The sequence below is a fragment of the Elaeis guineensis genome, chromosome 5 (genome assembly GCF_000442705.2).
Source record: "Elaeis guineensis isolate ETL-2024a chromosome 5, EG11, whole genome shotgun sequence".
NCBI classification, from domain to species: domain Eukaryota; kingdom Viridiplantae; phylum Streptophyta; class Magnoliopsida; order Arecales; family Arecaceae; genus Elaeis; species Elaeis guineensis.
The window spans coordinates 9457264-9529352 of record NC_025997.2 but is presented as its reverse complement, the minus strand read 5'-3'; the positions used below and the strand labels follow the sequence as shown (position 1 = coordinate 9529352).

Sequence of the window (72089 nt, the reverse complement as noted above, 5' to 3'; positions counted from 1 at the left end):
GATTTTGTTTCTTGGGCTTTGACCCACAAGGCACCTCTTGAGGATGGAGTGTGCTCTTATCTCATATAAGGCAGAGTACACTTGATTTTACAACTGATGTAAGACTAAACCCTCCACAACAGTAGCCCTCCTAATCAGGGAGACTGTTTTATTAGAGGGCCCTTCCTCTAGCATTATTTGTTGTGGTCAAGGGACTCTGGGGCTTATACGGACGGAGGGCTTATCCCAACAAGAGGTATTATCTGCTTTGGTCACGTGCATATCATAGTTTATACACTACAACCCTTGGACCATAGCTAGTATGCTTGCGGCTGCCAGACCTCACGGCTTTGTCCACTGGGCTTTGGCTCAAAAAGAGCTTTTTAAGGGAGAGAGGATCTCCTATCTCATATAAGATAGAATACATCTGACTCACAATCGATGTGGGACAAACCCCCCCACAATAGTAGCCTTCCCAGTCAGAGGGACTCTGTCTTATTGGAGGATCTTTTTTCTAGCATCATTTTGTTGTGGTCAAGGGACTCCGTGGCTCATATGGACGGAGGACTCATCCCAGTAAGAGGTATTATCTGCTTTGGCTGCATGCGTACTGTAGCTTATATGCTTGCGATCCTTGGGCCGTAGCTAGTATCCTTATGGTTACTGTAGTTTATACACTTGCGGCTCTTAGGCCATAGCCAGTATGCTTGCCGGCTACTGGGCCTTACGGCTTTGTCTCCTGGACTTTGGCCCAAAAGATACCTTTTGAGAGAGAGAGGATTTTCTATCTCATATAAGGCAGAGTACATTTGACTTACAACTGATGTGGGACTAAACCCTTTTGGCTACATGCATATCGTAGCTTATACGCTCGTAGTCCTTGGGCCATAGCTGGCATGCTTGCAGTTGCTGTAACTTATACACTTGTGGCCCTTGGGCCGTAGCTGGTATGTTTGCGGCTGTCGGGCCTTATGGCTTTGTTCCTTGGGCTTTGATTCAAAAGACACCTCTTGAGAGAAAGAATCTTCTATCTCATATAAGATAGAGTACATCTGACTCACAACCGATGTGGGACTAAATACCCTACAATAGTACCAAAAAAATGATGTAAGATTTTGAGAAATGCATCGACCCAATCAGGGAGGGGACAAGGAGTGCTAATAGCACAAAATAGGCATGTTAGGTGCTTAAAATCCTGATTTTCATCATATCTGATTTAATGATTTATATAATATAAATTAGAAAAGATGTACTACAATAAAATAGATTATTAGCAATGAAAAATTTTTATTTCTAATAACTGATTTTCGTTGCTAATAATATTAGCGATGAAATTTTGGTCGCTAATATTTCATCGTAAATAATTCCGTCGTTGATAATATTTTATGATGAAAAAATTTCATCGCTAATAAAAGATGTTTGTGATGAATATTTTTCGTCATTAAAAAAAATTGATGAAAAAATTTAATCTAAAAAAGATATTTACGATGAAAAATTTTTATCGCTATTATTTGCTAAAGTTTTAGCGACGAAAATTTTCATCACAAAAAATTATTTTTGCAACAAAAATAATTCATCGCTATTAATTTAATAAAAAAATTATTTAAAAAAATTAAATAATATTAATGATGAAAAAAAATTATCGTAAATAAAATTATTTACGATAAATATTTTTTCATCACTGTTAATTATATATTTATTGATAAATTAAATTATGTTAGTAAAATATTTTTAGCGATGAATATTTTATCGAGAATAATTCTGTCGCTAATAATTTAGTCATATTTTTTTAAAAAAATTATAAATATATATTTTAAATTTATAATATACAATATTTTTTATAAATTAAAAAATTAAAATAAAAAATTTACACAATAAATTGATAAATAAATTTTATTATTTTATTATATTAAATTAAAATTATAAGATATTTGAAATAAAAAAATATATCAGTAAGCCGTCAAATATCGGCATTTGAAGAATGAGCTAGGGATGAGGAGCGCTCAACGGACCTCGAACCGATGATGGAGCTCGGATTGGCCTGCTGCTGCCTCATCAACTGTATCGTCAGCTCCATTTACGCCATCCACTCCATCATTTGGATCTGAAAGCACTGATAGTCGTCGACGCATACAGCCAACTTCTGAGCTCGCTGTCGATCTTCGACAGCCTGTCTCTACACCTCTGTCAGTTGAGTCTCGCATGCAGAATAGATGTCCATTCTAGATATGCGTGAGGATGAGGAAGCAATGATCCCATACCCTACATCCCTAACATAACAGGATCTCATATCGAGCATCCGATCATAGATCTCATTATTTATGGGTGCGATCGAGCCCTCAGGGGTAGGTTGGATCTAATCTCTGTCATACGATCCTGAAAATTAAAATTATAGTTATTTTAATTTTATAATAAAAATTAAATTACGAGTGAAAAATAATTGAAAAAACTAACAAAGAGCTCCTGGCTCCCCGTTGTCCACTCCTCCGACCATCATCGATGGGTCCACTGGTAGATATCGATCATACCAAGAAGTTCGCCACTCTCAGCATCTCTCTATAATTTAAAAATTAATTAAAAAAATTTAAATAACTAAAAAATTATAAACTAATTAAAAATTAAAAATTACCTACCATGTGCTCTATGTGACGAGCAAACGATCTCGAACCCCCACAATGCGACACGGTCTGTCTCGTCCGGTTCGTCGCATTTTGGGCACATTATTTCTGTAAAATTATCAGTAAATTAGTATATAAAAAATTTAATTTAAGAATAAATGATTCAGTCATTAAACTAATAAAAAAATTTAGATGTGTAACCTGATATGCCGGATCCTCGTACTACCGGTGTATAGTAGTCCAATCATCTATGGTGATGCTGTCATAGGGCTGCTGCCGTGCTGTCTCCTCCCCATGATCTTGCACCATCTGATACCAATGCTGATGCATGTGATGGCAATAGTCCTTGAAATGCAACGATAACTGAATATCGATGGCTCGCCTCACACGATCCTCCTCAAAATCAGCGATATCAAATACACCCTGCCAATAACAAATATTAAAAAAATACTATACAAATTAAATATTCATAATATAATTTATTTTAGCTGTAAGTGGGTGTAGAAAATCTCTCTCTGAGCCGGTAGAATGTGATGCCAATCGAAGAACGTCACGGGGGCATAACTGCAGCATATGATGCCTAGCTCAGTCTGCCATGGGTCACACCATCTCTTAATGGATCTGGTGTAGCTGATCGGTATCTCAATCCGAAGATGCTGTCCCGAATGCTCGCATCTCCAACACTCCAGAACGAGGTTCTTCGATGGATCTCTCATTCGCCTCACCACCGATGAGGACTCACCTGAAACAACAATAAATCAATGATTAGTATGATCCAAATAAAAGAATCAAATTTTATTATATATAAAGTGTAATAGTTAATACCACTGGAACCCGCCTTATTGGGACCCACCTTACTGGGATCTGCCTATGCAGGATCCTCTGACAGTGAAGCCGGTATGGCAATGGAGATCGATGGAGGTGCCTCAACCTCTGAGGCATCTGCAGGGAGTTGTGAATGCGAACGTCATCGTCTGTCTCCTGATGCCATATCTGCAGGAATTGAGATATAAATAAATATAATGTTGAATAATAATAGTAGAAATCAAATAATATTTTAATGAATACAATTATATCGCATATCATTATTGGAAGACAAAATTGAATGAAGAATATAGATCTACTCATCAATATTCATTTCTTCCTCGATGTGTAGATCCTCGTCCAAATCACAGTAATCGATATATGTGTCATCTTCTATCTCATCGTTATTTATGAACTGATCGTCGTCCTCCGACTCATCAAGATTAAATACAAAATCAGCTTCAACTTCATTGGATGGAAGATCAGCCCTTTTCAAAGGTGTCGTTACAAGTTCTTCATCAATCAAAAGCTCGGCTAATGTTTGTTCTTCTTACTGAAAGGCTTTCTCTTCATATAAATCTAAATTTTCATCAATCTCTAATCGAGTTGGTATGTCATATACGCCTCTAGATATTATTTTTTGTACAATATGTCAATTACCTCGATACTTTAGATCCTTCAAATATATTACTTGTTTTGCTTGAGTTGCTAATATATACGGCTCATTTTGGTACAATATTCGAGCAAGATTTATGCTGATAAATTATGAATCGATATGAATATCAATTTTTTTATTACTAATATCCTACCATTCACACTGAAATAAAAATACAGAATTACTAGACCCATACTTCAGTTCTATGATATCTACCAGTACACCATAATAATCAATCTCTTCTTCTCCTTCATATCCTGTTGTAGCAATTCTATTATTTTAGATCCATCGTTGCATCTCAATCTCCTTTGTATGAAATCTCATTCCTCCAATGATGCAGGATGTATAGTGATTAACCCTTCGATCGGAACCACATGCTAAATCGTGCAACTCATCGGTCGCACCCACTTCTTTATTAAAATACTTATGTTTCATTTATATCATAAGATAAAAAATTATATTGGTTTAAATAATATTATTTATAAGTAAATAAATAACGTATCACTAATACAACTTACAAGATCATCAAATTATTTTGTAAATTTTCTCCTATATCGATCATCGACATCCGTATTATTCTTTCTACATAGTATACTCTTGTGCTTGCTGTAAGAAGTTATGATTTTTAATTTTATATCGACATAAAATTTTTTTAAAAAATTAAATAGTATGGTAAGATGATACTTAATAAAATCTTCAATTTCTTCACAATTATTTAGAATGTAAAAGTGTGCTTTAGATAGCTCATTCACGTTCATAAATTCATATCTCCTTGCACCAGTAGGTCAAACAGTTTGTTTAAATATAGACAACATTGATTCATTGTTACCCTATTTATGGTCTGTGTTATGATCTGGACGATTGAATCTTATTTCAATATCGTCAAGATACATCGAGCAGAATGTGACACACTCAGTAGCTACATATATTTCCGCTATAGATCCTTCAGGCCTTGCTTTATTGCGCACATATTTTTTTAAGGTGCACAAGAATCTACAAACAAAAATAAATTTAAATTTAAAAATATATTTATATCTTATAATTGATATGATAAAGTACGTATAATTTTTTTACCTTTTAATAGGATACATCCATTGATAATATACCGATCCGATCAAAAGAGCTTCTTTTGGAAGATGAATAGCCAGATGCATCATAACATCAAAAAATGATGGTAAAAATTTTTTTCTAACTTACAAAGAATGAGTACAATATCCTTCTCTGATCTCTCAAGTAAGTTAATCTTTAATTTTCGACAACACAGTTCTCGAAAGAACACTTCCAGCTCAATCATTGCAGTTTGACCATCACCACCTAAATAACCACGCATGACCACAGGAAGCAAACGTTGCATCATCACATGGGAGTTATGACTTTTCATGTTGGAGATATTACCATCGTTGTTCCCAACACACCGCGATACATTTGAAGCGTATGCATCAGAAAACTTTATGATTTTGAACCATCCATAGAAATTCTTTTTTTCTTCTCCAAATAGTGAATAACATATGGGTGGCATAAAAAATTTCTCATCTCGATGAACTAAATACAATTCCGATCGGATTCTTATTTTTTGCAAATCAAGACGAGCTTTTGTACCATCTTTTATTTTTTTTGAAATATTCAATATAGTACCAATAATATTATCATAAATATTCTTTTCAATGTGTATTACATCCAGATTATGACGAAGTAGTAGCTGCTTCCAATACGGTAGTTCAAAAAAGATGCTTCGCTTCATCCAATTCAGCTCAGCTTTAGTACGCTTCCGCTTGCGAGTACCCGATATTTTTTTAAATTAGATATTTTCAATGACTTCAAGTTATTCTAAAATTTCTGCTCCACTTAACTCCTTAGGTGGCAGATGCCGATCGGACTTACCATCAAAATATTGATTATAATGGGTCCTCCAAGAATGATTAGCAGGAAGAAATCGTCGATGACCTATGAAACATATTTTCCATCTGTGCTTTAAATGTAAAGAGGATGCATCCCTATTGCATATTGGATATGTAAGATATCCTTTGGTACTCCATCCAGATAAATTTTCATATATCAAAAAATTATTTATGGTCCATAGAATCGAAGTATGCAACTTAAAATTACTTCGACTCATAGAATCATATGTCTGTACCCCATTTTTCTATAGCTCCTTCAGATCATCAATTAAAGATCGTAGATATACATCAATTTCATTACCTGATGCTTTCGGATCCGAAATCAACAGTGACATAAAAATAAATGGTTCTTTCGTATACTTTCAAGGTGACACATTATATACAACTAGCATCACAGGCCATATGCTATAAGAGATACTCAGATTACCAAAGAGATTAAATTCATCTATCGCTAGACCAAGCCGAATACTACGCGGGTCACTCGCAAAGTGTGGATGCTTTGTATCGAAGTCTTTTCACACTAAAGAGTCGGCTGGATGGCTAAGTATGTTCTTCTCCGGAACCCACTGCTCATAATACCATCTCATTTCTTCAGCTGTCTTTGTGGACATATACAATCTTTGAAGTCTTGGAATCAATAAAAAATATCTCAAAATCTTTTGAGGTATCTTCTTTATTTTTCTATTATCGATTTTGTATCTAGGCTCATCGTATTTCGGACATTCAGTTACTTGTTTGTTATCCTTATAAAATAATATGTAGTTATTTTTGCAGGCATGTATAGGAGTATAGCCAAATCTATTTTCTGCATGTATATTTTTGCTTCAGAATATGATTTCGAAAGTCTCTCTCCATCGGGCATAGTTGCTTTAATCAATGTTAAAATTTGATCAAATGACTTCTGACTCCAACGGTTTACGATTTTAATATGAAGCAATTTTATCAAAAACTCTAACTTAAAAAATTTTGTACAATTTAGATAGTGTGGCTCTCGTGAATCCCTTACAAGCTTTACAAAATGTTCAGGAGTTTCTTCTACCTCAAGCCAGATATTATGCTCATGATCAGAATTACTTTCAGATGCAGCAGTATTCATGCATATATTTGAACAAGTACCTTGATGTAAATCATCGAACAATTCTCCAATACCACTATGTTCGATAGGTCCAGCACCATCAGTACTATCATCTTCAATATCGTCATCGTCATGCATCACTCCATTCGGATCACCCTCTCCATGCCATATCCAACAAGTATACTTCTTATCTATACCATATTGTAGTAGATGCTCCTCAACAATATTATGTAACGATATCAAATTGATACATCTCTTGCATGGATACTTTATCCGACTAGCATTGTCAGCCTTATGCCATGCAAAGTCAATAAAATCTCGAACTCCTTTTCGATATTCAGGCAAAAAAATACCTCTAGCATTTATCCAATTTTTGTTGATATTCATGTAACAACAAACATAAAATCATTAACAACCAAAATAAAGTTTAGTGGTATTCTGGATCCTGATCTGAATTTCGGATGGAATCGCATTCCGAATTCCAGCTAAAATCTCGATCCGGATCCAGATCCGGATCACTTGATACAAAATGCATGATCTTATCCTTTTCAAATGATTACTAACAGGTGTGGCCTATCTCTTTCAGAAAAATAATAATCTCATTATTGTTATTAGTGGATTTTCATCATATTTTCGTAAAAATTTTGACAGCATCTCCCCATGGTTCTCTAAGTATACGATGTGGATATGGTGCTTATGCATCCTATCCACCATATACTCGAAGAACAATGGACAGATAACTACTAAATACTATATAATGAAATAAAATATCAACTATTAACAACAATATTATTATTATTTTTTTAAAAAATTTGAATATGGGATATCCAAATTTCGATCTCGATAAAGATCGAAACTTAAACGGGAATCTATGGCTCAATGTAATTTAAGTACCATCTTTGAACGTGATTCGAAGATGAATTTCTAATTTATCAAAAAAAAACTTTGTATTAAAATTTATTCATTAGAAATTTCAATAAATTTTTTTCTAAAATAGAAATATTTTTTTATTTATAATTTCAATAGCATACAAAATAGCACATAAAATAATTTAATCATAACAAGTAACAGTAATGTGCATTGTGTTAGTGAAAAATAATTAGTCAAATAATTAAATAATTTTAACAGTAATACTAAAAAATAATATGTAATAATTATAATAATTTTAGCATCATATTTGATCCTCATGAAGACTTGACCTGACCCGCCCCATCCCAACCCCACCTGCCCTAGCCTAGCCCGACGCGGATCGGACAAGACCCAACCCGACCTGACCCACCCCAACTCCACCCGACCCACCCTAGCCCGATCCAACTCGGCCCGACCTGCCCCATCCCGACCCGAATCAAAACCGACCTGGCTCGGACCCTACCATCCCCGACCCGCCCCATCCCAGCTCGACCCGCCCCAGCCCGACCGGACCCGACCCGGCTCCACCCGACCAGCCCCAGCTCGACCCGACCCTGACTTGACCAACCCCACCCCGGCTCCGTCATCCCCAGTCCCAGCCCAACCCGACCCGACTCCACCCTACCCGCGCCAGCCATACCCAACTTGGCTCGACCCGCCCGATCCCAGCCTGAACTGGAACCGACCCGGCCCGGACCCTACCATCCCCGACCGGCCCCATCTTGGCCCGACCCGCCCCAGCCTAACCGGACCCGACCTGGCTCCACCCGACCAGCCCCAACCCGATCGGACCCTGCCTGACCCGCCCTGCCTCGGTTCCGCCGTCCCCGGCCCCAGCCCGACCCGACCCTGCTCCACCTGACCCATGCCAGCCCGATTGAACCCAGCTCGACCGGCCCCATCCAGGCCCGACACACCCCAACCTAGGCCCGACCCATCTGAACCCATGCGTGCCAGGCCCGCAGGCCCGTGGCTCGCAGGCCACTCATGCCCAGCCCGCAGGCCCCGGCACAGCCACGACCCGACCCCATCCCGGCTCGCCGTCGCCGGCTCTGGCTCCGGTTTGGCGGCCCCGACCCCTCCTCGGCCCGCCGTCGCCGACCCCGGCATGCCTCGAAATGCAGACCCCACGTGGCTGCGGCCCGTCATCCCGACCCAGGCGCACCATCCCCGGCACGCTGGCCTCATGCCGTTCCCCGTCCCCGGCCAGAACCCACCCGATGTCGCCGGCTCCGGCCCCAGCCCGTCGCCGGCCTCGACCCACCGTCGCCGTCGTGGCCCACAGGCCCCACGTGGCCGCGGCCCACCGTCTCGGCCCAGGCACGCCGATCTCGGCACGTTTCCCGTCCCCGTCCCCGGTCGAAACCCACCCCCCAAAAAAAAAACATAGATGAAGTCGACTCACCTCGACGGTGGTGGCGATGGAGGAAACCGGTGGCACACAGGATGCCGGGGGGGAGGAAGCTCGCGGGAGGGGGAGGAAGTGAGACTGCGGGGGGGACGAGGAAGAAAAATAGATTTTCGATGGGAGTTGATGGGATGCGGGGTATTAACGATGCAAGTTTTCATCGTTAATAATCAATTTTTATCGTAAATAATTTGAACAAAAATATTTACGATGAAAAATTAATTTTCATCGCTAATAATTCTCATCAAAAAAAAAATTTGCTGAAAAAATTCAGCCCCAAAAAAATATTATTGACGACGAAAATTTTTTACTTCGTCACTAATTACATAATTAGCGATGAAAATTTTTTTCATCACTAATAATTAATAAAAAATAATTTTTTATTAAAAAAAATTCTCCTGACCAAGTCTTGTCCCTCGTATTATTTTCTTCCATTCATTTTTTATTCATCTCTTAGCCACAATAATGCAATAATATATGTATATATGTGTGTGTGTATATATATATATAGCTGATGTAGTAAATATATCAACTTTCTATAACATTTTAGTAATAAAATAGATGAACTATGGTAAGAACAAAAATTTGCAACAATTCTGTCGCTTCTCATCGATAGTCATCTCGACGAAGCATGGGTGATATAGTGTAAGCATCCACTCCTCAAGAGCCTATACCACCACCTATTATAGAGGATCCGTAATGATTCAACGACCTGATTCGACAGGTCCAAGCATTGACCAACACCATCCAGTATTTACAGCAAATCATAGAGCAATGACAAACCCTGCAACATGCTCCTCAAATTGTGCCCTCTCTGTGTAGCCAGCAAAACTGCTTCCAGAGAACGCCCTCGAGGTGCGCATCGTTCTGCCTTGATCGATCGACAATCACCATCCCATCAGGATCCAGGCATGAAGAATAATGCCAATATTCTCCGATCTCATCCAATAGAGATTCGACCTTGGGCTACTCTTCGTGCCTCACAAAATCTTGTCGGGAGGAGGACCTCGAGCAAAAGGTCCGAAAGTTCAAACGTCATCTGGACGAGATTCAAATGGGCAGCCAAAGGAATGACGACAACCTCAGCTTCAATTTCCAACCATCTTTCTCTTGATCTATCTTCTAAGAATTAATTTTGGATTGGTTCAAGATGCGACAGATAGAGTCTTATAAAGATTGAGGATCAGGGATATCTTAATATTCTACATACTTTTCTTATGCACATATTATTTTTTAAAAACTATATAATATTTATTTTTATAAATATAAAAAAATTTACTATAATATATCTAAACATCCTTCAATAAAAAAATTTTCATCGCTAATAATCTGTAATTTATAAATTTATATATTTTTTTATTTTTTTAAATATTAACGATGAAAATTTTTTATCATAAATAATGATTATTTATGATGAAAATATATTTTTTATCTCAAATACATATTATTTACGATAGAAATAGAGTTTTTGTTACAAATAATTTGTAATTTTTAAATTGTAATTTTTTTATTTTTTTTATTTATTAGCAAATTTTTTTTATCATAAATAATAGAGTATTTACGATGAAAATTAAATTTTTATCGATGAAAATATTACGTCATAAATACTAGAGTATTTATGATGAAAAATTTATTGTTCATCACAAATACTCATTATTTACGATGTAATATTTTCATCACAAATAATCTATAATTTTTAAATTTTTTATTTTTTTAAATATTAGTGATAAAAATTTTTCATCATAAATACAGAGTATTTATGATAGAAAATTAATTTTCATCATAAATATCCAAGTATTTGTGATGTATTATTTTTATCATAAATAATCTATAATTTTTAAATTTTTTATTTTTTATGCATATTAACGACGAAAAATTTTCATCGTAAATAAAATATATTTGTGACAAAAATTTTATTTTCATCATCAATAATCCATCATTTATGATGTAATATTTTCATCATAAATAATCTATAATTTTTAATTTTTTAAAATTTTTTATTTTCTTTCAAATATTAGCGATAAAAATTTTTCATTGTAAATACTAAAGTATTTGCGATAGAAATAAATTTTCATTGGGAATACGCCTGTATTTGTGATGTAATATGTTCATCACAAATAATATATAATTTTTAAATTTTTAAAATTTTTACTTTTTTCACATATTAATGATGAAAAATTTTCGTTGTAATAATATTAATTTACGATAAAAATTTTGATTTTATCGCCAATACTCTATTATTTACGACATAATATTTTCGTCACAAATAATCTTTAATTATTGAATTTTTAAAATTTTTTATTTTTTTTAAATATTAGTGATGAAAATTTTTTATCATAAATAGCATGTATTTATGATGAAAATTTAATTTTTATTGTAAATGCTTCCATTATTTATGATAAAACTATTTTCATCGCTAATATTTAAAAATTTAAAATTAAAATAAATATTTTATTATTTACGATGATTAATTTTATTGTAAATAATATGTATTTACGATGAAATTTTATTTTCATCGTAAATATGAAGATATTTATGATGAAAATTTTTTTTATAGTAAATAAATAATTATTAGCGATGAATTTTTATTTTGATCATAAATATCTTTATTTGCGATGAAATATATTTTCGTCATAAATAAATTCATCGTAAAAAGTGACATTTCTTGTAGTGATAAAAATTAAATATATTCTTAGAAATTCTTCTTAGAACTCGGGAATCTAAATAATCAAAAATTTGAAACAGAAGCAGCAACAAAAAAAAGAAAACAAAAGAATGGAGTTATTGAACATTGAAAGGGAGCGGATGAATGAAGTATTTTAATTTTGCTAGTTTTGGATCAAGGAGAGGGATTTATTTGTATGAAAGGGTTATAGAAGTTATTGATATTCTAAATTATCTTAAATAGTATGGTTTTGAAAATATTGAAAAGAATAAATTAAAGTATATTTATTTTTAATTAATTTAAAAGTAAGATTAAAATATTATATTATGTTATATTATATTATAAAGATAAAAAAATATTGATATGAAATAAAGGTAAACAAAATAAAGATATATGAAGTATAATAAGAACTGTGTGATATATTTAAAATGATAAATATACTTATTGTTATTTTTGTAAGGAGAAAAATGATTTGTTTTTCGTATGAAGGAATTTTGACATATAGCAAAATGCTTGGAGTGACATATAATTTCATCAGTATAATAATGAACCAAGAATTGTTGGCATCTAGCATCTGCCTTTTGAGTAAATGACCCCAGATATGGTATGATCTATCAATAAATCTCTATTCAAAATTTATCAGTGCAGGATAGCTTGATTGAATGGTCAGATATGGTGGGATCTATAACCTAACATCTTTCTCTTCAGAAAAAATGTATCACTGCTGTATAGCACCATAAATGGAGAATAGTCAATAGAAGAGATATGGTCATTCAAAATTGTATCTCCTATGGTGTGATCTATCACTTTATCTTAGGTGATATCTCTTTACGATGAATTTGTATTGGAAACGAGATTTGAATTACTTGTTATATTCATAGCACTAGTGTGCTCCATATATAAGTTGAGCCCTTTGACTTTAGGGATCACGTATGGTATAATACAACAATAAAATCTCATGATTACGAGAAAGATACTAGAGACCTGATATGGTATAATATAAGCAAAATTCCAAAAAGATACCAGGACCTGATATAGCATAATACAATAGGAAAGTCTTACAATTTGATGCATATATTAAATGTAAATATGACAACCGGGTCCTGTGATCGTTGGAGGATGATATGAATAGATATATCAAGATTCGGCATGCAATATATAGTAATAGGTTGATATACTAAAATTCTGTATGCAATATATAACAGCTTGATATCCAATATTCTTTAATAGGCGAGATTCTGACAATTTTAGTAGTTTATCTCTCTCAAAAAAATCTACTGTATCTCAACTAGCCAATGGTAGAATAAGGTCGAGCGCTTGAAAACCGTCATTCTATTTATTGCTTAAAATCCCAACCTACAACAATAGGAGAAACAGTGAGCCAAACTTGTGGGTGAACTGCTCTATAAATACTTGTACAAGAGATTTGGAGTCATCCTCACATCCATCGCCAATCTAATCAGGAGTATCATTTCTGGACTGTCGAGCGGATATGTTTCACTGCAAGAAATGTGGGCCTCAACTCGAAGGTATTTTCCTTTCAGATTTTGGATGAGTAACTTGATTTCTTTTCTATACATGTTGAACAAGTGTGAAAGGCAAATAGGGCGTATCGATCCAACATGTTATCATAACTCTAGTCTTATACTAGCAGGCAAACAATATGTTCGAATATAATTTTTAAATTTTTGAGAGGAACAAGTTTCATTCAAAATAATGGTTATTATAACATAAAGACGGTTGTTATACCAGATTATGCACACCAAAGCATGGATAAGGACGATCTTGTTTGCCAAAAACACTTCATGCTGGTATGTTCAAGCACATCAAGTCTCTCCATAGCAAGAAATAGATATGGATGGCTGCATGGTCTCAGTAGTTCCATGCTGATGTTTTCGTCTTGCATGAATTCTGCATACTTGAACAGAAGGATCGTGCATGCATGTTTTAATACATATTACCATGCTTTGATTAACACTGTATTTTAGCTGCTTCCATTTTTTTTTAATTTTATTTTCTTTTATTTTTTTTGGAAAAAACCTATGCTCTATCTGCCAAGAGGATTGATAAAAGCATGCATATTTGGATTGATCAAAATTCCTTGCTTAGGAAAAGAAGGAAAGAAAAGGAATTGATTGAAATTCTCATCTATTATCAGAATATTCTTGGCGTTGGTATGTTGAGAGTGAACAAAGACATACTGACATCGCTCATTATCTGCAGCCGATGCTTTTAAGTCCGCATGGCCGGAGCTTGTAGGAATCCCAGCTTTTGAAGCAGAGAGAGTGATCAAGAAAGACAATCCCTTGGTGGACACAATTCAGAAAGTTGATGCACCTGTTGCTCGCCTAGCGGACTGTTGCAACCGTGTGATTCTTGTGCTGGACTCGCTACCAAATGGCAAAGTCACCCAAGTCCCTGTCGTTGGATAGGTCTAAAATGCATGTCACTAAGTCATGCGTGTGAATAAATGCCCCACAACTGAGAAATATACAGGGCTTGGGCCTGTGCAAACTTCTCAAATGGTCGATCAGAATGATGAAGCTTGTATCTGATGACATAATAAAACAGATTTTGCTGTCCTTTTTTTGTTTAAGTGTGTTCATGCAAAGCATTAGGGCAAATTATTTGGTGATATTCCAGGACAAATGCCTAACGCGTTTCTCTTTTGTTTAGGTGAGCTATAGCCGCCACTAACTGGACCAAACAATACCTTCTTGAACTGAAACCCTACAGGACTATATTGTAGCAGCTAGGGGAGAAGGACACCTATCTTGCTAGCTGCATGCAAGCATTCCATATTTATGGTGCTGCAGCTGTCATGCATTGAATGTGCAAATATCTAGTTTCAGTAATATGGCAAGATGGCTTGACATTCATGTTGGTTCTTGGAGTTGATAAAAATTTTGTACACTGAAATACTATCCTTTAAATTACATGGGTCTATATTTTGTAATACGGTCCTTAGTTACAGCACCAGTAGAAAAAAAACATGAGTTGTCTCTTATATATATATATTTTGAAATCGATTATTTATATATATAATATCGAAATATGGAGAACTGCTTTTGATTGGTGAAACAGGGTGGAAGTTCCAGAAAAATTAAACTCTTAACCACAAAACACCTAGCATATTAGCCAAAATAAGTGGACAAATAAAAAAAGGGCTCAAATTCAACAGTGGGTGGTCTTCATTAGCTCCCTTTGCTACAAGCTTATCTGCTAGTTGATAGTCCTCTTGGAATGCATAACTTGCATGGAAAGGGAATAGCGATTGATTGAATTGTAACATGTCTATAGGAAGCGGATGATTTGGTATCAAATAAGCATTACTATGACATCCATTGATCAAAGCTATGACTGTTGATGGGTTGCCAACTGGATCGCTGAGCATTGTAGCCTTTGACTAGCTGCCATCAACCCTTCCCAGGCCGCTCTTCATTCAACTTCAGGCATTATAGATGTATAAAACAATCTTGCGCCGGCTAAGAAAATATAGCCGCAGTCGTCCCGAATAATAAAATCTGAAATGGCCTTCCCATCCTTCTACAATCCATCAAAGTTTACCTTCACAGCTCCGATGGGCGAGAGTACCCATGAAATCAAATGGGTTAAAGCAGGTGAGCTCACAAAGCAGCCGATACGCCAGCGCCTTAGTTTATTCATTCTAAAGAACTGTTCATTACCGTCAACCTGGACAGCAAGAACTTAGTGGTGATTTTAATTAAATTTGTGAAAATATCCAAAATAAAATAAAAGATACTTATTTTTCTAGTTTTGGAACAATGAGATAATGATTTATTTTAAGATTTTTTGCATGTATACCCTCCTAAATATTCAAATTTGTGTGAAATCTTTTCAAAATTGATATTTATATGTATACTCCTATAAAATACTTGCTTTGTATATATATCCTTCTTTTTTCTTATTTTTTTATATATGTACCCACATCATTTAACATCATTAAAAAATATATAGTTTAAAATTTAAATGACTAAAATATCCTTATGGATAGATGTGCAAAAAGAAAATTTATAAGCGTATATATACAAATAACAATTTCATGAGAATATTTATGTAAATTTGAATGTTTAGAAGGATATACATGCAAAAAATTTTAATTTAATTTTTATCTATTTCATCTAGATGGATTCAGGTTCTCTTACTATACAATGTAGTAACATATTATATAATATAACAATACAATGATGATATTATATAATATTTTATATATTAGAATACTATATTATATTTTATTTTTATGCAAGATAGGATGATTATATCTATCTTATAGCAACATGATATACCTTATACACTTCACAAAGATATTTTCGATAAAAAATTAAAAAAAATATAATAAAATTATAAATCTTTATTATTATATAATGTTCAAATCCATAACTATGTCCATTTTATGTAAATATGCAAGCTATCCATCTAATATTGGGTTTAGATATTTTTTTAGAAGCATATTATTGTACATAAGAGGAAACATGGATGATTACGATCTTTCTATTTTTTAGATAAAATAATTTTGATCTATCATTTGAGAACATGATCATTTGATTTATATAAATTAATAAATTTAATAAATTTATTATTTTAGTTGTATATGTTAATTTTTTATCATTAGAGTAAAGAAAGAATTAATAAACTAAGAGAGATGAATTTATGTTAAGAATTTTTTGCATGTATATCCTTCCAAATATTCAAATTTGCATGAATATCCTCATAAAATTATTATTTACATATATATATCCTTATAATTTTTTTTTGTACATCTATCCATAAGGATATTTTAGTCATTTTAATTTGAAAATATTAATTTTTAATGATATTAGATGATATGAATACATATATAAAAAAAAGATATTTTATGAGGGTATACATGTAGATATCAATTTTGAAAAGATATTTATGTAAATTTGAATATTTGAGAGGATATATATGTAAAAAAAATTTATTTTATAAAATAATTATAGAACTCATCGATTTTCTAAATTATCTTAAATAGTAAGGTTTGGAGAGTATTGAAAACAACAAAATAAAATATATTTTTTTCATACTTTAATAGTAAGGTTAAAAATATTATATTATATTATAAAGATAAAAAAAAAACAAAGATATATAAATGAAGATATAAAATAAAGATATATGAGATATATTAAGAATTATATGACATGTTCAAAACAATAAAATAAAGTATGCTTACTTTGGTTTTTGCATAGAAAAAATGATTAATTTTTTATATGAAAGGATTATGAAATATGGGAATGTGGTTGGAATAACACATAATTTTATAAGTATTATAATAAACCAAGAATGATTTGTATCTACTATTTGCCTTTTGAGTGGATGGTCCCATATATAGTATGGTGTATCACCATAATTTTCTCTTCAAAATTTGTCACCATAGTTAGCACCATAAATTGCCCTTAATTGAATGCTTGAAGATATGGTATGATTTGTCGTTATATCTTTTCTTTAAAAAAAAGTACTATCATAATATAGTAGTTAAGATGCAATCGAGCCGACGCAGAGTAGTTAGAGGCTTGAACTCGACTCAATGAAAAAAAAAAGAATATTTGTGATCGATTTGACTCGACTTGAATGTCAATCGAGCAATACTCATGATCAAATGCGGGCCTTAGCCTACTCAAGTAATATGTACATATATATATATATATATATATTATCTAAATAAAAATAATATTACTAATATCGTATATAAATTTGAATAGATTCACGAGTTTTTAAATCAAATATGTTGCTATTCGAATTCAATAGTAGCTAAGTCAAGTAGAGCTCGAGTAACTCATTAACAACTCGATTCGTTTGAACCCCTAATAGCACCATAAATGCAGACAACAAAAGAAGATGTGGTCATTAAATTTCATCTTTCAATTGTGGTCTATCACTTTATTTTAGGTGATATCACTCTCTCTCAAAAAAAAAAAAAAAATCTGTCATATCTAAAATCTTGCCAATTGTAGAACAAGGATAGACTTGAAAACCGTGACTTTATTTATTATTGAAAATCTCCAACCCATCTATTGATCTTGATTGAATGCTCAAAGATATGATATGATCTGTTGTTATACCTTTCCTTTCAAAAAAGTACAATCATAATATAGCATCTGAGGTGCAATCGAGCTGATTTGAAACGAGTAACTATAGGGTTGAACTCAACTCAACGAAAAGATAATATTTGAGATTAATGTGATGCGACTCGAATGTCAATCGAGCTATACTCGTGCTCGGAATCGAATCTTAGTCTACTCGTGTAATATATATATATATATATATTAACGAAATAAAAATAATATTACCAATAATGTATAGAAACTTGAATAGGTTCATGAGCCTTCAAACCAAGTATCTTGCTATTCCAGTTCGATAGTAGTCAAATCGAGTCGAGCTCGAGTAACTCATGAACAGCTCAACTTGTTTGCACCCCTAATAGCACCATAAATACAAACAACAAAAGAAAAAGGTATGGTCATTAAATTTCATCTTTTAAGTGTGATCTATCACTTTATTTTAGGTGACACCAGTCTCTCTAAAAAAAAAATATACGTATCTCATCTTGCCAATGGTAGAACTCGGATAGGCTTTAGAACCGCTACCCTATTTATTGCGGAAAATCCCCAACCTAAAACAATAGAAGAAACAAGGGACCAAACTTGAGGCCGAATTGCAATATAAATACTATCGCAAGAGATCTGAAGGCATCCGCACGTCGATCTCCAATCTAATCAGGAGTCTCATCTCTACACCACCACGGCAGAGATGTCTCACTGCCTCCTTTGTGACAAAGGTATTTCCCTTTGAGATTTTGGATAAGTAGCTCGATTTTATTTCTATAAATGTCGAACGAGTTTGAATGGAAAATAGGACGTATCCATCTAACTCCATTCCTATGCTAGCAGGCAGGCAATATGTCCGAATATAATTTTTCAAGTATCGAGAGGAACAAGTATCATTCAAAACAACGAATATCATAACGTTATATGACTCTTGTTATACCAGATTTGACACACCAAAGCATGTACGATTACCATCTTGCTCACCAACAGCACCTCATGCTAGCATGTTCAAGCACATCAAGAAATAGATATGGGAGGCTGCATGGTCTCTGTAGTTCCATGATGATGTATTTATCATGCGTGAATTCTGCATGCTCAAACAAAAGGATCATGCATACATGTTTTAATGCATATGACTGTGCTCGGTTGCCACCGAATTTTAATTCCGATGGTACCTCTTCTTGCCCTCCAATCAATCCAAATCGGTAAATCCCCCGTTCCATGAGCAGTGGTTTGAATGATATTCGGAGCCTTGAACTCCAGCCTACATGGGATGGGATAATATTTGGATTGGTCGAAATTCCTTGCTTAGAAAAAGAAGAAAAGAAAAGGAATTGGTAAAAATTTTCATCTATCATCAGAAAATTATTGGCATTGATCTGTCGAGTGTGGACAAAGGTATACTTCTTACACCATTACTCATTCATCCGCAGCTGGTACGAGGTTTAAGAGCGAGTGGCCGGAGCTCGTAGGGGTCCCAGCTGAGGAAGCGGTGGCAGCGATCAAGAAAGATAATCCCTTTGTGGACACATTTGTGAAACTGACTGAATTGACTTATTTCACAGACACATGTTGCAATCGTGTGGTTCTTGTGCTGGACTCTCTCCCAAATGGCAAAGTCACCCAAGTTCCTGCCGTTGGATAGGTCGAAAATGCATGTCATTAAGTTATGGGTGTGAATAAATGCCCTGCAACTGAGAAATGTGCAGGGCTTGGGCCTTTGCAAGCTTCTCAGATGGTCGGTCAGAATGATGAAGCTTGTATCTGATGATTTAATAAAACAGATTTCTCTGTCCTTTTATGCTTGAGTGTGTTCGTGCAAGACATTAGCACAAATTATTTGGTGATATTCCAGGCACAAATCCCTAACGCATTTATCTTTTTTTCGGTTGCAGCTACCTGTTACAACAATCCATAACAATCTTTCAATCTTATCACCGAGAATGTGTTTGGTCTGTGATTAGAATTGAAATAAGATATAAATACTAAGAGTTAGGATTGAATTTTAGAAAATTAGAGCATTCTTGTTCCTTTTCAGAAGTGGAATAGAGATATGGCACCATCCAATTTAATGGCTAGAAAAGGGAGTCACTAATTCCCATTCTCATTTCAAAGCTCACCTCCATCCTACCCAACATACCAATACTACGTATTTGCTCACGATCGGTGGAACCGATAGACTTGCTTATATTTCATTGCCTAAGCTGCATCGGCATTAGTGCAAGACATCAGCACAAATTATTTGGTGATATTTTAGGCGCAAATGTCCAAGGCATTTATCTTTTGTTCAATGGCAGCTACCAATTGCGACAATCCATAAGCTACACACATGCACATCATTACATGTAAGTTCGGATAGGCTTGCGAGCCTTTGAGCTGAGTATCTTGCAACTCGAGTTCGATAGTAGCCAAATCAAGTTAAGCTGGAGTTGCTTATAAATAATTCGACCCATTTGCATCCTTAAAAGCACCATAAACGTAGAACAATCGACCAGAAAGGTATGACCGTTTAAAATAGCACCTTGTATGGTGTGATATACGACTTTCTCTCTTAAAAAAACAAAAAAAATCTACCATATTTCATCTCGCCAATGGCTTGAAAACCGTTACTTTATTTATTACTCAAAATCCCAATCTAAGGGACCAGCCCTATGCACGAATTGCTCTATAAATACTATTGCAAGAGATTTGAAGGCATCCTCACATCCATTTCCAATCTAATGACGAATACTATCTGTAGACTTCCAAGCAGATATATCTCACCGCAAGATATGTGGGCCACAACGCCAAGGTATTTTCCTTTTGGATTTTGAATGAGTAACTCCTTTTCATTTCTGTACATGTTGTATGCGGCTGTCATGATATGGTGCCTCGATTTTATGTGCTTATACTTTTCTAGTTTATAATCATATTTGAACTAGATGAACAAGTGTGAATGGCAAATAGAAGGTATCTTCCCAGCTTATTATCATAACTACAGTCCTATACTAGCAGGCTGGCAATATGTTTGAATATATCTTATTATAATATCCCTCGGATAAAGTACCTTACTTCCTCCTTGTTTTGTCAAAAAGAAGAAAACGTTTGAATATAATTTTTAATATTTTGAGAGGAATAAGTGTCATTTAAAATAATGGTAGTCATAACTATTGCTGCAAGGCTCAAGAGGAAGAATGGCGACCTCGATTAAGAATTGAATTGGAGTGTTGAAGAGAATCAAGTTGATGAAATCCATAGATAATCCTGCAAATAAAGTCCTAAAACTAATAGGGTACGTTTCAGTTCAGGACCCTCCGATGCTTAAGTCAGCTGGAGCCTTTGGAATAGATAGTGGAAAATAGAAAAATAGAGAGCAAGAAATAAAAATTAAAATGGAGAGAACTTAGATTCTCTTCAGTGGAAGAATTAGAAAGAGTTTAGCTGAGTCTAAGCTCTGTGAGTTATGACTTACCTTTGAAAGAGTATCCTGTCCCCCTTTATATATAAAAAAGTTACTTAGCTGCTAAGTCATGGAGAGTATTTGTTAAGCAGTTGGTAACTGTTTGATTTGGAGGATTTGTTTGTTAGATCGTTAGTTTGTTATAATAGAATAGTCAGTTGTAAGAAGATCGTGAGTTGTCATTCTCTCATATGAAGTATTGCTGTAACATAGCTGTAGCACAACTGTAACATAGTTGGAAGATAACTGACTTAAAGATATGGGGTATTGCTGTAACATAGCTGTACCACAACTGTAATATAGTTGGAAGATGACTGACTTAAATTTTTGCTGGCTGAGAGGTCCCATTAATATAAATTGAGTAGGTCAGCTGAGCCTAATAAGATTGGTTAAATTTGATGTCCTCTTGTTGGGAATTACATAATTCATATTGGCAGATTAGTAATCATTTGATCTGGATTAATGCGGCTTTGGTGAACCTTCAGACCAATTGATGTGACATGACGATGTTTCACCAATAGGTCGGTAATTTGTCAATCTCAGCTGACGCAGATCGGCAACAAATCAATCTTAATTGATACTGTCATGTGGTTAGAGGTCGATTTTCTGATGAGATCAGTCTTCTGATGAGATCGACTTTCTGATGAGCTCGATCTCTTGATGAGGTCGGTCTTCTGATGAGCTCGATCTTTTGATTATGTCGGCCTCCTGATGAGCTTGATCTTCTGATGAGCTCAGTCTTTTGATGAGCTCGGCCTTCTAATAATATTGGCCTCTTGATGTGCTTGACCTCTTAATGAGGTCAGCTTTCTGATGAGCTCGGCTTTCTGATGAGGTCGGCTTTCTGAAGAGGTCTACAGTCAAAACTAACATTGGTATTTTTGTCGATCCAAGAGCTCCTGAGTATGAGTCCCAAGGACATCGATTAAGGTGGTATGACCTCACAATAGATACCTCCAACTTCTGAGTCTGAAGAAGTCACTTTGGATGAGAGAAGTAGTCTATGAAAAAAGTTTTTCACTTGTTCGAGGTGGCAAATCTGTACTGCTTAGTTCTTTAAGTGAACCGCTGCATTCCTTTGGATAAATTTTTCATATAAATGATGTATTTGTCGATGGCTTCTTCTACTTGGATCCTGTTGAGGATATGTTTATCTTGGATCTTATCGAGGTTGGCTTTCTTCACCTCGAATCTTATCAAAGTTGGATTCCTCTATCTCGGATCTTATCGAGGTGATCTCAGATCTTATCGAGGATATATATATATATATATATATATATATATATATATATATATATATATATATATATATATATATATATATATATATATATATATTAGTCTGTCTGACCTCACATAGCTGGATCTAGGTTTAATTATCCCATATAGGACTTAGATAATTATATTTATAATGAACATTATCTGATCTCGGTTGGATTAATCATGAAGTTGATGTGGCTTAATATAATGAGTAAACTTTAGAACAATAAAAATGATATGACTTTAAGAATTAGATCGAATAATTAAGAGCAAAGTGATCTTAATAAATTGAACGTAATAGACGTTTAAGAAATACCTTTGTCCGATATCGTCATGGGTAGATCGAGTCTCCCATGCATCAGAAGTTCCATCTTGAGATATTTTATTTATTTTCCTTTCAAGGGCACATCATCTTAGAATTCAAATCGGAACTTGTCGAGTTGAAGTTTTGTGAGGTTCAACATTGAATATCTGTGAGATTCAATTCGGAGATCAGGCATCCTACATCATGAGGTCCAATCTAGAGATTGGATGTCTCATATTGAATTATCCTGATTTGGTTGAAATTTTCGTAGTCTGAGTTTAGCTTTTTTCCGACCTCTTTGGACAAGCTTAGTTTTTTCTTATCCTAATTTGGTCGGATTTCATGACTTCATTTGGATAATTTTTTGCATATGATCTGGTGTGGATGGATATTATTGCCGTCAAGGAGTCGGATGGCTCGAATGGTTGGGTTAACTTTGCTGCAATGTACATGAGGTATTATCCGTTTTAGCTCATAACTATCTTTAGACTTCAGTGGGCCTTAGGCTTCAATGAGCCTTGATCATTTGGAGTCTTACGATTTTATCCTTTAATGTAGGGAGAGAAGGTTCCATTCTATATAAGTCATACTCCTTCTTGACTCATAACCAATGTGAGATTAAAGATGTTGTCCCTATCTTTTCAAAAAAGAACTCTCAGCTACCCCCCGATCTCCACCAAGATATGAAATTGTGTTAATGATCCTAATAGTAGGCTAATTGTTATGGATTGATTGTTAACTGTGTTGAGATAGAGTTTCTTAAAGAATTGTCTTTTCTTGTTGTTCTGTGACATGTTAAAGCTGTCGTATTGCAGTAGTAAGAGCTTGATCTTGTTGAATTAAAAGATTAAATTATTGTGGATCTACCACAACTGAAGGTGGGATTGCTTCTGGCATGCCTCCTGAAGAAGACGGTGAAGGCATAAAATTATTTTATGCTCTCTGATTTATCATTTTTTATCAAATTTTGGGTTAACCTCTTCCTCTGGTGTCAATCTGTTGCTGCAAGGCTCCGGAGGAAGAATGACGAGGTCGGTCAAGAACCGAACTGAAGTGCTAAAGAGAATCAAGTTGATGAAGTCCATAGGTGATCCTGTAAAAGAAGTCCTAAAATCAGTGAGGTATCCTCTGGTTTAGGATCCTCTGATGCTTAAGTCAGCCAGGACCTTGAGAATAAATAATAGAAAATAGAGAGCAAGAAATGAAAATTGAAATAGAAAGAACTTAGATTCCCTTCAATGGGAGAATTAGAAAGAGTTTAGCAGAGTCTAGGCTCTATGAGTTATGACTTATTTTCTGAAGAGTACCCTATCCCTTTTTATATAGAGAAAAATTACTTAGCTGCTAAGTCATGGAGAGAGTTTGTTAAGCGGTTAGTAACCGCTGGATTTAGAGGATCTATTTGTTAGAACATGAGTTTGCTATAATAGAATGGCCAGCTATAAGAAAATCGTAGGTTGTCATTCTTCCATATGGAGTATAGCTATAATATAATTGTAGCACAATTGTAACGTAGCTGGAAGATAACTGACTTGAAATTTTGCTGGTTGAGTGATCCACTAAAATCGATGTCCCACTAATATAATTGAGCAGATTAGCTGAGCTTGATAAGGTTGGTCAAATCTGATGTCTCTTTACTGGGACTTAAATACCATATCGGCAGATCGGTAATAATCCGATTTGAATTAATGCGGTTTTGATGAACCTTCAGACCAATTGATGTGAAATGATGATGTTTCACCGGCAGGTTGGTAATTTGCTGATCTCAGCTGATGTAGATCGGCAACAAATCAATCTAAATTGATACTACTATGTGGCCAGAGGCCAGCTTTCTGATGAGGTTCACAGTCAAGACTTATATCGATATTCTTGTCAATTCAAAAGCTTCTGAGCATGAGTTTCGAAAATATCGGCTGAGGTGGTATGACCCCACAACAATAACATTATGACTGTTGTTATACCGGATTTAACACAACAAAGCATGCACAATTACTATCTTGTTCATAAATAACTTATCAAGCTAGCATGTTTGAGCACACGTAGCATCTGGATAGCATGAAATAAATATGGATGGCTGCATCGTCTCCATAGTTCCATGCTGATGTATTTGTCATGAATTCTGCATCCTTGAACAAAAGTATCTTACATACATGTTTTATTACAAATGACAAAGCTCCGGTTACCACTGAATTTTAGTTCGGATGGTACCTCCTCTTGCTGTCTAGGCAACAGTCTTCAATCCTTATCAGAAGAAAAGAAAAGAAAAGGTATCGATCAAACTTCTCATATATTAACAGAAAAAAATCTTAGCGTTGATCTGTTGGGTGCGAGCAAAGATATACTGACAACATTACTTATTATCTGTAGATTTAAGACTGCGTGGCCAGAGCTTGTAGGAGTTCCAAGCAGAGGCATGGATCAAGACAGAGAATCGGATGTCGATTTTGTAACATCCCGGCCCAGAATCAAGCTCAAAACCCAAAACCATACAAAAAAAAAAAAAAAAGAAAACAGAGGATATCGGGAGGAAGAAGACTCCCATTGAGAGTCTTCTTCCCATCGTGAAAAGGAGAGGAAAATCCGAGTAAAAAATGGATTCTTCCTCTATAAAACCCAAGCCCCTCGCCTCCTTCTTCGTGAATCACCCTAAAATCTCTCTTTCTCCCGATTTTTCTTGTTCTCGGATTGAAGGTTTTGGCCGGCGATTTAGTGGCCCAAAAACACCACAAAGAGCAAGGTAATGAATCAAAGACTCCTTTCTTCAATTTCTTTTGATTATAAATCAGGATTTCTACCGATTTATTGCTGTTTTTTTTGAGAAAAACTTCGAGATTTTGAAACCTCTGTTTTGGCCGTCCGTGTGTGTGTGTTTTCCGACGCCGTTCGCCGCCGGCGAGCACCCGAACCGAGTGTCACGGTTGCGCCGCCTCAGCTAGATCTCCCCTCCCGTCGTTTTGACAAGATCCCGTGGGGGATTTGGACGGAAAAAAAGGGGGGATTGCGTCCCCTATTTTTGGCCCAAATGAACCCACGGGAAAAGAAAAGAAGAAGAAAGAAGAAGAAGAAGAAAAGAAAAGAAAAGAAAAAGAAAAAAGAAAAAGAAAAGAAAAAAGATAAAGATAAAAATAAAAATAAAAATAAAATAAAATAAAATAAAAAAGAAGAAGAAGAGAGAAAAATTTTCTCTCTCTCCTCTCTCTACCATCTCTCTCCAGTTTCTCTCTCTAGATTCTCTCCCTATTTTCTCTCTCTAGACTTTTTTTCTTTTTATGAATTTTATCTCTCTAGAGTCTTCCTCTCTCTCTGATTTCATCACGGACCCTAGGATAAAATTGAGATGAAAATAAGATGATCTGAGGTTGCTCCGAAATTCGTGTGGTAGATCTGATCTCAGTTCGATCCTATTCGAAATTTGTAACACTTGATTCATATTGAGTCACCCTGATAGGACCTCTGATGATCTCGATCATGAGTGCCTCATCGGAAGGATACAAAGGTTTCTCTCTCCACTTTCTCTCTCTACTTTCTCTCTCTAAAATTTTCTCTCTTCATGAATTTTCTCTCTCTAGAAGTCTTATGGATCAGTGGAGGATCCAGATATATAGACAAGTTCTAATTTTGGTTAATCCTAAGAGAGGTTCTCGATCTGTGTTATTAGGATCGATTATCGATAATTTTCTCCATATATGATCTTTATATTTGATCAGGATTACGAAGAGATGATTGTCTGCAAATGATATCGAGTGAAATATTTTATTAAAGAAATTCATAAATCAAAGAAGAACATTGATTTATGTGCTTGGATCAGTCACCGGTAAAGGTAAGAATCCCTGTACATGATCACTATTATATATATATGCTATTTTACTGTTGGTCTTGCATTATTGATTTTGCATCATCAGATTTGAGATCGATAAATTTATTATACCTGAGATACTGTTATTTGATTTTGAGCATGAGTATGTATGTCAATATATATATGTATAGAGATTGATGGCATGATTATATAGATATGACATATCTGAATTGATCATAATGCAAGTCAGAATTGATTTGATGAAATCAACATATAATGATTTAATGAAAAGAAAGAGATATATGGTATGGACTAGTCTTGTCATGTGGAACAGCCCGTCAGGAGCTTATGCCTGGGACAGCCCCCACTGGCTTACAAGTGGATCAGCCGGCCAGGAGCTCATGCCTGGGATAGCCCGTCAGGAGCTTATGCTTGGGACAGCCTCTCACGGGCTTTGGTACGTGGGACAGCCGGCCAGGAGCTTATCCTGGGACAGTCTTGAAAGACTTTTTAAGTTGATTCGATCCGGATGGTGACTGAGGTATAGACTTGGATAGTCCAGAGCCAGAAAGAAAAGGTTAAAAATCATGTGATTATGAAAGGAAAAATGAAAGATAAGACATAAAATAATTATTGAATAAAAGGGGTTTCACCTGTTAACATATGATGATGCATCTATTTTAACAAGACAGAAAATTTATGAATGTTTGCATTATTCTGGACATTGAACATGAGATTTTATATTTTATTGCTTATCCTTATTTTCAGACTATATTACTATATCAGTGTGATATGGAAATTCTTACTGGGCTGTAAAGCTCACACCCTTTTATCTTTCTTTTTCTTCTCAGAGTTACAGGATGACTTAGATTGGCTATGGCTTGGATTTACGGGTGAGCAGAAGGATAAATAGAGTGTCATAGTATCTGATCAGAGAATTGAAAAAATTTAATTTGTACCTATACAAGATTTTATGAATTATTATTGAAATTAATTGTTATGGATGTTAAGGTTGTAATGATTTATTTTGGCCCTGCATATTCTTTAGGGCTTGCTCTAAGGGGTGTGCGGCCATCACGTATCCAATCCGGGTGTTGGGTTCGGGACGTGACAGAATGGTATCAGAGCATAGGTTATGATCATTAGGGATTATGATATAAGTGATTAGAATATTACAGAGTGACATTAGAGCTTAGGTTATGATCATTGGAGATTATGATATAAATGAATAGGATGAGATAGAATAATATCAAAGCTTAGGTTTAAGATCACTAGAGATTATGAAGAGATATTAAAACTTTATGTAAGATCAGTAGAATGTGACAGAATGGCATCTGAGCTTAGAGCTTAGGTTACGTTTATTTAGAGACAATGATACAAGTGATTAGGATATGACAGAAAGTTTAAGGTCACTAGGGATTGTCATATAAATGATATCAAAACTTGAGATTATAATTGATAGAGTATGATAGATAATATCAGAGTTTAAGGTTATAATCATTAAGGATGTAATAGAATGATATTACAATTTAGGTTATGATCATTAGAGAATATGATTTAAGTGGCATATGATATCTATAATAGAATTGATGAGTTATATCTTAAATTTCAATTAATAAGGTTGACCTAAGTATGAAAAGAGTTGACTTTAGAATGAAGTGGGAGGTATTGATAAGTTATGTTGAGTATACTAGATGATTTTGGAATGTAAAACTTATATGAATGAAGATCATGATATTTTTTTATTTCGATGATAATTGTCTGAGCATTATAAATTTTGGACTTATCAAAGAAAGTTAAATTAGGGTATGGTCTAAGAAGAAATTACATCATATGAGAGAGAAATATTTTTGAACACTGAACCCATAAGAGGTCATATAAGAAACTCAATTTTAAATAAAAAAATATATTTGAATTTTTATTTATGAGAATATGAGATACATATTTTGGTGAAATCTTTGGTTACTCAAAATATCATATTCTGAATAGGATTCCTTGATCTTTCAAGTTGCATTGAATTTCAAGTCAAAACTTTATTTTTCTAAGTGGATCAAAAGTATTTTGATATTGTTGTTAAATTAAAGAAGAAAATTGATTTTATCAGAGTATGATATATAGGTTATGATAAAATCTTTAATAATTCATATTACTATCTTTGGATTACATTTTATTTTTTCTTGTGATTGTTGAAGATGGTGAAGTGTATTAATTATTCAAGTCAAAGTTTGGATTATTTTTTTAAATTGAACTAAGATATTTTGTTAGTGTTAAATTTTGAATAACTTATACAAGGGACAAGATTTTGTATGAATTTATTGATTAATATTAAGGATTGTGATAAAGAGAGATCTACAAGAAATAATCAAGTTGATTCTACTTAAGGATGTTGGCTTGAGTTCTTCTAGTTTGACAAATTAAAATTTAATTTTTTTTTTAAAAAAAATTAATTTAGAAATTATCTAAATGATTGTAAGGTAAATCTAAGGTTAACTTCAATCGATTCTAGACATGTTGGATTCTTGAAGAGTGATGAAACTTATGCAATGATTTCAAACATAGAAAGTAGATCAAAATTTAATTTTTATATGCTATATCCGAAGGTAGTAAAGATAAAGAAACTTAAAATTTTGCTCTAAATTTTATCTGAAATTTGAAGGTTGGATTTATTCTGGATTGATCTAACATATAAGGATATTTTTATCTTTGATATAATTGTATAATTTGATAAATTAAGATCAGAGTGCGCAGCAAAAGTATGGTGGTTTAAATTGATTAGAAATATTAATTCTTTGATTCTGAAGATATTATGGAATACATTAGTTGTTAATAAAGAATAATTTTTAATCTGATCATAGTCGGATAATTTTTGTTAGTAGGTTGCTTCATTGTAGATAATGCCAAGAAATTCTAGATATCTCAAGTTTATTAACAGCTTGATAGTTCTGATATTAGTTCAAACTTAGAATGTCCTGACATAGATCTCATATTTTTTTTAAAGTTTAATATTGTTACTCGAACTGATATAGAAGATTGAGATTTTTCTTAAGATGAGAGTCTACATATAAAATTTATTGAAAGGTCAAGAGAAGAAAGAAATCGATAATCGTGAAGAGTGTCCAATGTTCGATCTTTCTTTATTTACTTTCTATCAAGGGTAGTCTGAGATAATTATGAATTTCGAGTGAAATGTATTAGACAAATAATGGTGGTATATTAATACAAGTCCAAAATATTACAGTTCTTCAAAAAGTTGAGAAATCAATAAAAAGGGATGAGTTTGAGATTTCAAATAATTTTGTTATAACAAGATCATGAGAAATAAAAGACATTAACGTAAGCTTGAAAATGACATGAAGAATGTATACTTTGAAATAAATATCTCAAATAACATAATTTAATTTCGAGGACGAAATTATTTGAAGGGGGGAGAATGTAACATCCCGGCCCAGAATCAAGCCCAAAACCCAAAACCATACAAAAAAAAAGAGAGGAGAAAACAGAGGATATCGGGAGGAAGAAGACTCCCATTGAGAGTCTTCTTCCCATCGTGAAAAGGAGAGGAAAATCCGAGTAAAAAATAGATTCTTCCCCTATAAAACCCAAGCCCCTCGCCTCCTCCTTCGTGAATCACCCTAAAATCTCTCTTTCTCCTGATTTTTCTTGTTCTCGGATTGATGGTTTTGACCGGTGATTTAGTGGCCCAAAAGCACCACAAAGAGCAAGGTAATGAATCAAAGACTCTTTTCTTCAATTTCTTTTGATTATAAATCAGGATTTCTATCGATTTATTGCTGTTTTTTTTGAGAAAAACTTCGAGATTTTGAAACCTCTGTTTTGGCCATCCGCGTGTGTGTGTTTTTCGATGCCGTTCACCGCCAGCGAGCACCCGGACCGAGTGTCACGATTGCGCCGCCTCAGCTAGATCTCCCCTCCCGTCATTTCGACAAGATCCCGTGGGGGATTTGGACGGAAAAGAAGGGGGGATCGCGTCCCCTGTTTTTGGCCCAAATGAACCCACGGGAAAAGAAAAGAAGAAGAAAGAAGAAGAAGAAGAAAAGAAAAGAAAAGAAAAAGGAAAAAGAAAAAGAAAAGAAAAAATAAAGGAAAAAGAAAAAGATAAAAATAAAAATAAAAATAAAATAAAATAAAATAAAGAAGAAGAAGAAGAGAGAAAAATTTTTTCTCTCTCCTCTCTCTACCTTCTCTCTCCAGTTTCTCTCTCTAGATTCTCTCCCTATTTTCTCCCTCTAGACTTTTTTTCTTTTTATGGATTTTGTCTCTCTAGAGTCTTCCTCTCTCTCTGATTTCATCACGGATCCTAGGATAAAATTGAGATGAAAATAAGATGATCTGAGGTTGCTCCGAAATTCGTGCGGTAGATCTGATCCCAGTTCGATCCTATTCGAAATTTGTAACACTTGATTCATATTGAGTCACCCTGATAGGACATCTGATGATCTCGATCATGAGTGTCTGATCGGAAGGATACGAAAGTTTCTCTCTCCACTTTCTCTCTCTACTTTCTCTCTATAGAATTTTCTCTCTCTTCATGAATTTTCTCTCTCTAGAAGTCTTATGGATCAGTGGAGGATCCAGATACATAGACAAGTCCTAATTTTGGTTAATCCTAAGAGAGGTCCTCAATCTGTGTTATTAGGATCGATTATCGATAATTTTCTCCATATATGATCTTTATATTTGATCAGGGTTACGAAGAGATGATTGTCTGCAAATGATATCGAATAAAATATTTTGTTAAAGAAATTCATAAATCAAAGAAGAATATTGATTTCTGTGCTTGGATCAGTCACCGATAAAGATAAGAATCCCTGTACATGATCACTATTATATATATATATGCTATTTTACTGTTGGTCTTGCATTATTGATTTTGCATCATCAGATTTGAGATCGATAAATTTATTATACCTGAGATACTGTTATTTGATTTTGAGTATGAGTATGTATGTCAATATATATATATGTATCAGAGATTGATGGCATGATTATATAGATATGACATATCTGAATTGATCATAATGCAAGTCAGAATTGATTTGATGAAATCAACACATAATGATTTAATGAAAAGAAAGAGATATATGGTATGGACTAGTCTTGTCATGTGGAACAGCCCGTCAGGAGCTTATGCCTGGGACAGCCCCCACTGGCTTACAAGTGGATCAGCCGGCCAGGAGCTCATGCCTGGAACAGCCCGCCAGGAGCTTATGCTTGGGACAGCCTCTCACAGGCTTTGGTACGTGGGACAGCCGGTCAGGAGCTTATCCTGGGACAGTCTTGAAAGACTTTTTAAGTTGATTCGATCCGGATGGTGACTGAGGTATAGACTTGGATAGTCCAGAGCCAGAAAGAAAAGGTTAAAAATCATGTGATTATGAAAGGAGAAATGAAAGATAAGACATGAAATAATTGTTGAATAAAAGGGGTTTCACCTGTTAACATATGATGATGCATCTATTTTAACAAGACAGAAAATTTATGAATGTTTGTATTATTCTGGACATTGAACATGAGATTTTATATTTTATTGCTTATCCTTATTTTCAGACTATATTACTATATCAGTGTGATATGGGAATTCTTACTGGGCTGTAAAGCTCACACCCTTTTATCTTTCTTTTTCTTCTCAGAATTACAGGATGACTTAGATTGGCTATGGCTTGGATTTACGGGTGAGCAGAAGGATAAATAGAGTGTCATAGTATTTGATCAGAGAATTGAAGAAATTTAATTTGTACCTATACAAGATTTTATGAATTATTATTGAAATTAATTGTTATGGATGTTAAGGTTGTAATGATTTATTTTGGCCTTGCATATTCTTTAGGGCTTGCTCTAAGGGGTTTGCGGCCATCACGTATCCGATCCGGATGTTGGGTTCGGAGCGTGACAGATTTAGTCCTGAAATCAACCCCCCTTCTAAATTCAAAGTCAAATGTTGCAACCGTTTGGTTCTTGTGCCGGACTCATTACTACCAAATGGCACGTCATGGATATCCCAGCTATAGAAATAGGTCTAAATTCTTTCCTACTAAGTTATACGTGCGAATAAATGCCCTGCATGCGAGAAATGTACAGGGCTTGGACCTATGTAAGCTCCTTAAATGGTCAGTCTTGATGATCAGCTTGTATCCGATGATATAATAAAATGACTTTTCTGTCCCCTTACTATTTATTCCTGCTTGAGTTTGTTCATGCAACGGACTAGCGCAAATTACATGGTGACAATCCAGGCACAATGTCTTCAGACATGTATCTTGTTCAGTTGCAGAAGCTACCGTTTACAATAGTTCATAAGCTATTGACCCTGTCATGTAATAGATATTCGCTCATGCTTTAGCAGAACCAACAAACATCCTTATAATTCATTGGTTAAGCTGCACTGGACGTCGCTATTAGCTGCGTGCCAGCCTGATCAAGACGGGCTAGGACCTCAATTGCTTGGATCAAACTATTCCTTCTTGAACTAAATCAAATGAGACCTATAAGGGCTATAGCCTCAATTGCTTGGCTCAAGCTATAACCTTCTTGAACCGAAACGCTGCAGGACTACATTGCAGCATCCGGGGAGAAAGACGTATTGTCTTGCCAGCCGCATTCAAGCATACTGCTATATTTATAGTGCTGCAGCTGTCGTGTTGGTGCATTCACCATGCACTATTGCAGGTGCTATCTGCTAGATGATCCCTTGCATTGAACGTCCAAAGATCTAGTTTCAGCAATATTGCAAATTGGCATCACAATCATATTGGTGCTTGGAGTTCGTAGTTTACAACAATGTAGAAATACTTCTAAAGTCACTTCTTAGATGTCCTGTTCTGGACCTGGAGTGCTTGGCAGTCGCATGCCAAGCAAAACTTATTCAAAAATTAACATAGATTGCTCAAGAAAAATGCAATGACGAGCGGATGGTGAATTTCATACTAGGAATGCACTGGCCACAGGGATAATTACAGAACATTCCTCTCACGATTTACAGGGCCATCGGCCCATCACTCCTGAGCATACAAGGTTGGTGCGAATGCTAACCATTACAATATACTTTTATCGGTAGTAACATGCTACAAGTCCTCCAAGTTCTGGTTCCTAAGGAGTTTTATTTCAAGCTCATTTTGATCCAGAATTGGTACTGAACAGGCAATCATGAGTCATGAAGGTACATATGCTTCCAGCTACATCTATGGGCACCATTTAATCACCTATCCTCTTGATGCAATTCAAAGTATATTCTCCAGAGTTTTGGTTGTGCCAGATCACAAAGTACCAGTACACAGCAACTGATTTTTTCCTGGACAGGATGGGTGAAAATCAGAACTAAAATAATTTTAGAGTATAAATTACATGAATACAGCCCTCTGTTAAAATGAATTAAAAAAACATTAAAATAGGTTGCCCAAAAGAACAAGCATTTTTTGGCCATATAATAAGTAGAATTTCTCCACAGCCTGCACAATCCAAGCTCCAAGGCCATCAGAACAATGATTCTTGTGAGGGATTATCTGTTGGTGCCCTTCCATCAGTGGTCGGTGGCAACGAGAAAGCAACTTTCATCTTTAGGAAGAGTTACAGGCCTAGCAAAAGCAAAGCACATGATAAACATGGGTTTAATATGGAATCCATCTTTAGATGCTCAGCCTTTCCACAATCAAGATCACCTAACATTACATTGGCTAGAGGTGAACACCTAGGAGCTTAGGCAATAAGTGAATTAGAATTCCTGGGCAGATCCTGCCTGGACTGCCAAGACTTGGGCGAGCACCCAGGTTCTAGGGTGCCATCAAAGCGGGCTATTTCTTACAGGGTATGTCCCCATTGTTGTGCATGCACACAAAATATGCAGTCATTGCTTTTCTACAAATGATACATGGATACAAATGTCAAGGTCCATTACCTGGGTTTTGCATAATCTCTCACACTGGACTTCTATAACCAGCCTATATGAAAGACGAACCCAAGTATACAGAACAAGTTTGTCTAAAAAGACTCTAAGAACAGAGAAGACAGAAGTTCTGGGTTTAGGTCAACAACTCCAATTCTTGATTCTAAGATTTGTCAGATATTGCAGGAATTCTCCAAATGCAAGTGAATCAACAAAACAGTACAAAACCACATAAATAACAGAGGATTCTAATTGCCTTGAAAGAAAAAGGTTAATCCAACACTATTTTCACAGACAATACTTGAAAGATCAAAGATCTCATTTAATAAGGACCAAGTAGTTACCTAAAATAATTTCCAAAGCAGTCTCCTCATTTAGAGGCCCCTATAGATTTTTCATGTAGATAGATCTATATATGTTAGAGCTAGTAGTGAAATTTGACTTGACACATCCAACTTTCCCCTTAAAATTCTAATTGAGCAAGCAACTCATACACCTCTGAGTATACAACCCTCTGGTCAGTGGTTATTGCTATTTTAAGGTCAAACTAGAAAATTCTAGAGAATTCTAATTGGATCATTGACCATCCATCATAACCTGGCAAAATGGTTGGCTTTATGGATCACAATATGATTCGCCAAGGTTTGACAATCTTCTATAGAGTTCCAATTCAACATAATCTTAAAGCATGCAGAGTGTTTATTACAATGATGAACCACAGCATAATCTCATGCACACATTACGGCACCAAATAATAGCATAGCTTGGAATAGGCCCATTCAACTATAGATGTTTGAGCCCATCCAACTACATCTAAGTACCATCCATGTACCGGTCCTATGCATTGAAATCAGCAAAGCAATCAAAAACATGAAACGCTAGAAACAAAGTAAATAGTTAGAAATAAAGAAGCTATAATGAGAAACCATGAACTTAGTACAGTTCCCTAAGCAGAACCAGAAGGTCCCAAAATATAAGATTTGTAGATGGTTGAACTCTGGAGATACCAAAAACTCTATAAAATATAGTAAAATACTTGCACGTAGTTAAATAAGAAAAAAAAAAAGATAATCTGGGGAAATCCATACTGGCTTTGGCACAGTTTGAGGTACTTGGGAAAGAGATGGACATAAGGGGGAGGATCCCTCATTCATAAGCATTTAAGGAATTTTTCTTCTAAAATAAATGTCTCTCTATAGTTTTAACTCTCTTGCTGTCTAAAACAAAGATGCATGCTCCAGAGCTCCAAGGTGAAAGAAGTGCTACATGAGTATGCCAAGGGAGTATGCATAAGGGAGTATGCACAAGTGCTACACAGGTTTACATAAAGAAATCTGCTGAGTTCATAACACTAAAACACATCAGGTGTCCTCATATATAAGTTGTATGTATAATCAATAACAGCTGGAGCATCAGAATCCATGTGTACGCACAGAACAACTCCTCAATATGTGGTGCTTGTACTTCCCAGCAGATGCACTGCTAAGGGTTGCCTATTGGTGAACCCAAGTTTTGATGGTGATGGTGTAATTGGGCCACATCATAGGTAAGATCAATGCACTTCCATTGTTGTTACACAATGCAAATCAATAGGATTTTCATGAACTCTAATTCTACACATTTATAATTTATTCATTGCATCAATATTCTTTATGTAAAAAAAAAAGAAGGTATACAACATAACGTACCAGAATCCACAACACCAGAATCACTGTCCCATGCAAGAAAGACATGTCACTCTCGTTTATCCTCCTCAAGGTCATCTCCCAGCCCAAATACATGATCTGCAGTTTTCCTATTTACCATATCTCCAATTCCCTTGGCACCGCTGCCTGTGAGTGAAACTCCCTCCTCTTCAAAGTCATCACCTATATCCTCAGAATATGCGTATCTGTGGAGATAATACAAAATGTAAAAAGATATGACACACGGAAATCTAAAGCACCAATACTTCTTTATTCATATCATATCACCATGAACAAAGACAACCTTTGAACTTAACAACTGTTATGATCCTGATTGAATGTGACAACCAAGTTCTCATTCCCATCATGCTCACTTCCCAAAACTACTTCTGGCAATAAGTTCTGGAAGCATCTGAGGTTATAAAAGAACAATCTAGGATTACCTATTACAGGTACCAGGGAGGTTGGTATATAGAAGCATAACTAAGATTTATCTGCATATGCCCCACATAAAATGGTATCCACAAAAACAGTCTACCATGTAATCAGAGATCAGCATGACAACATCAGGACAGAGACTTGGACAGGTTATAACCAAGAGTCCTGGTGAGATATTTGGTGGACATTGTCCTCCATTTCTTATAGGTTACTACAATCAACTTGGCGAGTCAAATATTAATGCAAGCATCCATGAGTAACTTCCCAATATTTAAAGGCTGGTTTGACAAGCCCAGTTCTGAACAGAAGGAAACCAAGTTCCAAATTCATGAACGAGAAAAATTTACATCACAAGACCATCAAAATTACAAAAGAAAGCTTATGCCTGCCTTTATATAACTCTGACTAGATGAAAATATTATATAAAAACTCATCATGCAAGAAAGAATACAGTCATATTATATCAAGCTAACATTAGAATATTCATGTCTGCGACTATATTACAGAATGTAAAGAAAAGCTTGAAACTAAGTGATAAAGCATAAGCTTGTCCATTCCCAAGTTGGTCAAAAGAAATGTAGAATTTTAAAACCAGAAATTGATGACTTTGGTGAAGGAGAGCAATTTTTGGTAAGGTAATATAACATAAGGTAAAGAGAGGGTTTTTGTGAGAAGAGGATCGACCTTTTATTTCAAAAGCTTAAAAGGAATATATGTCTAACTTTATGACAGGAAAAACAAGTTCATAAATTTAATCTTGAATTTAACACATTATTTTTAACCGAGATTTCAAATTATTGGCATGTTTACTACAAAGCATAAGTTTGAAAGGAAAGAAACTTTTTTTTTTAAAAAAATATATGAATATGGTGATCATGTCTTTCCCAAATATTTCCCTCAACAAATAGAAGCTTTGATCAGAATGTGCTACAAAATATAGAATCTCACCCTCAAATCTTAGCCCAAGATCGTTCCTGACTAGAATACAACAAAAACTTTATTTAGAAACACAAATTCCTCAAGAATTTCATATAAACAAAAAGAAGCAAAGATCAAGAGATTACCTAGTTGGGTTTTGTGATGGGGCCCAGAGGATGCAGATAATTGCAAGAAGTGCATAGGATAGGACCGTCCAAAAAGCAGGGATGATCCAAGCCCGTTGCCACAGCTCACTTAATGGATCCGTTGCATTGAAGTATAACTGCATTCTCACAAATTCATAAGTTCAAAGTATTAGCATTAACCAGAAGGAAAAAAATAAAATAAATTTCTTAATAATTAGTACTTTTTGAATTACGGAAAGTGGATATTAAAAACTCAGCACCATTTACAGAGGTCCTTTAAGTGCTTGTGCAACATTTCACAGCATATACGATCTGACTGTTAAACTGTTCAAGCATTTATGATGCCAAGTAAAATTTCTAAGATCACCCATAAAATAGGATGTCTGCTTGCTGTTCCTGCTTCTGATTAGTAATCCAAAATTGGGTGTCAACTACCTACTGTAATCAGTTCTCCAGAATATAATATATATATATATATGAACCAGATGTTTTTGTTTTTTCTTTTTTTCTTTTAAATGTCTAGCATTGCTTACTTTCCTGACTGCTGAAAAACATAGCAAGAAAGGAAAAACCTCATAGCCAATCCAGGCAACTGATAGAAGTACAGATATTGCCAGAGAGTTTGTGAACTTCCGATACAGCTCAAGTTTGGCGCTACTTCTCCGCAACTGAAGCAACAATGAGATGAAACATCAGCTCATTGATTATACGGACACATGAAATGTATACATCTAAATAAGTAGTAGTTTGAAAAGCCTCCATTTGCTCAGAAATGTGACATTCATGAAAGAAATTATGCATTTTAATTTGTTCAAGAGACATGACATTTGCAAGTAGCTGATGATACTATCTGTAGCATATAGCTTCTTTCAAGTTTAACATATCTAACTTAGTTTAACAGTTGCAAGAGAAACAAGCATTAAAATGTAAATTTCAGTCCTCCATCATAATTTCCGCATATGATTGCTGATCAAATGATATTTGAAATCACATCAATGTGCAAGTAACAACTGCAGATGTGTATAAAACATGTCCAAGTAAATTATGCAACATGGAGCCAAAATGGAAGCTTAAACAGAGCACAATAAGAGCAGCTACCAACCCAACCTGAAATCCATGATTTATTATTGTAACAACAAAAACATGACTGAAAAAGTCGATGATAGATCTAGTCAAAAGCCTTACTCTTTTCTTGTAAAAGGGAAATTTTTGTACGTGTCTCACCCAAATCAATTCAGCTATCTTTTTCTCTCTTTGTCAAGCAAACAATCCTTTGCCTCATAAACTAGACACTCTATCATATTCCAATTGTTCATAGGAAGTTTCATGTCTAAAGTTTCTTCTTTCTTTTTTATTATATTTCTGTCAGAGATGACCAGGTCAGATTCCATGGTTCCATGGTAACTTTACATAACCAAACTGACATGAAAAGACAGATAAATTCAAAACTAAATCTCAATCCAACAGGCAATAATGTTTGGTAAATATTGAAGTCCATAAAATAGAACAACCAAAAAGCCTATGTGATGCACTGAGTGAATGAGAGAGAGAGAGAGAGAGACAGAGATATAGAGAGGAAGGGAAAGAGAGATAGAGAGAGGTTAGGGAGAGGGAGGGAAGCAATTAAAGGCAAGTGGTGAGTTGAACTGTGGATTTTGTTACAGGTTTCTTGCTTGAGAATCCCAGGATCTCAATGTTTTAGAACTTTGCCTTTTCAAGATTTTGGAATGCTTGCTTAGTAGTACAGTGAGTATCTAATCCACACTATATCAGATTTTAGATGAATTTGGATTAAAGTCTTATCTTCTTAATTTCATTATCATTATCTTGCCCATAATACAATGGGCATAATCATTTAAAAATACAACTCAACAAGTCATGGGTTGGTTAAAATCCAAAAGGACGTACATCCAAACATGTCAAATTTTGCATTCAAGTGATAAAATTCAACTTTTTTAAACATCTATAATGTTCTTTGCTTTTTTCTTTAAACATGTAATTTTTACATTATAATCTGTACATGTCTGCCTCCGTATTGCTATTTGCAATTCAACATGTCCATTATCAAAGCAATTTCCAAATAACCCTTTGTTAAATTCTATCACTATGAACAATAAATTTTAATCATTGAGACTTCTCCTTTCTCCATCTCTTCTCTCTACACCAATAAAAGATTTGCATCGTCTATCATGAAGCCTTTTAAATGTGCCTATTTCTCTCTCTCTCTCTTTCTTTGCCATGTCACTGAGAACTAAACAGAGATACAATATCCTACCTATAACAAATGGAAAATTGTAACATCTAATTTGAAAGGTTCTATGAGTATAAGGTTCAACTAAATTTTAAGGCAACTTAAAGTGAAAATAAAAGTTTACCTGAAGTTTTTCTAGAGTTTTCGATAGAGATGAAAATATCCAGACAATGAAGGTTGCATCCAAGAGAGCCACAGGAAGTACTAGAAACAGTCTGGCTTTTCCAGCGAAGTCATTGATATTTCCCAAATGCTCAACAAGTTCAAGTGCCTCTGAAGCAACAAAATATATTACACCAAGCAGAGCGACCTTGAAAGTTATCCCACCCAATGTTGGCCGTACAACACCATAGCCCATTGAAACTACTAAAAGAAGAAGGCGAGATACAGTCTTTTTGACAGCAGTAAAACTGACCGCCCATAGGGTTATGCCCATAGGTCTGGCTCCAGTAGAATTAAAGTTTGCATACTCAAAATACCAGAAAGCCATTTCACACATGCCTAGGGCAATTACAGCTGTGATATGGTAATGAAGGTGCAATATATCTTTCCAAAATCTTGTAAATTGAAGAAACCACAGAAGGCCAAGCAAAAGATACGCCAATGACATGAAACCATAGAATGTCATTAATGGTCCCATTTTTCCAGGAAGATAGCCTTGTGGATTTCTCCAAACAGTTCTACCTGTGATTACAGTGCCCTTAAGTTGGGGATCGCAAAACATGAAGTAAAGGTAGTACATTCCAGTGCTGTTTATGAAAACAGTTTGAGTCATCATTTTTGTCTCTTGATTGGTCCCATCAAAAAATGTCTGAATTCTTTTCGGCCAATCTGGGTTATCAGGATTTGGACGAATAATTACTTCCCCTACATTACAAGATATCTCTTTGTGTAGATCAGGAGTACAGCATATAGCATCAGAGTTAAAATATGTACCACCAATCTTATCCCTGTCTTGAATCTTGACAATTATAGCTTCCATCAATCCGGTCTTCTGTTGCATATCATGATGCCGTAATGCTGACTCTTTCGTTCGGCGGAAAGTTACAGATTCAAACCTGAAATAATAAATCCAAAAAAGAAAAGACCAAAGAAAAAATATGAGGTCCTGTCGAGAAGCTCATATATTTTACCAATGATAGTTGGATTTCTGTTAACAGTACAAGATCATTTACAGAATGCAGACACCTGAAGGCAAATACATGAATAAATTTTCTGACTCATTACATTCCTACCCTTACACCAAGCACTTTTCAATTAATAACATCATAATGCATCATTGCAAACCCTCTACATTGTCTACAGATTAGAATAAAAATCAGTACTTCACAAGGTGTTTACACCAACAAGTTGTTTACACCAAGATGCAGGATGCTTCATTATAACATAATGTCTGTAGATAATTAAACCCCCATAGCTTTAATATCCAAAGGCAAATATTCCAGTACGCACAGTATATTGCTTCAGCAAGAAATTAAAGGTACAGAAAGGAAGATAGATCACTTATGCTTCCATTCATATTGAATCAAAATGGAAAATCACCAGAGATTTATGAGCAAAAAATTAGTTCTTGGAGTACAACAAAAGCATGTTATCTGTTCCGTCAACTCTGTTAGGTTTGAAACTGATTCAGCATGCTTGAAGCAGATAAGAAGAAACTAATAAAAGAAGAATTATATAACACAGGAAAAGAAGCCCAAAATCTAGACATTATCCCAGAAAAACTATCAGATGCCTGAAGATATCATGTAATAACCAAAACAACGACTATATGCCTTCATCATCAACAAAACGTATAAAATCTAAGCATTAAAATAAACCCTAGGTCCAATCTCTCATCCATAATGAAAAACCTAAGGCCATTAGCATAAAGAAAACGCTTTTATAAAAAAATTAAAAAGAAAAAAGAAATAGATTGCTCTTGAACAAGAATCCTAAGCAAGCAAGCACACTAATTTGCAGGATTTGTGTTGTAAATTTCTCAAACTCCAAATCACAAAACAAAACAAAAAAAAAACAACAGAATGGTTCAAATGTCGGCAAAATTAGGGCATATCGAACAATGCACACTTTAATCGAATCAACAAGGAAAAGAAATTGCGATGACCAGAAAGAGAAGGACAGAGAGATCACCCGATGAAGGATTTGCCATCAGAGTTGGGGGAGCTGAGATTGACCTCGGAGGCGTAGAGGCCCTCGCTGCCACCGTGGAAGAAGAAGGAATTGGAGCGGGGAGCGAAGGCTTCGTTGGAGTACTCGTGAATCGAAGCGAAGACATCACAGGGAGCGGTGGCGAGGAGAAGAAACCCTACGAAAAACCCTAGATCGAGGAAGAGGAGGCGAAGGTCTCCGCGACGCATCTCGCTATCTCTCTCGAATTTTCCTCCCTCCTTTCCGAATTCCACGCTTCGTGAGAATGATGGAAAAAAAAAAAAAAAAATTCCGTAAAGACAGAGAGGGTGGAGTTGAAATCGGAGAGATCGGTCCGCAAGCTAGCGGGCATCAGACGCGTCTGCGTGTTGAGAAAATGTTTATTTCGGGGGTGCAATCGATAAAATGCCCTTCCCGTGTAGGTTGGGTCCAACCTTTGTCGGACGATCTTGGTGCTACCGATTGTAATGGAATGACCAATGTCGTCAACCATGGAAATATGTCCGCCTCCTCTTCGTTAAGAGAGGATACTGATATTAAAAAAAATTCTTGGAATAGATTTAGCCTACCACCCAACAATTCAAACATCACCTTATCGTAGATAAAGATTGGAAATTAGATAAATTTAATTATTGTTGAATGAAAATGTTAATTTAGATCCATTTCAAATAAATTTTCGAGAAAGAGGAAGATAATATGGATTATCTTTTTGCTATATTTTTTATTTAAAGAGAAAGTTTGGTGCATACATTCTCCATCAGTTAATATTAGATTTTAAACTCATGTGGTGCATGGGATGCGAGGCTTGAGGAGGTTCGAGAGATTTTAAAAGCTCAAGGGACCAATTTACACCACCATAACTTGTACAAAATCTCATTTTCTTTAAAAACAAATCCAATCGGAAACTTAAGAAACTCCTCTAATCTCTCTCAAGTGCTCTCTTTCCCACATTAGAAGGGGAGTGAATTATCAAAATTAAAAAGTTGAGAAGCTGATGATGGAGATTTCTTTCTTTAAGAAAAAGACACATCCTGAACCATCCATTAGGCGCTTCGAACGGAGATCTACTACATCATGTGCTTGAACTCATGGAAATCCACCTGTCCATCACGGTTCTGATCAACAGAGCAAATCGTCTTGTGGACTGTTGCGAAGTTCTAGGCCTCCAGAAGGTCGAGCTTGGCTAATACAATTTAGAACTCTACCATTGAGATGAGGCCATCGCCGTCCTCGTTAAACACCCAAAATGCCTCCCTCATGTCCTACTGCTCCTCCTCTGTCATTAATTGACCTTCATTGTCGAGTGTGGCAGCATTGAAGAGAGTGTCACCAAGAGAGCAGTGGAGAATCTTGAAGTCCTCAAAAGTGAGGCCGGTGCGGCCGAGATGGATATCACTAAATACGGAAGCTTCGATGATTGCTCTTTTTCGGACCATCTTCCTCGACTCCAACTTCCTACTCTTCTCCCCTATCGTCGTCTCTTCCATCCCCTGCCTCTTCGACCCCTCCACCTCCCTCTCCTCCCTTGACCTCTCCTTGTGAGCTTTTGTGCACTCCCGCGAGTGCTGCAATGATGACAGCATTAGAGGCCGTATGAGGTCCGTAGAATTGATGTGGTTGGAGCCGATCCCAATCAACTCAGCAAAAGTTGTGTGTGAGACATCCCGACCGCCGTCCAGACCAGCTCACTCGACCCCAACCTCCTGCTCTCCTCTCCCACTGTAGCCTCTGCTGTCCCTTATCTCTCCAACCCCTTCGTCTTCCACCGCCACCACCATACCTCATGCACCTGCCTGCATCCTCCTCTTCGTGGCGCTCTTTAAGCTAATGCCTCCAGGCCTTTCTGCCATCCTCCCCCTCGATGATGGTGGGCCTGGAATTAGCCTACGTGGCGGTGATGTGCTTCCACTCCTCCTAGATCAAAGGTATGGGAAAAAGATCGGAGGAGAGAGAGAGGGGCGACCGGAGGGTGGCCTTCTTATAGTCGGGTTTGGCAGTGAGGACGCTTGACAAAACGGATAGCCATTCGAACACTTTACTTCCTCCTATTCTTTCCAAAACACTATGTGTCAAATGGAGGCTTCTCTATTAAAGAGCCTCCATATATATATATATATATATATATATATATATATATATATATATATATATATATATTAGATTAGAATAATTTTTTAAATAGTTTGAAAGAAAAAATGAAAGAGAACATAAAAAGATGAGCATGAATTTATAATTTTAGCTAAAAATAGATATCATCTCATATCATTAGCCAGACAGTTTTTCAAAAGAAAGGCAAAGGTTGGTAGCTTTTAAGGCTAGGCATCAACTGAAAAAGTTCTATCTTACTGATTTGGCAATGACGTCAACACACAACGTTCCGAGAATGAAAAAGATACCTATACCCAAATATCTTTCTTGTATCCATGACTTCTTTTTCAATTATGATGTACGCTTTTTTTTTTTTTTGGTAGAGTGATGTATGCTTCTTTGTCTCATACTTCGTCTTCTCCATTAATCAAATTTTCATCTTTTTTGTTTTGGTAAAGGGAAGGAGAGCTATATTTCCTAAAAAAAGAAATGTCATCGTCTCATACATAGTTACATTGCAAGACAACCCGTACATAGTCATACAAATAACAACAACAAAGGAGGTCATATGTATCAAAAATACCAAAATGACCTCCCGGATGGACAGTATATACATTAGAACATGAAATCGTATATAGCATGTGTTATGAGTAATTTAAAATGAACCGATGATGTATGAAGATTCAAATCCATTATGACCCATCGGGACCATATCAGCGCCTCTCAAACGGCCTAATTGTTGTGGTTTGCCCGACTCCTGATCGATAAATATCTGTTTCGACCCTTGATCGGAGGCTATTCTGTCCGACCCTTCGTTGGCATATTTTTGATCCGACTTCTGATCTAAAAGAGCTAGTCGGAGTGTACACCTTAAGCAGTGCAGTCGCATGATTGATTATGACTCGTCCGACCCCTAGTCGGCGTGTGCCTGGTCCAACCCCTAATCGGCCAGTCTTTGATCCGACCTCTAGTCGGATGGTTCTTTGCCCGAATCCTGGACAAAAAAGATTTGATCCGATCTTTAGTCGGAGAACTTGCTGGTCGATCTCCAGTTGCATCCGATCCCTACTCGGCTTGCATATCGAAACAATCTCTGATCAGCATAATAACTGTGAGTCAGCTAGTCTTCTGATCAATCTATCTAATCGAGTCTTGGTTGGAAAACTATCAGTCCCAACTCCTAGTTGGCCGGCAACCGGCTTCAAGTCCTAGTCGGCACACCACACTCTCTGATCTCTCATCAGAAGTAGATTGATCAGGCGCAGGTTCAAAAGGTAGGCACCAACTAACCACAGCTGTCAATCCTATCTAGGTGCAACCGTCTGATTCTGAGAATCTTGCAGGTGCAACTGTCTGATCCTGAAAATCTTGCAGGTACAACTATTTGATTCTGAAAATCACAACCAAATAACCGCATCAGATTTGACCAGCCTATCTTCCAAGAACGGTTACACAGCCGTCTCCTCTATAAATACTCAAACCTCAATGACTCCGGTAAGTAATCTATTTCAAAGAGCTAAAAACTCTGCTTCTCTATTTGTACGTTCTAACTTGAGCGTCAAAAGATCTTCGTCAGAGCACAATCCTCTAATCTAAACTTTTTTGCAGGTTGCTCCAGTGCTGCGCCTCCTTGTCTTCCGACGTCAATCAAAAACAAGCTGCAACAGATAGAGGAAGGGTGAATATCAGATCCTATAAAAAGAAGCAGACAAATTAGAAACTCTTAATGATGGCTCAATGCAGGACTTTCTTCAAGCGAACCAACACCTCCACCTCTCAGCAAGTACAAAATGAAGTAAACTATCTTGCTCCTGCACCTCCAGCGATGGTGGAAGTTCCTGCACCGGTACAGCAACCCATGGTGGTGACCGCAGACCAATTCAACCTGCTTTTCCAGCAGGTGCAATAACTCATGGCCGTCGTTCAGGCAGTGATCTAACCTCCGTCAGTACCACAACTGATGAATCAAACCCAAATCTCTCCAGTCTAGCAACTGGCGGCGGATCAGACCCAAGAACCAAGGAGACGACGGTCTCTGAGTCTTTAATCGAGGCATGATTCAACCCCCGACCGACGATCTCCTCTGTGCTCAGAAGTGCATACCAATTGAGATGTAAAAGTCGAGCGAAGACTTGGAGAAATGGATCAGAAGATCCAGCAGATTTGTAACAACCCATTAGCACCATCTGACAGGTTCAATTCCGAACCGCCTTTTATGGCGAGTATTCTCTAGGAACCTATCTCACCAAACTTCAAGGTTCCTCAGCTAGAGAGCCACGACGGGATCACAGACCTCGCCGATCATGTTAACAGCTTTCAAGCAGTCATGCTTCTTCAAAAAGCCTCCGATGCTATCTTGTACCGAGCCTTCCTCTCCACATTGAAGGAGGCAGTTCGACTTTGGTATTCCAGTCTAAAGCTAGCTTCTATTCACTCTTTTCGACAACTGAGCCAAACTTTTGCTGTCCATTTCATCATCAGTTGGTGACAACAGAAGCATTCAGACTACCTCCAGATCATCAAATAGAAAGAGGACGAGTCCATTCGATCTTACGTAGCTCAGTTCAACAGAGCTATGTTGGAAGTCCGTGACCTAGATCACTCGATTACACTGTCCGTCCTGAAGGATGGATTGTTGATGGGCAACTTCAAAAAAGTCACTGTTGAAGATCTTTTCTCAAAATTTTTCAGAAATACTGGCTCGGACAGAAAAATATGTCCAATTGGAAGATTCTTTGGTAGAAGAAATCATCCGAATAACCTCAACTGTAGGGAATCAAGAGCAAAGCGGGGCTCGCTCATCCAAACGAATGGTGAAAATCGTCGTCATTCAAGATCCCCATCAAGGAGAAGAAATATTTCATCGAGAAGGAATCGTTCATCTTCGAAGCGATTCAGCGATCTCACTCCTTTGAATACTTCTAGAAGAGAAATTTTGATGGAGGTGCAAACTGAGCTACCTCCACCTTCAAAGATGCAGACAAGTCCGAGATGCCGCAATCCAAACAAGTATTGCCTTAATCATCATGACCATGATCATGATATCGAAGATTGTTATCAGTTCAAAGAGAAAATTGAATGTTTGATCTGAGAAAGGAGGTTGGATTGGTTCATCTGACGACAAGGTTCTCTATGCCGATATCCTCCAAGGGTTGGGCAACGGCAGCGGAGACATCCTGCGCTTTAGCAGTGACAGTGCCAGCCCCCTCAACCTCAACCTCAATCGGCACCAATGCAACCACAAGCAGAGGGGCAGGCGGTAGCAGAAGATCGACCCCTGCGGGATGAAATTTACATGATAACTGGGGGGTTTTGGGCAGATGAGCTGTATCATGTGTTGTGGGCATACCAAACAACTCAGAGGATTTCGATCGAAAAAACTCCATTCAACCTTGTATTTGAAACTGAAGCAGTTATACCGATTGAGATTGGACTTCCTTCCCCCAAGATTGAGGAGTACAATGAGAACACCAACTCAGAATGGTTGCAAACCAACCTTGTCCTGATTGAGGAGAGTAGAAAACGAGCTGTCGTGCGAATGGCCTCCTGCCGACAAAGGATGGCCAAATGCTATAATTTTCAAGTCAAGTCTAAGAAATTTCGAGTCGGCGATCTGGTGCTGCAGCGCACCGAAGTCTCACAATCTATGGAGCGGAGAAAGCTATCGCATAATTGGAAAGATTCTTATCAAGTGGATGAGATGATACGCCTCGAAACTTATAAACTGAGACAACTTGATGGAACTCTACTCCAAAGATCATGGAACTCAGCTAACCTCCGCATATATTATTAGTGATATTATAATTTTATTAAAATATATACATAAATAAACACACCAATTTATCAATATCGGTACTTCCACATATAAGTGAGAGTAATACCAATGAGGGGCTTATATTAAAACTCGGCCTTTCATCGGCCTTGAGATGCTAAAAGTCTTTGATCGGCTTATATTGAAACTCGATCTTTGATCGATCTTGAGATGTTAAAAGTCTTTGATCGGCTTATATTGAAATTAAGTCTTTGATCGGCCTTGAGATGTTAAAAGTCTTTGATCGGCTTATATTGAAACTCGACCTTTGATCGACCTTGAGATGCTAAAAGCCTTTGATCGACTTATATTGAAACTCGACCTTTGATCGGTCTTGAAATGTTAAAAGCCTTTGATCGGCTTATATTGAAACTCGATCTTTGATCGGTCTTAAGATATTAAAAGTCTTCGATCAGCTTATATTGAAACTCGACCTTTGATCGATCTTGAGATGCTAAAAATCTTTGATTGATTTATATTGAAACTCGATCTTTGATCGATCTTGAGATGTTAAAAGTCTTTGATCAGCTTATATTGAAACTCGATCTTTGATCGACTTTGAGATATTGAAAGTCTTTGATCGATTTATATTTAAATTTGATCTTTGATTGGTTTTGAGATATTAAAAATCTTTGATCGGCTTATATTTAAACACGATCTTTGATTAGCCTTATATTGAAACTCGGCCTTTGATTGGTCTGGAGATGCTAAAAGCTTTTGATCAGCTTATATTGAAACTCAACCTTTGATTGGCCTTGAGATGCTAAAAGACTTTGATCGGCTTATATTGAAACTCGATCTTTGGTCGGCCTTGAGATGTTAAAAGCCTTTGATCAGCTTATACTTCAACTCAGCCTTTGATTGGCCTTGAGATATTAAAAGCCTTTGATCGACTTATATTTCAACTCGATCTTTAATCGATCTTGAGGTGCTAAAAATCTTTTATCGATTTATATTTAAACTCAGCCTTTGATCGGTCTTAAGATGTTAAAAATCTTTGATCGGCTTATATTTAAACTCATCCTTTGATCGGTCTTGAGATGTTAAAAGTCTTTGATCGGCTTATATTGAAACTCGACCTTTGATCGATCTTGAGATGTTAAAAGCTTTTGATCGACTTATATTGAAACTCAGTCTTTGATCGGCTTTGAGATGCTAAAGGCCTTTGATCGGCTTATATTGAAACTCGATTTTTGATCGGCCTTGAGATGCTAAAGATCTTTGATCGACTTATATTGAAACTCGATCTTTGATCGATCTTGAGATGCTAAAAGTCTTTGATCGGCTTATATTGAAACTCAACCTTTGATTAGCCTTGAGATGCTAAAAGCTTTTGATCGGCTTATATTGAAACTCGACATTTGATCGGCCTATATTGAAACTCGACCTTTGATCGGCCTTAAGATGCTAAAGGCCTTTGATCGACTTATATTGAAACTCGATCTTTGATCGATCTTGAGATGCTAAAGGCCTTTGATTTAAACTCGACCTTTGATTGGCCTTGAGATACTAAAGGCTTTTGATCGGCTTATATTAAAACTCGATCTTTGATCGGTCTTGAGATGCTAAAAGCTTTTGATCGGTTTATATTGAAACTCGACTTTTGATCGATCTTGAGATGCTAAAGGCCTTTGATCGGTTTATATTAAAATTCGATCTTTGATCGGCTTTGATATGCTAAAAGTCTTTGATCGATCTAAACTCAATCTTTGGTTGGCCTAAAAATTCTAAAAGTCTGAGATCGGCTATAACTATCTCTATTCTAGCATCGAAGGCAAAAAAAAGGTACCAGTACATAACCTGAGGACTTGCATCATATAGCTACTCCCTCAATCTGATTTTCAGACTCGGGAGATAGGGGGTAGCATTATGAAGATTGAAATTTTGTTAAGTTAAAAAGAGCTCTTCACATCTTCGATCATTCAGAATGCCAAAATAAATACTCCCATAGCTCGATTAGAGCTCGGACTAGGGAGTAGGGGGTATTTGTTATGAGTAATTTAGAATGGACCGATGATGTATGAAGATTTAAGCCCATTATGACCCATCTAGTCTATATCAGTACCTCTCAAGTGACCTAATTATTGTGGTTTGTCCAACCTCTAGTCAGTAAATGTCTGTCCCGACACTTGATCGGAGGCTATTCTGTTCGATCCCTCATCGGCATATTCTTGATCCGACTTTTGATCTAAAAGAGCTAGTCAGAGTGCACATTTTAAGTAGTATAGTCGCATGATTACTATGACTCGTTCGACCCTTAGTCGGCGTGTCTGGTCAGACTCCTATCGGTCAGTCTTTGATTTGACTCCTAGTCGGATGGTTCTTTGTCCGAATCTTGGACAGAAAAGGTTTGGTCCAACCCTTAGTCGAAGAACTTGCGATCGATCTCCAGTCGTATTTGATCCCTACTCGGCTTGCATATCGGAATAATCTCTGGTCAGCATAACAACTATGAGTCGGCTAGTCTTTCGATCAATCCATCTAACTGAGCCTTGGTCGAAAAACTTCAATCCCAACTCTTAGTCGGCCGGCAACTGGCTCCGAGCCCTAGTCAGCACACCACACTCTCTGATATCTCCTCGGAAGTAGATTGATCAGGCTTAGATTTAAAAGGTAGGCACCAACTGATCACAGCTGTCAATCCTATCTGGGTACAACCACCTGATCTTGAGAATCTTGTAGGTACAATCATCTGATTCTGAGAATCTTATAGGTGCAATTGCTTGATTCTGAGAATCACAACCAAATAATCACACCAGTTTCAGCTAGCCTGTCTTCGAAGAATGGTTACACAGCCATTTTCTCTATAAATACTTAAATTCCGAAAATCCAGATAAGTAATACATCTCAGAAAGCTAAAAACTCTGCTTTTCTGTTTGCACATTTTGATTTAAACGTTGAAGGATCTTCGTCGGAGCACAATTCTCTGATCCGAATTTTTTTGCACGTTGCTCTAGTGCTGCACCTTCTTGTCTTTCAGCATCAATCAGAAGCATGATAGAAGATTGGGACCCAGACAAATATAAGATGGCCCGAACGAGTTGTAACTTGAGACCAGAATGGCATGCCCAATGAACCAGCCAGTCTGAAATAAGAAGTTGCTGCAATTAACATGAAGCATGGCAAAATTTTCTACCTTCTTTGGTGGGTATGCTGTAATTCAAATTGCTCATGTAGGAAGGGATATAAGCTTGATTCTAAAAAATCAAAGGAGCAGAAATTATTTTAATAAAACATTATATGGTGGCATCCACCCAAATCACCATCCTCTGATACAATTATATAATACAAATATACAACTACTAATACTTGCAGTTGCATCCATCTAACATTTCTTATTCTCTCATGCAACCACCCAAGTCCCCTCTATATTTTTTTGTTCCATATGCATAAAATGTGAAAATTAATGCTTCTTAAAAATATAATAGTGATGTAGCTATGATGCATTAGGTAAGCCCAAAATGATGATAATAAAATTTGATTTTTTTTTAATATTTAAAATAAGTTGCACAAATCAACATAGATAAGAAATATATATCTTAAATTGTATTTCCCTTTATTGAAAAATTGCAAACGATGTATTTTGGTCAAAAAGCGGTGCAGTTGTAGATCTAGTTCATGTCAAGGTCAACCACCGCCAGGCCATTGCTAAAAGATGGCAATGTTACAAGAATTCTATTCAAACATACCTAATATATATAAACTGTGGGTCTCAATTCCTACGGCAGACCAATATTTCTCCATGGATTCGCTGTACTGGTCCCTAAATTCTGAAGGGTTTCTTTATCCATATTACAAAGTTTTGCGGAAGACTCCAGCATCGAAGAAGTCAAGGATTTTTATGCTGTTGGCGATTAAAAATCGTATGCACATGGCTGAGATCATTACCAGAAAGGGTTGGGTGAGCTCTTCTACGTGCTCACTCTGTGGTGTTGCTACTAAAACTAATGGTTCACTTGTCTTTGCACTGCCGAACCTGTGGATTATTGCTGTGAGGACAAGCTTGGAAATCAAATGCTACTAGCCGAGCCTGCTTACCGAAAGACCTGAGGCATGGCTGCAACTAATTGGTCTGAGCTTTTTAATGGAGAATTTGGTAGAAGTGTAACGTGAGAGTTTTCGTATTGAAGCAAGGGACCATGATTCAAAGTGCTAAGAAAGGCTATCCATGACTCCTTAGAATGCGAAGCCTTCTGTTCGACGAAATTGATGGCTTCACATCGAGCAGTAATGAGCATGTGTCTAGCTACATTCTCCACTCTTGCTTCCATTCCATAGTTGTGTTGGTGTGCTTGGTTCTTTCACTTGTTGTTGCTTCCTTATTTTCTGTTCCTTTGTTTTATTTTTACTTTCGTAAATATTTCTTTCTCTAATAATATTTAAGATAGGAATTTTTCTTGCTAGGGATGTGGGCTCTCTTAAGTATCTAATAATATCATGATTAATTCATGGTTAGCTCAGAAAAGACATAAGCACAGTCTCATGGTCATATATAAATCCTATGTATGATATCTCAAGATATGACAAAAAAGATTAGCTAAAAAATATTATTTATGCTCTCTGGATTTCTGCAGGGTCAAATTCGTTTGGGATGTATCAAAGGTTATCAGTCTCGGCAAGGAGGACCTAGTATTTTCCACTTAATGTTTGTAGATGACATCCTCCTTATGTATAGAGCCACCAAGAAAGATGCCCGAGTTTTGAAGGAAGTGGTGAAGACTTACTGTAATCAATCGGGCCAGCGAGTCAACATCAACAAATCTCAAATCCGGTTTAGCAATAGAGTGAGACAAACCTCTAAGCAATACATTCTCAATCTCTTTGGAGTGCCTTTAAATGAAGACATGTGGTATTATTTAGGTGTTCCTCTATCTACAACTGTTTTATCTCCCACAGATTTCAATCCTTCATTAATCGGATGAACAAATGGCTGGAAGGATGGAAATGGAAACAATTGTCTTAGGCTGGGCATCCCATTCTTCTACAATCAATTCTAAATGCTGCCCTTGTTTTTCTGCTCACAAATGTTCCTGCCCCTCAAAATGTTGTTGTCAATCTGGAAAAAATCTTTAGGGCTTTCTTTTGGGGACATGAAACCGGCACCAAAAAGCTTCATCTCATATCGTGGGATGTGCTCTGCACTCCTAAAAGCCAGGATGGGTTAGGACTTCACAACCTCAAGGCCAAACAACAAGCCCTCCTTGCAAAGGCGGCGGAGAACCTGGTTGTTAACAGGAACTCATTTTGGTTATAGTTGGCATCCTCAAAATACGGCTTTTCTAATTGGATTGATTATAAGCCGGTGAGAGGTGCTTTCCCACTGTGGCGATCTATGGCGAGGTCTGCGAAATGGGTTCAGAAAGGATTTCGATGGCAGGTTGGTAACGGTCAATTCATTCGTTTGCTGTATGATACATGGTTATTTGACAAACCACTCATGCGCCATTCCAATGGATACCCAGGAGGTTCAAGAGGATTGGAAGGTGGCAAACTTGTTGTCCAGAGATGGGCAATGGGACTCTGACAAACTCATCAGATTATCTACCATCGAGGTGAGCTCAACGATCCAATCTATTCCTATTCCCAAGCACGCCTATAGTGACTGTCTGGTTTGAAAAAATGCAACGGGCCCTAAACTCAGGGTATCTGATATTTATAATCATATTATCTAATTTGAAAATCAGTTCTCGAGAGCCAATCTATCTTGGATTTGGAAGCTGCAGGTTGCCCCTCGGGTTCAACTGTTTTGGTAGAAGGTATGCTGGGGGCGCCTACCATGGAACAATGGGGTTTATGCATACACCAAAGATCGTTTTGTGCCCTATGCCAGCATGCTGCAGAAGATATTCAACATTGTTTGGTTGCCTGTCCTTGTGTTGCTGGGATCTGGGAGGCTCTTCAGACTGATCATCTATCTGACTGCCACTTCTACTCTCTGGAGGACCTCATCCACCTTACTGCCGATGCAAGCATTCCTCAGCTTCAAAGGTCAATAATATGTTACACAGCATGGATGATTTGGAATGCGAGGAATAATGTTATCTTCAACCAAAAAGAACACAGTGCAAGTAAAATCCATCTCTTGGCTCTCAGGTGCGCACGGGAATATATCCAAACAGGAGTTATCTCATCTTTAGCCAATGGTTTATAGCGATGGGATGCCGGCGGCTCAGTAAGCCCATCTTCTCCCCCTGGCCCCTACTATTGTAGTTTGGGTGTGCTCTCTCTATGATTGTGTTAAGGTGAATTTCGATGCCTCCTGGTCCAACGGAAAGGCAGGTCTGGGATTCCTAATCAGAGATCACACCGGCACTATTGTTTATGCGGAAACAATCAGAACTTTGGCGCACTCTGTTCCAGAAGCAGAGCTTATGGCTGCATGGTGCGCTCTTACCACGGCTGTGTATCATCTAGGTTTCACAAGAGTTTGGTTGGAGGGTGACTCTCTAACAGTCGTCAATTGAATCTCAAAATACCTTCGGCATTTCGAGCATACCAACGTCCGATATATTTCCATCCTCTACTCACTGATATCACTCTTTGTGCGACATATTGGACCTATTTCAGGTGTCACACGCCTCCGGGAGGCCAACCAGCCGCGGACAGCTTGGCCGGGAGACCCCCGATGGATCTTCTCTTCCTCCTGTTCTCTCCCCTGCACCACCAGTCTGCTGCTATGGCAGACTTGGTGGGTGTTTCTTACTTTTGTTTTTAGGTCCTTTTTTCTAGGGATAGTTCTCCGTATTCTATACAAAAAAAAAAAAGGGCCCATACTATAATGTCTTCTAGTCCACATGGAGCATGGACTGGAATTAATATTATAGTTAATCTTAGTTTCATGAAAGAGTTAGAATTCACCTGATCCCATAAAAATTTGTAGTTAATAGCTTGAATTTTAAGAGGATGGAGGATCACTATTGATCTTACAAATGAAATCTTGCAGGTGCCGGTGCACCAACACATTGGTCATGAGGTGGATTTAACAGCTCCAGGGAGATTGGCTGCCCAAGGTTGGTGTAGTCGAATTGTAAACGTTCTCTTGCAATGCTTAGTAGCCTCCATATGGAAGAATGCTATCACTGTCATGTAACAGGAGTATCATGTGATAGGAGGAGATCGAGGATGCCAGTTAGTAGAGTTGGTGTAGTTTCCATGCGTTGATGCAAGATGCCTAGAGACTGCAAGAAGTGATGAAGAGAGGTGGAGACGCCAAAAACCAGAATACGCATACACTCTCCGTAGTTCCGGTTACATTCCAGACAAAAGTATGGTACCAGCACTTAACCCACTATGGCTGCATATGAAATCACCCACTCTCTTCCCTCTGTTCCATTATTGGATCCTTGTGGATCTCCATAAAAGATTGCTTTCGTGAGACTTAACCTAACAAGGCAATACAACCATAGGCCACACGGCATGTCTCTGAACAGTCCTTGCATCATCCAATATTATAGTTCATGGAAGTTTGATATCACCTCCAACTTAAAAAGAATGGATGCTCCTAAACAAGACTAGTGACCCTTGCTTGGTTAAAAAAATTATATTATCTCGAATTCTTCCTTTAATCAGCCTGTGTTGTCTTCTCTACGTCACCCCTCTCAAGTTTGCTCCTCTAATCCCCTTGATAGTGCAGTGGATTTTTCTCTGTACCCCACTTTTTTTCTCAAGAAAGACTAGTGCTGAGTCTGATACCACTAAAGACACAAGGTCAAGATCCTGGAAACTCCAACAAAACCTACCTAACTGCAACCAATTCCTGCTGTGTTCTTCCACTAAAATGGACACTATAAACATGCACCTTTGCCGTGGAAATCTCTGCAGTTCCAGCATTGGAGAATGGATTCGAGTAGGTGTCCTTTGGACCTCATTCTTGTGCCCTTGAGCATCTGCCTCACGGTAGGCTACCATGCCTACCTCTGGCACGCCTCCAATGCCAAAAACCCAGTCACAAACGTTGGAGTTAGCATGAAAATAAGAAAAATATGGGCTCAAACCATCGTCGACGTGAGTTGTAAAGAACTTGATCATTATCTTCTGCCTTGATCTTCCATTAATTCTCCCTTGGGTCTCTTTTAGCTTATGTCATGGTGTCATGCATGCAGGACAACAAGAGGAAGGGTATGCTCGGCGTCCAAAGCTTTCGGAATCCCCTCATGGCGACGATACTATCCGCGTCGATAGCCATTCTAATCAACACCTCCATGGCAGCTCTATCTAACAATGCATATAAATCGAGTCATCTTCTTCGGCATGCAATCTCTGGTTCCCAAACGGGGCCAACCATAGCTCTCAAGTTTGCTTCAGCTTCACTTCTCTTGTTGTTTAGCTTCCTGTGTAGCTCCATGGCAGTGTGGTGCCTTATTGAGGCTAATTTCCTCATCAATTCTTCAGAGTTATTCAAGGGGCAGGCACACAGGATGCTGAAGAGGGGGTGGGTTTTAGGCCTCGTGGGGAATCGTGCGCTCTATGTCACGCTTTCCATTTTGTTGTGGTTGTTTGGCCCTGTGCCGCTGGCTTTGTCCTCGGTAGCTTTGGTTTGGGTGTTTTATAACCTTGATTTCATCAATGGTACTAGGTCAAAGAAGTCCTCTTTTAAGCCCATGGAATGGGTAGAGATGCAATATGAGGATATTGGAATAATATTATGCTCTCAAAGTTTCATATATAATTTTTAATTGGCCTGAAACGCTCCTTGCTCCATGATCACTTAGACAAAATGTTTACAAGAGTAGTCTTCTCTTTCCGTTTGAAAGTAAAATTCCTTTGATTTATTGATGGTTCCTTGAAAGTCTACAGACTGGTTTATGTTCCCTGGATCTTTAAGTCTCAGTACTAGTAAAGTATTTGAATGAACTATCAAATTTTTCTTGGCCTTCAGTCCAAGCATCTTACCAACCTACCCCCTTCTTAAGCATTACTATATATATATATATATATATATATATATATATATATATATATATATGTAGCGACAACATTCCCTCGCTTGTAGACTTCTAGATGTCAGAAAAGAGGTCCCGATACTTCCTTCAAAATATTTATACAAGTTGAAGCAGGTAAAGATACACACTTTTATTTGAATGCTAAAATTCAGTGTGCATATTTGCTTACAAATTTTGAATACGAGCTAGATACTTGCAAATACTCATATTTGTGTATAACAAAAATAGAAACATAAATTCAATATGAGCAATATATATATATATATAGACACACCACGCACATATGTATGAATGTATGTGTGTATGTATGTATGTATATAAACTATACAGAATATAATTCCTTTCAATCTACATGTTCTTTTTCGTTTCTGTTTTTTTTCTTTTCTTTTTTTTTTTGATAGACAATGGACATGTTCTTTAACTTTCTTTTGTTGTATTCTAAGACAAACAAATATTTGTACAAAAATGGCAACTGGGTAATGGCATCAATTTGGTTTGGCAACACTTTTAGTTGATTCCTAGACTTACTGAAATATACACTTCGGTTCAAAAACTTTACTGTTATTTGTTCAAGAAAGAAATGACCAAGTTTCAAGATTTCAGAAGGAAAGTTGAAGTGATATTGATATGAATTTTCACTTATCTTCTGACTTTTGAATTTATAAAAGCCACGCGAGACTGAAAATAAGTCTGAGAACAGATCATCATGTATTTGTGTATATATTCATATACCTGTCCACTTTTATTTGGCAGACGCATATTATTGTAGATATAAAGGTACGTTTGGTTGATACTAAATCTGTAACCTCTTTGAATAGATTTGAGTACATAGTCGAATGTACACAGATACTATCCAATTTGTTATCACCCCTCCCACCAATTAATATGTTGCTGACATCTTCAGATTATCCCATGGTCTCACATTAAAATACGTGAACAATTTATCGGCATAGATGAGTTTAAACATCAGCTATGTCTAAAACTCTAAACACCACCTTCCAGTTCAAACCAAGAACTTTTCCTTTTTGAGAATTTTTAGCAGATCTGACTGATGTTGGATTATTTCTTCTACCAATGCAGCATACCTAGCTATATTTGGTTCTAGAAGTGAAAAACGCCTGATGGATCAAAGCCATCTGTGCAGAGCACAATTCAAACATCTCTTGTATTCCAAAGATGGAATTTGTGATAGTTTACACCATATTGAGGGCCTATTTGGATGATTGGGCCCAAAATCCTATGAGATTTATGGTTGAACTAATCCAACCAGTTAAATCAAAGGGGGCTAAGCTTATGTTTATAAGTATCACAGAAAACCATTAGAGTAAGATTCAGGCCAGTCTACTCCAATGGTTCCAGAGTTTTTATAAAGATAGGCATAGTCCAACCTGACTTAGCTGATTGTATGGGTCCAACCCATGAATCTAATGATGTTTTGTACCCAATCACCCAAAAAAGCCCTCATGATCAAATAATGTGATGCATGTCAGATCAGCCATACATGCTTCAGGAGGTAAATTTTCTTATTCCCTTCTTTCTGGTGTTAAAATGAAAAGTGCTGCGAGAGGTGCCGATTATAAGAATCAGGCTAGAGCCAGAAAAAATGCTAGAGCCACTAAAACTAGCTGAAGGTTTTAACACTAAGCCAAATCCTGATTGGACTGAAAAAATGAATTAAACAAAGGGTATATATAACATGACTCCTGATTCTTGGTCAAGCTAGGCTCGAATAAAAGACCATATTCGTTTGCTACGAAATTTCAGCTCAAGTTGGGCCTCGAATTAGCATGCTTTGTCTTTCTGAAAATCAAATGGAGTAAGATTTTTCAAACTATGAAATCCAATCAGAGCCTACTTTTTATTTTTTTAATGGCTAACATCTTAGTGTTTCAAGGTAGCCTAGTCCATTTATGACTCCACTAATTAGTCTACTTTCACCAGAAGAACCATTGGAGGCACAGAGACTAACATTGTGACGTGCCTCCCTTACCTTTATAGAGTATTGAAGTTAGGACTTGGGGAAATGAACAACTTATCCATAAACCCATGGGGAAATTCTTTGTACACCACCCACGATGTAGAAAATCTAACATGGAGTGCACCGCTTCACTTTATTGGACCATGTAGCCACCGCTTTTCAATACGTATTTAACACCCACGGTTCTATCTTTTCGTTTGAAATTTTGAAGGACGAAAACATCCTTTTCTTCTGAAAAAATTATAACATCTGTGTCCATATTATGGCATCCTGCGTTGAAATTATGACTTTCTGCATAGGATGTTATAATTTTTTTATAGGATGTCATAAAGATGGAAGGATATTTTCATCATTGAAAAATTTCATAAATGCCCTTCCCTCTTAAACGATGAAAATATCCTTCCCTCTTTATGATATTCTATAAAAAAATTATGACATCCTATATAAAAAGTCATAATTTCAACGCAGGATGCCATAATATCGGTACAAGATGTTATAATTTTTTCGAAAGGAAAGGGACATTTTTATCCTTCAAAATTTCAAACGAAAAAATAAAACTGCGGACATTAAATATACATTAAATACGCATTGGAAAGCAGGAGTTATGTGGTCCAATAGGACGAAGCGGTGTGCTCCATGTCAGATTTTCTACACCACGAGCGGTGTACAAAGAATTTCTCTAAACACATGGCCATTCCCTTCTGTGATAACCCAGTTTTAGAAAAATTCTTTGTGCACCACCCGCAGTGTAGAAAATATGACGTGGAGTGCACTGCTTCGCCCTATTGGACCATGTAGCCACTGCTTTCCAACATGCATTTAATATCCACAGTTTTACTTTTTCGTTTGAAATTTTGAATGATGACAATACCTCTTCCTAAAAATTATGATACCTCTTCCTAAAAATTATGATGCTTCTTCATAAAAGTAATGACACCTTTCATAAAAATTATGACACTCCTGTAGAAAATACTAAATTGAAGTTATTAACCCCTCCTTGTAAGTCTTCCTATAATCTTTTGCCTATATTATGACTTCCAAGATGTCATAATATGGTACAGAGAAAAAAAATAATGAATATATGCAAAAACAGTATTATGACACTCCTTAAAAACTATGACATCTTTTCATAAAAATTATGACACCTTAAATAAAATGCTAAACTGAAGTTATTAACATCGCTTCAGTTTAGCATTTTTTGCAGCGGTGTCATAATTTTTGTGAAGGGGTATCATAATTTTTAAGAAGGATATTTTCATCATTCAAAATTTCAAACAAAAAAGTAGAACTGCAGATATCAAATATGCGTTGGAAAGCGGTGGCTATGTGGTCCAATAGGATGAAGCGGTGCGCTCCACATCAGATTTTCTATATCGCGGGCAATGCACAAAGAATTGTTTCTCATTTTAATAGAACTAAGCCTGGTCCTTTTGATCGGCCTAGTAGTTTGGTTTAGCCAGCAACATTGGAGGAAAACGAAAATCAAGAAAAAGAAATATGATGAATAGAACACCCATGTAATTCAGATTGGCTTCTTTCCGATCTCCTTGAAGGAAATCGATGTTGAGGAGGACTCGGCTCCTCTTCCCACTTTATTTAAAGACTTCTACTTTGAACCTCACCACCGTTGGTCATTGAATTGTTGCCGAAGAAACTCATCCTCTTCTTCTTCTTCCAAGCATCCTTCACCATATTGGCCTTGAAACCTTGCCAGAGATTTGGTATAAAGCTCTAACCCCCACCCCCCCTAATTTCCTTGATCTTCTCCCTTCTCTGTTGAGCTACCGTCAATCAGATTCTATCAAGAACCCCCAGAAATTTGACTTGAGAACCCCTCCCTACTTTGGCTTGCTTTTCTCTTGTTTTTTCCTTTGATTTTTTGGCGACAGTAGTCACCGCTAGCCATGGGTCAAGGGATTCTCGACTGCACCATGACGGCCCGCATCCCCTGTTGACAGTTGCCTCCGACCCCTTTGTTCCGAGAAAGAAAGTGGAAGTAAATCTGCTATTTCACCGAAGAAGAGGAACAAAAGAAAGAAAGAGAAAAAAATACTTCTAGAAGAGAGATTTTGATGGAGGTACGAACTGAGCTACCTCCACCTTTAAAGATGTGGACAAGTCCGGGATGCCGTGATCCAAACAAGTATTGCTTCTATCATCATGACCATGATCATGATATCGAAGGTTATTATCAGTTCAAAGAGAAACTAGAGAGAGTTTCTCTTTCCCCTCTTTCTCTTTATTTACCTTCCCTAATTTCTCTCTCCACTTTCCTCTCTCTAGTTTCTCTCCATAGAATTTTATCTCTCTAGATTATTTTTCTCTCTGCATGAATATTCTCTCTTAAGATTGTTGTATTTAGCATAGCAATATTTTCACTATTCTTGATAAATCCTCATGAAAACGTCCTAATTCATGATTATTGGGTAGTATACCCGCCTCCACCTTGATTCTTATTAGATACTACTAATTTTATCACCCTCGATCTCTGATGAACCACTTGTATCTTAGTATGATCTTGATCAAATGAAGTTAGATAATTGGACTAATTCCAACTGCTTGATATGATTATCTGTTAATCATGTCTTTCCTAATTATCCATATTTTTTTTGATTATTAGATGTGAAATGTTCAATAGTGGGATATTATAATATGATCTATTAATTAAAGTTTAAAAAAAAATTCTAAAATTATTTAGATTTATTGGAGTACATATGAGATAAGTGATGCTCCACTTTTTATATATTAACATATTTATGACTTATGAAATTGATGCATTATATATATTTTTAATTATTGAATCTGCCTTTATATAGACAATCAAATGATTTATAATCAAATGTATTGAATTTGATATTAATCATAACGATTGATTTAGATGTTGCTTGGTTTTATGAATTATTCAATTTGAAATATAAAATATTTCTTTCGAAAAAAGTATTTGATTTGAGGCAAATTTTGACTTATAACTTGACTATGCATCGAAACCTTACTAGTGGGATTAAATGCTGGTACTTCGATACTTTGTTAATTAATGGGATGGTAAACTTTAGTACTTTGATACCATACGAGTGGGGCAATTAAATGCTAGTATTTTGATACTCTGTCAATGAAGATTGTATGTTGGTAATTCGATATCCTAATAGTGAAATGGTTAAATATTAATAATTTGATATCCTACCAGTGGGGATTGTGTACTACTTCAATACTCTACCATTGGAGATTATATAATGGTACTTTAAGTTAGCTCATGGTTGTCGAGATGAACGTGGTATTTTGAAAGTAATCAATTTATAAATGAAAATAAAATTTGAAAATATTAAATTCGTATGTATCTTATTTTTGGTATACTATTATTGATGTTTCCTACAAGCTTATTTTTAGTATACTATTATTGCTAGATTTATCTAGCTAAAATATTTATTACTTACTAAGCTGTCTAACTTATTATTTTATATTTTGCTGTCTTTGTAGATTTAGAGGACTAACTTGATTGGGATATTCATTATGGGAGAATGATTAAAAATAAAATTTGATATTTTTATTTTAGATTAGGATTTATCAAAGTTTGATGCAAGATCTTAAAATATTATTTTATAAAATATTTAATTTAATTATTTAAATTAAGTTAATATTAATTTATTGATTTTTGTTTTGCTGTTGTTTTATAGTATTGTGACGAGATGTCTTGCATTTTTGTGAGAAAAGTTCTTCATAAATATGCGGTAGCTATTGCAACTCCTGCCCCGTGATCTCGAGTCGAGAGCATGATACTTTGTCCAAGTTTTATAGCTATTCCAATTCTACTTGCCTTTAAAAGGTGAGTTCAAAGATAAGTGGCTGTCAAAATGGGTTATTATTTGTTAGTTGAAATAGGATGGAAACTCATGGCTTTGAGAATAAATAAGAACTCAAAGGGACTACTACAATGAAGAATTCTTTTCTCAAGCAATTTTATGAGAAAAGTTGTCAAACAAATAATTTTGCTTCAAGCTAGCTGTTGACTAGTATCTCTTCATGTAAGGGATTTAGAATTTGAACACTGATAATGGCGCATTCGTTCATTGCAAATGTATCATTATTCACAATTGTCCAACTGATTAAATTCCATTTTTCCTACCAAATGCATCCTACCCAGTTCAACATATTGCGATGGGTTATTGGACATCAACCATAGACTGGCTCTACTAATTTTGGCCTCGGGACTCCACTCCTACGGACTCCAGCACTCGACGGCCTTAAATTGCCATCCTGAGCAAGCTTTGGGATAGGGCCAGGTTCAAACTGGGCTTTGCCTAGGGGATGGGGGCGATTTTCTAGGCTCAAGCCTGCCTTGGCCTTTAAGCCTCCTTCTTAGGCCCAAGCCCACTCTATGCCAGGCTTCGGGCTTTCAAACCAAGCCTCCGGCTTCCTTGGACAAGGAGGTGGCCGGGGCTCGGAAAGTGGGGAAGATTACCAATTGGGAAGGAAAAGAGAGAAATGGGTTTATAACAAAAAGAGAATAGAAGAAGAAGAGAAGAGCACCTGGACCTCCACATGAGGACAACGCTTCCGATAATTACCACTTTGATGGAGCCGTCAAAATTGGCCCGCTAGTAGCTGCTCTCGGCATGCATCAGCTTATTAGAGGTCAGCTTCCATGTCTTCTTGGAGTATGCTATCATCGGTTGTGCTCCACCCCATGTCGAGAAACCATCCTCTCCTTCCCCTTTCCACCTCCTTCGCCAATAAAAACAAAAGAGGGCCTATCGCCGGATGAAGCAGTGGCAGTGCCGATGGTGGAGGAGTGGAACCCATAGCTCCCCATCCATCTTTGTCCCTCGCCTAATCACTTTGAAATGGGGGAGAAGACGAGCACGTTGACTGGAAGAGGGATTTAGGGATTCAGGCGTAATACTTTTTAGTGACCATTAATTACTTACCTACCGCTAAAAAAATAACTTTTAACAGGGGTCACTTGTAGAAGCCATAAAATGTTAGGATTTGACATCTTAAGATTCGGTCCATATTGAGCCCTCAGCGAGATCCGCAATGAAAAATGGAGTCCAACGAGTCTAAGATCATTCCAAACGAAGTTCGGACGGAGAAGATATGCTTGATTGAAGTTGGCACAGAACTCGGAGTGGTGAAGGACAGCGGTGGCCGGCGGTGGGCCGGCGGAGAGACAGTGGCGCGGCCGTGCATGGCCGTGCATGGCCCAGGAGCGGCAGCATGCGGCCCGGGCACGCAGGGTGCTGCCAGTGCGCAGGCGCGGCCCAAGCGCGCGAGCATGTGGGCGCGGCCTAAGCCCACGGAGCTCGCCTGGGAGCCTGTAGCCCGGTCCATCATGAATCGGGTCGTGCATTGTTGGGTTTGTGGACCGAGGGGCATTTCCCACACTGCTCATTTTTCATGGTCCATCGTGGATCGCACGGTATTTCTCGTGCGATTCTCACGGTCTATGGGACTATTTTGTGGACCGATTGTGATCTAATGGCTTTTAGAGCTGTCGGTCGAGATCCAACGGTCCAGGGAGATTTTTTTGGGATTATTAAGAGTCTTAATCCGAATCTAAGTCAGGTTTAAGCCTTTAAAAGGTTGATCCCGTGAATAGAGGTGGTGTGGTGGCGTGGTGTGTCGCGTGTGGCTTCACTAGCCATCGAAAATCTGAACCAGAGAGAAAGCAGACGCCGTATCGAGAGGAGGAGCAGGGAGGCTCCTGAATAGCGGACAACACTCACTTCAAGGGTTCAGGAGGATCTTCCTAGAGAGAGAATTTTTGTGAGGGAGAACTTTCTATGAGGAAGAAATTGGATGTACGAGGGTTGAGGGTGAGATCTCCTCTTGTAATATTTTTTTTTCTCATAGTGAAGTTTGCATGCCCCGTGAAGGCGAGTCATTTTTTGGCTGATCCATGTATTTGATTATTTTCTGTTTTATTTTTTCTTTCTTCCTACTGTATCGCACGATATCGAAAAGATCTTAGGAGGTGGTGTTCTGGCCAGACATCCACCTACAAGTAGTATCAGAGCCGGCGGTACAAAGACGTAGATTGCAGCGGTGGTGAGCAAGATTGAAGATGGAGAAGACATGATCAATCAAGATGGAGATCAACAAGTTTGATGGAAAGATCAATTTCTCCTTGTGACAGGCAAGGGTGAAGGACGTGTTCATCCAGTAAGGGTTAATTGATGCTCTCTTATGCGAGGAGAAGCCGACCATCATGGAGGTGCAGGATTAGAGGTGGCTACAGATACAGGTGGTGAGTACCATCTGCATGCATCTAGCGGATGGAATGGTGATCCATATGCTTAGCGAGACTTCTTCGACAGTATTGTGATCGAAGCTCGAGGAGTTGTACATGGCGAAATCTCTTACCAATACTTTTTTCCTCTGGAGGTAGTTCTACCAGCTGCGGATGATTGAAGGATAGAGCGTGCAGGAGTATCTCAACCACTTTTAGAAGATCCTCACCGACCTCCTTAGCATTGGCGAGAATGTTGAGGAGAACACCAGAGCATTGGTTTTGTTAGCATCGCTTCCACCTTCGTATGAGTCTTTGGTGACTGCTCTTCTAGTGAGAAAGAGTACCATCAAGATGGATGAGGTCACCACTGTGATTCTCCAGAACGAGGTTCTCAGGTGACGGTAGCTCAGCTTTGATGGTTTCTGGAGGAGTAGGAGGCGGTATACAGAGCGACAGAAGATCTCGACGAGGGTGGTCCAAGTCCAGGAGGGACTTGAGCAGGATTAGATGTTACTGGTGTGAAGAGTTGGGGTATCTAACTAGAGATTATCTTCAACTCAGGGATCGGACGATGGCTGCTGTAGCGACGGTCAGTAGCGATTTAGAGGGAGATATCCTTGAGATATCTGATGAGGTATCTACTTCTTTCCAGCAGTGAATTTTAGATTCTGCATGCACCTATCATGTATGTTACAGAGAGGAGCAGTTTGACTCCTTAAAGAACAGTGAGGGCATTGTTTATCTACCAGATGGATCGAGCTGTGCGATCAGAGGCATCGAAAGGGTCAGCTGGAGGACATATGATGGTGCAGTAAGAAGATTGAGGAGATCCGATACATATTCGATTTCAGATAAAATCTTATCTCACTGAGCAGACTGGATTTGAGAGGCTACAGGACGGTAACTGGTGGAGGAATGCTGAAGGTGCTATGCAGCGATAAGATTATTTTGGAGGGAAAGAAGAAGATGAGAGGACATTATTACCTGGCAGGGAGCCCAATGTGAGGTGGAGCTTCAAGAGCCTGGAGGAGTTCAGAGTGAGGTGGAGCTCCAAGTGGAGGTGGATCGGACACGAGATGCGAGATTTGGGAGGATGAAAGGCGATATCGCAAGGTGAGATTTCTATTGCCAAAGGATGATACTCCGAACAGGTCTCAGGTCAGGAGGAGTACACAGCATACGATGGAGATGGGATCGAGCGGCCTGACTCAACTCCCATGTTTGTCCATTCATGATTAGTAGGCGATTGCCCTAGGGCATAGGGGCGAGGAGATCCAAAAGCTTTCAAAGTCAGGAGGAGGCTAAATATCGAGTCGAGATGGAGATTGTTAGGATTTGATATCTTGAGATTCGATCCATATTGAGCCCACAGTGAGGTCCGCAATAAAAAATGGAGTCCAATGAGCTCAAGATCATCCTAAATGCAGTTCGGACGGAGAAGATATGCTCGATTGAAGTCGGTACGAAACTTAAAGCAACGAAGGATCGACGGTGGCGCGGCCACGTGCGGTGGTGCGCGGCAGCGCACTGCCCAAGCATGTAGGGTGCGGCCTAGTCCCGGGTGCACGAGTGCATGGGCGTGGCCCCAGCCCAGGTGCGCGAGCATGCAGGCACGGCCCAGGCCCACGAAGCCTGCTTGGGAGCCCGTAGCCCGATCCATCATGGACTGAGCGGTGCACTACTAGTTCTGTGGACCGAGGGGGCATTTCCCCTCGGTTTCTCACGGTCCACCATGGATCGCACGGCGTTTCTCGCTCGATTCTTGCAGTCTATGGGATTGTTTCGTGGACCGATCGCGATCTGATGGCTATGGGAGCTGCCGGTCAAAATCCAACGGTTCAGGAGGTTCTTTTGAGATTATTAGGAGTCCTATTCATAATCTAAATCAGGTTTAAGCCTTTAAAAGGCTGATCTCGTGAACAGAGGTGGTGTGGTGGCGTGGTGTGTCACGCACGGCTTCATTAGCTGTGGAAAACCTGAACTAGAGAAAAAGCAAACGCCATACCGAGAGGAGAAGGAGCAGGGAGGCTCCTGAACAGCGGACATTGGTCACTTTAAGGGTTCAGGGGGATCTTCCTAGAGAGAAAATTTTTGTGAGGGAGAACTTCCTGTGAGGAAGAAATTACGTATACGAAGGTTGAAGGTGAGATCTCCTCTTATAATATTTTTTTTCATAGTGAAGTTTGCATGCTTCGTAGAGGTGAGCTCTTTTTTGACTGATCCATATATTTGATTATTTTCTATTTTATTTCTTCTTTTTTTCTGCTGCATATCGAAAATATCTTAAAAGGTAGTATCCTGATTAGGCATCTACCTACACAAAAAGCATCTTTTTGTAACCATACCATGGTTTCCACTGCAAAATTCTTTTGTGACAACCACTCAAATGAGAAATATAGATGATACGATGGAGATCTGCTCAATTAATTCCACTAGACATTTGTACAAAAATAAAATCATATTTATAAAAAAAATATAATTTTGAAAATTTTAAAAAAAACTACTTCCATGATTTGTCATAACTAGTTCCTTTTGTAATTTACCAAACGGAAATCCCAGGTTAGATGCATCCGCTAGAAAGTTTCAATGCAACTGCATGATACACTTTTATGCCATCATTGTTTCTTTTTCCTTTTAGGCAATGAGGAGGAGTTGAGAGCTGAAATTAAAATATAAGCAGAAATACTTACAGACCATAAGCATAACTACATAACATTCAGGAAACTGTTGTCCAATGGCTCATAATGCATGCCTCCCAGACAACAGAAAACCATACAATCCTTCCCTGTTTACAAAGAACAGCAGGTACCTAATAAAAAACGAGAAAACTTCTTCAAATGTAAGGATGGGGAGACACTACAAGATCCATACGTTATTAGGAATCGTTATATTAGGAATGCATTAAAATTTTTTTTATCAAAAATCTTTATTATTTATAGTGCAAATCTTTATTATTTATGGTGTAAATCTCATTAGAAATCTTTATTATTTATGGTGTAAATCTTTATTATATTCTTGCTATAATTTGGAAGAATTTTAGGAGAAACTTATGGAAGACGAATATGGCTTTTTTTCTTGTATAAATATAACGATATGTTGATAAATTAATACAAGAGAAAATTATTCTAATTTCTTTATTTTACATGATATCAGAGCGAAGCAATCTTCTTTTATTCTAATTTGCTCAGCAAGCTCTTACTGGCATCCATTTTCTTGATTGAAATATTTTTAGTCTCAACAAATTATTGCTGGACAAATTAGTCATGTCAAATGATAAAACCAAAAACCCCAATAGTTCTTCTTCATGGGACAAGGGCAAGTCACCAAGATCAGAAGCCTCAGAAAGTTCGGCCAACGTCGCATCTATACCAATGAGTTCAAGGGGAGATTCCCCGATTCCTAATTTTTTTTTTCACACAATATCAATAGCTTATGTCTCTCCTAGATCATGATAAAAGCTCAAACTCTATAAATTTTGTTGGTAAAATTTCTCCTAATATTTTTTCTCATGAGACTTGGATTCTTGATACCGGTGCTTCTAAGCATCTTACTTTTTGTAATTCTATTATGCATAATGTTAAATCATTACCTACTATCCTGCATGTTATCTTGCCTAATGGAACTTATATTTTCATTCATTCTATTGGAAATGTATCTCTCCCTAATGAAATCCTTTTGAATCATATTTACATGCTCCTAATTTCACTTGTAATCTTGTGTCCATTAGCAAACTCACACAAGACTTAAATTGTGTTGCTCTTTTCTTTTCCACCTTTTGTGTTCTGCAGGACCTTACAACGAGGAAGCTGATTGGTCTGAATAAACTCTGAGATGGCTTCTACTACTTTACAGATACGGCAATACAAGTTTTAGCTAAAAGGATCGTCACTTCTCTCGGTCTGTGGCATGCTTGTCTAGGACACTATTCTTACAAGCGTTTAAAACTCGTTCCTCTAGTACATTTTGGTTCCAATAATTTTTCTGATGTTTGTTATTGAGCCAAACAAACTCGTAGACCTTTTTCATTAAGTTTTAATAAATCTATTTTTTTTTATTTAGTGCATCTCGATATATGGGGACCATATCGCATACTATCTCACTCAGGTGCTCATTATTTTTTTATGATAGTTGATGATTACACTAGAACTACATAGGTGTACCTTTTACATAGAAAATCTAAGGTATATCAATGTTTTCTCTATTTTTATATTATGGTCAAAACTCAATTTAATGTGATTATAAAATGTGTTTGGACCGACAATGCATTAGAATTAATAGCTGGCCCATTAAAATTGTATCTTCTCAAGCATGAAATAATTTTGCAAACTTCTTGTGTAGGTACATCACAACAAAATGAAATAGTTGAACAAAAACACTGATACCTCTTAAATATTGCATGTGCCTTAAGATTCCATGCCAATTTACCTCTTTCTTTTTGGAGAGAGTGTATATTACAGTAGCCTATTTAATAAATCTTACGCCTACTCCCAAATTAAATGGAAAATCTTCCTATGAAATGCTTTTTCACAAGTTACCTTCATATAATCATCTTCAGATTTTTGGCCGTCTTTGTTATGTACATGAGGTTACACACGATAAGTTTGAATCACGATCTCGCAAATGTATTTTTATTGGATATCCATTCGGGCAAAAGAGTTATCATGTTTATGATCTTCAACCTAAACAAATTTTTTACTTCAAGAGAAGTTGTTTTTCATGAAAATATATTTCTTTTTTTACAAAATAATGACAATTCACTATATGAGTCTGTACAAACTAGTCCACTTCCCATTTCTCTTATTTTAGAATCTATGCAATTGACACAGTCACCAATTTTAACACAAACACAAACCACTAATGAATACAATTCTGTCCAACTGACTAATTCGATTCAATCGACTGAACCCGATCATATTCAAACCATGGAATCTAATCAGCTTGTTGGACCTAATTTTCCTACTGCTCCTATTCAACGGCCTCGCCATGATCGACGGAGACCCTTGCAGCTAGTAGACTACGTTATTGACATCTCTGGAGTAGGACAATCTTCAAATTCATCCACCAATTTAGTTTCCTCAGGTAAGCCCTATCCTCTATCTTATCATCTTTCTTATTCTAAATTTTCTAATTCCTATCAAGCTTTTCTTTCAACCATAACTACTCATATTGAGCCAAAGACTTTTTCATAAACTGTGAAAGACCCTCGTTGGTAGCAAGCGATGGCGACCGAAATATCTGCTCTTCAGAAGAATAGTACTTGGTTCCTAGCACCCTTACCTCCGAGAAAGAAATCAATCTGTTCACGTTAGGTCTACAAGATCAAATATTAGCCCAATGGATCTATTGAGCATTATAGGGCACACTTGGTGATGAAGGGTTATACACAAATTGAGGGGCTTGGCTATACTGAGACATTTGCACTAGTTGCAAAGTTGACAATTATTCGTTGTTTATTAGTGGTTGCTGCTGCCAAAAATTGGCAACTGCATCAATTAGATGTCAATAATGCCTTTATTCATGGCGATCTTCATGAGGAAGTTTATATGACACCATCTCCAGTTTTCTAAGCCTCGAAGATACCCGTGTATGTCGATTACGCAAGTCTCTTGATGGTCTCAAACAAGCCTCATGACAATAGTTTGAAAAGTTTTCAACTGCTCTTATCAAATTCGGTTGTGTCCAATCAAAGGCAGACCACTTCCTTTTCACTAAACATGATATGCACTCCTTTATTGTGATACTTGTTTATATTGATGATGTTATTATTGCTAATAATGATTCTTTGAAGTGTCAGGAGCTAAAAATATTTTTGTGGCAGCATTTTCATATTAAGGACTTGGGCACCCTTAAATATTTTTTTGGATTGGAGGTTGCACGTTCTCCGTGTGGGATATTTGTCTCTCAAAGGAAGTACACACTTGATATTCTTCATGAGTCTGGTATGATGGGAAGCAAATCGGTTGTCTTTCCGATGCAACAGCAACTCAAACTTCGTTTGGACTCTGAAAAATCCCTTGATGATCCGGGACAATATTGTTGACTTCTTGGTCATCTCATTTATTTGACGATCACTCATCCGGATATTACATACTCTGTGTATGTTCTTACACAGTTTATGCAGTCTCTTCGCGAACCCCATCTTGATGCTGCGCTATGAATTTTGCGATACTTGAAGGGATCACCAGGTTAGCGCTTATTTTTTTCTAGCGTTAATTTCTTTCAGCTACATGCCTATTGCGATGTAGACTGGACAGGATGCCCGATGACGAGACATTCTACTATTGGATTTTATATTTCCTTAGGCGATGCTCCCATTTCTTGGCACGTCAAGAAGTAGACTACTATCGCTCATTCTTTTGCAGAGGCCGAATATCGTGCCATACTAGTGAGTTGTTGTGGCTTCAAACTTTTCTATCTGACCTCAATATTCCCCCTTCTGGGCCTATATTGCTTTATTGTGGCAATCAAGCTGTGCTATACATTGCTAAAAATCCAATTTTTCACAAGAGAACCAAATATATCAAAGTTGATTATCACTTTATTCACGACTATTTACAATCTTGAGTGATTTCTACTCATCACATTCCTTCGCAGTGACAGCTTGCAGATATTTTCATGAAAGCCTTTGGTTGCGAGCATTTTTGAGATATTCTAAGCAA

At 37.1% G+C, this 72089-nt stretch overlaps 3 protein-coding genes and 1 long non-coding RNA gene across 7 annotated transcripts; 3 read left to right on the top strand and 1 right to left on the bottom strand.

Moving 5' to 3' along the window:
- Window positions 1-33824: 33824 nt before the first annotated feature.
- LOC105044835 (uncharacterized) lies at window positions 33825-42756 on the bottom strand. 3 transcript variants are annotated; one of them, XM_010922863.3, is made up of 6 exons: window positions 42368-42753; window positions 40359-41292; window positions 38556-38651; window positions 37984-38120; window positions 36485-36687; window positions 33825-34205 (listed from the first exon to the last, which is right to left on the bottom strand). In XM_010922863.3, the coding sequence occupies exons 1-5, from the start codon at window positions 42592-42594 to the stop codon at window positions 36531-36533; spliced, it is 1551 nt and encodes a 516-aa protein (XP_010921165.2). In that variant the 5' UTR covers window positions 42595-42753; the 3' UTR covers window positions 33825-34205; window positions 36485-36530. The 3 variants fall into 3 exon arrangements, with proteins under 3 accessions (XP_010921165.2, XP_010921164.2, XP_073113505.1); XM_010922862.4 differs by having other exon boundaries at window positions 33825-34488; window positions 42368-42752; XM_073257404.1 differs by lacking the exons at window positions 33825-34205; window positions 36485-36687 and adding an exon at window positions 36720-36893 and having other exon boundaries at window positions 42368-42756.
- Window positions 42757-47705: 4949 nt separating this feature from the next.
- Window positions 47706-48266, top strand: LOC140857921 (uncharacterized). The gene has a single exon (XM_073257330.1). The coding sequence runs from the start codon at window positions 47706-47708 to the stop codon at window positions 48264-48266; it is 561 nt and encodes a 186-aa protein (XP_073113431.1).
- A 4650-nt stretch (window positions 48267-52916) lies between these two features.
- Window positions 52917-54896, top strand: LOC140857748 (uncharacterized). Its single transcript, XR_012141217.1, has 3 exons — window positions 52917-53661; window positions 53747-53836; window positions 54008-54896. It is a non-coding gene; the product is annotated as an uncharacterized lncRNA (long non-coding RNA).
- Window positions 54897-55125: 229 nt separating this feature from the next.
- On the top strand, window positions 55126-57085 carry LOC105044834 (uncharacterized). Of its 2 annotated transcripts, XM_073256949.1 has the most exons (3): window positions 55126-55294; window positions 55394-55549; window positions 56387-57085. In XM_073256949.1, exons 2-3 carry the CDS (start codon window positions 55475-55477, stop codon window positions 56957-56959), a joined length of 648 nt encoding a protein of 215 aa, XP_073113050.1. In that variant the 5' UTR covers window positions 55126-55294; window positions 55394-55474; the 3' UTR covers window positions 56960-57085. The 2 variants fall into 2 exon arrangements, with proteins under 2 accessions (XP_073113050.1, XP_010921163.2); XM_010922861.4 differs by lacking the exons at window positions 55126-55294; window positions 55394-55549 and adding an exon at window positions 56072-56288 and having other exon boundaries at window positions 56387-57067.
- The last annotated feature ends 15004 nt before the right edge of the window (window positions 57086-72089 follow it).

Bases quoted from the DNA above. Each gene is read 5' to 3' on its own strand.
- LOC140857921 (XM_073257330.1), top strand. From the start codon at position 47,706: ATGCAACCACAAGCAGAGGGGCAGGCGGTAGCAGAAGATCGACCCCTG.
- LOC105044834 (XM_010922861.4), top strand. From the start codon at position 56,121: ATGGATTCGAGTAGGTGTCCTTTGGACCTCATTCTTGTGCCCTTGAGC. The intron at 56,289-56,386 runs GTGAGTTGTAAA...TCATGCATGCAG, and splicing joins GGGCTCAAACCATCGTCGAC to GACAACAAGAGGAAGGGTAT.
- LOC105044835 (XM_010922863.3), bottom strand. From the start codon at position 42,594: ATGCGTCGCGGAGACCTTCGCCTCCTCTTCCTCGATCTAGGGTTTTTC. The intron at 38,121-38,555 runs GTTTTTCCTTTC...GTGAGAATGCAG, and splicing joins TTGCCTGGATTGGCTATGAG to TTATACTTCAATGCAACGGA. The intron at 36,688-37,983 runs GTAATCTCTTGA...TTATCTCCACAG, and splicing joins CCATCACAAAACCCAACTAG to ATACGCATATTCTGAGGATA.